This window comes from Chenopodium quinoa, unplaced genomic scaffold (genome assembly GCF_001683475.1).
Source record: "Chenopodium quinoa cultivar QQ74 unplaced genomic scaffold, ASM168347v1, whole genome shotgun sequence".
NCBI lineage: Eukaryota > Viridiplantae > Streptophyta > Magnoliopsida > Caryophyllales > Amaranthaceae > Chenopodium > Chenopodium quinoa.
Window position 1 is genome coordinate 73,109 of NW_018742541.1, and position 72,089 is coordinate 145,197.

The 72,089-nt window shown below is 38.1% G+C and overlaps 1 protein-coding gene, 2 long non-coding RNA genes and 4 pseudogenes across 3 annotated transcripts in view; 2 read left to right on the top strand and 5 right to left on the bottom strand.

Moving 5' to 3' along the window:
* Positions 1-110, bottom strand: part of LOC110720076 — a 528-nt gene extending 418 nt beyond the window's left edge. The window contains exon 1 of the long non-coding RNA XR_002511260.1: positions 22-110. This is a non-coding gene — a long non-coding RNA (uncharacterized LOC110720076). The remainder of the gene's footprint in view (positions 1-21) is intronic.
* Positions 111-12,746: 12,636 nt separating this feature from the next.
* LOC110720180 lies at positions 12,747-13,739 on the bottom strand (annotated as a pseudogene).
* A 7-nt stretch (positions 13,740-13,746) lies between these two features.
* LOC110720181 lies at positions 13,747-17,150 on the top strand (annotated as a pseudogene).
* Positions 17,151-17,873: 723 nt separating this feature from the next.
* On the bottom strand, positions 17,874-21,864 carry LOC110720096. The gene is made up of 4 exons (XM_021899096.1): positions 21,754-21,864; positions 19,984-21,030; positions 19,807-19,853; positions 17,874-19,301 (listed from the first exon to the last, which is right to left on the bottom strand). The coding sequence occupies exons 2-4, from the start codon at positions 20,296-20,298 to the stop codon at positions 18,785-18,787; spliced, it is 879 nt and encodes a 292-aa protein (XP_021754788.1). The 5' UTR covers positions 20,299-21,030; positions 21,754-21,864; the 3' UTR covers positions 17,874-18,784.
* Positions 21,865-25,771: 3,907 nt separating this feature from the next.
* On the top strand, positions 25,772-32,651 carry LOC110720097 (annotated as a pseudogene).
* A 1,054-nt stretch (positions 32,652-33,705) lies between these two features.
* On the bottom strand, positions 33,706-36,632 carry LOC110720182 (annotated as a pseudogene).
* A 2,570-nt stretch (positions 36,633-39,202) lies between these two features.
* Positions 39,203-42,118, bottom strand: LOC110720098. Its single transcript, XR_002511265.1, has 4 exons — positions 41,939-42,118; positions 41,018-41,170; positions 40,287-40,350; positions 39,203-39,604 (listed from the first exon to the last, which is right to left on the bottom strand). It is a non-coding gene; the product is annotated as an uncharacterized LOC110720098 (long non-coding RNA).
* Between the last annotated feature and the right edge of the window lie 29,971 nt (positions 42,119-72,089).

A 72,089-nucleotide genomic window follows, 5' to 3' on the forward strand; every position in this document is an offset into this window, starting at 1 on the left:
TAGAAACACCCAAACCGTTACCTATAATTACTTCTTCAGAGCCATCATATGGATGATGCAAGGAGAGAGTAGAGAGATCATGGGTAACGTGGTGAGAAGCACCGGTATCCAGCAACCAAGGTGAGGAGGCAGAGACATTAGTTGTGACGGTAAGGTTGGCTTGGGGGGAAGGCGTGGGCTGCTGGGGTGGTAGAGTGGGCCTAGCATCCGGGAAGCGTTGGCGAAAAGTTGTGCAGCGGTAAAGAGAATGGCCGAGGGTGTGACACCACTGTCATTTACCCTTATATCCAGTGGCTTTGTCAGTAGGAGATGGAGTAGGGGAGCTGTGCTTGCGGGTAGACTGTGATGGGGGAGTGGTAGTGTTGTGCTTGCGTGGATAGGGGGCAGTGGGGTGGGTGCTAGTGGCGTGGGCTGTGATGGGCAGTGGAGTGGGGGAAGGTGTGTTACGAATTTGAACTTCCTTTAGAAGGAGTTTTTCATGAAGCTCATCAAAGGTAATAAGAGTATCCCGGTTGTTTGCAGCATCAATAACGGATTGGTAAGCAGGATCCTGAATGCCCTCTAAAACACGTTCAATAAGATCGTCAGGTTTGTAGGGGTCTCCTAGAACAGCTAGTTGGTCGGCACAAACGCGGATGACATTCATATATTCAGTAATGGATTGGGTTCCTTTGGTTATAGACCGAAGGTTGGTTTTTAGGAGTTTGGCATGGCCACGTGTGTGACGAGCAAAGGTATGGGCTAGAATGTCCCAAGCTTCCTTGGTGGTGGTTGCGCGTGATACTAGTGGGGAGACGGTGGTTTCTAAGGTGCCTATAAAAGCTCCAAAAAGTAGTTTATCTTGTCGGAACCAGGTGGTGTAGGCAGGGTTAGGTGTAGTTTTATCATCCAATGTGACGGTGGGCGAAGGAGGAGTAATGGAGCCATCAACAAAATGGAATAAGCCATGGCCAACTAGGATAGCTTCGAGTTGTAGGCTCCAGGATAAATAGTTAAGGTTGGTAAGCTTGACCACATTAGTGAGGTTGACTATAATAAGGGGAGAAGAGGGAAGAGCATCGTTGGGGATTGTAGATGGAGTGGAAGCCATGGAGAAAAAGTGGAGCACGGTGAGGAAAAAATTTTTTTTGGAGGTGTTTGGATCTTCCTGCTTTGATACCATGAAAGATAATAATTGTTTTTCATAGGTTTGGCAAGGTATGTACATCAAATATTTATACAACACGAGAGAATAACAAACTAGCCAAAAGATAAGAATTATGCTAAACTCTAGGTTATAAACAAGGAGAAGATAAATACAATATTGTTATTATACATTATCCATAATTATCCAATCTTATGCTTATCAATCAGTAGCAACCAATCAGAGATGAGGACACTCTACGTCTCTACAGAAGCAGAAAAAATTAATTAAGGAATCACTAAAGATGAGAGGTACATTGGTTTAATCTCAACATCTGATTCTGCAGCAGCAGACCAGTAGTACAAGACGACAATTTTATTTTATTTTTACAAAAAATTAGCAATAAAATACTCCGTATAAAAACATTCAATCAACAATAAATAATTAATAGGAAAATTTGATTCTAATAATCCAACCTTTTGCTGGTCTTATTGTTAAATTCAAGGAATTCTGGAGAAAACGGCTTAACCTTTGTATTGATAATAAACACACATATATACACAATACATTAGGAAACCTAATAAGCCTAAAACTCCTAATAAGATAAACGTAACATAAATACAATATTAACATAAATAAACCAAACCGACTCTAATACTCCCCCTCAAGTTGGAGCATGCAAATCGCGAATGCCCAACTTGCGTATAAGAAAACCAAATTGCTGTCGTCCAAGAGCCTTGGTTAAAATATTTGCCAACTGATGACCTGTAGAAACATAGGAGGTAGAAATATTACCGTTTATCAACTCATCACGAACAAAATGACAGTCTACCTTAATATGCTTCGTACATTCATGAAATACCAGATTCTTGGCAATATGCAAAGCCGACTGATTATCATAAAACAACTGCATAGGATTAGAATGCTTAACACCAAGAACAAACAACAACATTTTCAACCATTTCAACTCACGAGAAGTAAGAGCCATAGACCTGTTTCCGGCTTCAGACGAGGATGTGGCTACAGTAGGCTGTTTCTTAGTCTTCCAAGAAACAGGTGAACGACCTAAGAAAATAAAATAACCTGACAAGGAACGCCGACTCAACGGGCACGCCGCCCAATCACTATCACAAAACGCAGTCAAGCGTAAATCCGTCGTAGGTCCCAACAAAATACCTTGTCCCGGACTACCCTTAAGGTATCGCAAGACACAAATGGTCATATCCTAATGAGAAACCTGTGGAACACTCAAAAGTTGTGCCAAAACATGCACTGAATAATTCAACTCAGGTCGAGTGATCGACAAATAAACAAACGACCAACCAAACGACAATACTGTTCTAGTTGAGCGAACGGTTCACCGGAAGCATGTGCAAGACGATGATTCTGCTCCATCGAAGTGTAGATGTGTTTACAACCCAACATTCCTACCTCAGTAAAAATATCAAGGGCATACTTTCGCTGAGAAAGAAAGAAGCCTTTCGGACTCCTAGCAACCTCAATGCCTAGGAAATACTTAAGCAAACCCAAATCCTTCATATAGAAGCATTTGCACAGATAATTAAGCTTTAAACCGAACAATCGCATCATGAGAGGTGCCTGCAATAATCAAATCATCGAAATAAACCAGCACATGCAAAGAAACACTTCCTTGAACATAGCTAAACAGAGAGTAATCAACATATGAGTTTTTAAACCCAAAACCTCGCAGAGCACTAGATAACTTTGAAAACCACTGTCTCGGGGCCTGTTTCAAGCCATATAAGACTTTCGTAACCTGCAAACTTTGCCCGGTTTCGGAGTACCGTACCTTGGAGGAAACTGCATGTAAACTTCTTCATTCAAATCACCATGAAGAAATGCATTATGAACGTCCATCTAATGTAACTCCCAATTCAATGACACAGCAACAACAAGTAAAACATGTACCGTACCCATCTTAGCAACCGGAGCGAACGTCTCATTATAATCAACACTTTCGACCTGTCGGTTGCCATGAACGACTAATCGAGCCTTGAGACGTTACACCTTAGACTTATCGGTGTATTTGATTTTATACACCCAACCGCTACCAATTGCTCTTTTGCCAGGAGGAAGATCCTCAATGGTCCATGTGCCATTATGCTCTAAAGCGTCAATCTCATCCTGCATCGCTTTATGCCAACCGACGCCTTTAACCGCCTCTTTAAATGAAGACGGTTCCTTTCCCTTAGTGATCGTCGCTAAAAAGCATCTGTGTCTCATTGAAAAACGATTATATTCAACATGACAAGCTATAGGGAAAGGTTTACCTGAGGAATGTGATCGAGGAGAGTCAATGTTTGATGAAGAGGGGTCTATATTTTCAGTGATGATGGTGTGAGTAACATAGTTACGATGCCATGCCAGAGGATGTTTTTCACGTTGACCGCGACCCAACTTCTCAGTCGAACTCCCCCTTAAATGTTTCAGCGAAAGGAAAATATTTTCGTTAAAAATTTCTTGCTCAACAATTTTATTTGACCAATCATCACCAATAAATTCACCACGAGAGGGCGATAAACCACCGTCGGCCACCACCGGCTGACTGACCGCCGCCGAGGGAGTGGCAAGTCGGCCAGCGCCGGAGGTCTGCGCAGTCTGGTTGGCAGTGAGGGACTGCCAACCTGGCTGCACAGTGGCGTGTTGCTGGGCAGTTTGGTCCACAACCAAGCTGCGGTGTGGAGCAGTTTGCTGCAACTTGGTTGCGCTGCACTGGTTGGCGCTGCACTGGGAGGATTTGTTCCCCAAAATCAGCCTCATTGTCCATGCCATCAACCCCTTCAATATTCACGTCCTCATCCCACAATGGTGGGTTCGAAAAATACTTCTCCCACAATAAACGACGCACTTCCAGAAGAGACTCCAAGTACGGGAATTTATCTTCAAAAAATTGCACATCTTGACTCACAACAAAATTCATTTGTCTCCAAATCATAGAGACGCCAACCCTTTTTCCCGTGAGGATAACCAACAAAGATACACTTTCGACTCTGAGAATCAAACTTGTCCTTAATTCGAGGACGATTTTCAGCATAAGCAAGGAAACCAAAAATACGCAGACTATCATAAGAAGGAGATTGTCCAAATAAAAGCCGATTTTACCTTTCAAAACCGGAGTAGGAGTGCGATTAATGAGATGCACCGCGGTCATAACACACTCTCCCCAAATATATTTGGGCAACTTTGCTTGAAACCGAAGAGCACGAGCCACATTTAAAATGTGCGATGTTTACGCTCAACTCGACCGTTCTGTTGAGCCGTGTCAACACACGATGTTTGATGCAGAATACCTTTTTGAGCAAAATACGACCCCAAACTAAGAAACTCTAGGCCATTATCACTACGAACGACCTTCACCTTCCGACCAAACTGTGTTTTAGCCATAGCACAGAAGTTGCGAACAAATTGAGAAGCCTGATATTTACCAACCATCAAAGACACCCAAGTGTCACGAGAAAAATCATCAACAATGGTTAGGAAATAACGAGCATTACAACTTGAAACAATTTTATTCGGACCCCAAATATCACAATGAATTAAATAAAAAAATTAGATGCTTTATTCATACTTAACGGAAAAGAGTTTCGGGGTTGCTTCCCCATAAACAAATAGAACAGTCAAAAGAACAAACATTGTCCCTACTATGAGTACTACGATTACTAGAAACTCCCGGAAGAGAGTTCACAACTTGCATTAACGGAATCCCGAGACGCCTATGCCATAACAAACTTGCATCTGAAATAACCACTTTGTTCGCCTGCAGATTCCGAGCACGAATCGGACAATATAGACCCCATCACATTGGACCCCCGCTCCAATCAGGTTCCTCAAACTACGATCCTGAATAATGCATAGCTTGTCAGTGAACATAATAAAATAGCATTGTTTTTCTAATAATTGAGACACAAATAACAAGTTGCATTTAAGAGCAAGAACATATAAAACATTATTAAGAGTTAAATTATCAGATAAAATAACTCTTCCTTCCTTTGTTTCCGTCGTTCTCTTCCTATTGGGTAAACCAACAAGCGAACAGATGTCATGTAAATCAGTGTAAAGATCAATATTACCAGACATATGATTTGAAGCTCCAGTGTCAATGAGCCAATCAATGGAATTATACGTACCAAGTTTGTTGCCATTTGACGAAGAACCAGCCTTGGCACCCTTTACCGCATACATGAGTTCCTTCCATTGAGCATCAGAAATCGTTAGAACACTCCCACGATCAGAATCAGAAACAGGCTCATTATTACCACGAGAATTTCCAGCAACACCAGCAAACTCACCCTTGCCCCTACCAGACGACTGACCACCACTACCTCCACGACCTCCATGCCCCCACCCGGGAAGCCATGAAGCTGATAACAGTGGTCCTTATCATGACCAGACCTTTTACAATAAGTACACTCAATTCGTTCGGAAGTTCGACCGAAAGCCGTACATGTTGCATTAAAACCAATAGTTGTAGAGGAAGAAGAGGTCTCATGTGCCTCAGACACAGATTGCTTACGCTCATTAACAACAACTTTAGCATAAGAAGCATTCATAGAAGGCAAAGGGTCACTCATCAACAAAGTAGACACCACAGAACCAAACTTCTTAGGTTCCAAACCAAGACAAAATTGATGCAACAACTCATTCTCATGCAACTTATCATATTCTTTTGCAGCGGAACAAGTACAAACAAGCAATTTCACATAACTAGACAATAAATTCTGCAATTTATTCAATTCACCATGATAAATCGCAACGGAACGATCACATTGCTTACAATCAGCAATATCATGTTTCAATTCAAAAATATGAGGACCGTTACCAAGAGAATAACGATCTCGCAAATCATCCCACAAAGTTTTTGCATCATCAGGAATAATAACAGTAGAACGAATACTAACATCAAGATTATTATAAATACAAGCAACAACAGTAGAATTAACAATACCCCACTGTCAAAAATCCGGATGCTTAGGATCGGGTTGAACAATAGAACCATCAACAAACCCGAGCTTGCTCTTGGATTGAAGATTGTTGCGAATTGACCTCGACCACTCTTCATAGTTGTCGACAGTAAGCAACACCGGACAAATCACCAATTGAGAACCTTCACTCGGATGAAGATAATAATCGGTGAAAGGCTCATACTTAGGAGGAATTCTAATACCATGTTAAACTCAAGGAATTCTGGAGAAAATGGCTTAACCTTTGTATTGATAATAAACACATATATATACACAATACATTAGGAAAAAACATAATAAGCCTAAAACTCCTAATAAGATAAACTTAACATAAATACAATATTAACATAAGTAAACCAAACCGACTCTAATACTTATTTTATTAATCCCACCTTTTGATTTTTGTTGATTAATCCCACCTTTAGGTGACATCTTATTATTCTATTAGGCCAACCTGACTGGTTACCTATTCTTCAGGTAAATTTTTTTATTTTCAATTTTTTTTAACAAAACAAAAAGGATTTAAAATAAAAATAAAAAAAAAAGCTTCAGCAACCACCCATGACCCACCTTCCCCTAAGCCTCTCCCAAGTCCCCCATGGATTCCGGCCAGTCCTTCCCCTTCCCCCTAACCTCCCTTTTCCAACTCCCCATTCCTCAGCTCTCTCTTTCACTGTCTCGACCGACCCTTCATTGGAAACCCTAAACAACCTGTCGGCCACTCTTTCCCTTCCCCTTAACCGCACTTTTCCGGCTAACTTGTCCCCCTTCCCCTCTCTTTTCGGCCAACACTAAAAAATCCCTGAAAATCCTCAACAAAAACTCTTAAAAAACCCCAATCGAAAACCCTTGAAAACGTCGGAAACCATCATCAAAACCCTTGAAACCCGAAACCCCACCCACCAAAATTGAAAAGGGAAACTAGGTTGGGGCTTTGAGTTTCTGTCGGACTATATAACAGGGGTGGCAGGGGGTGGTCGTGGTCGGTGACCCATCGAAATTCTTGAAGCCAGAAACCTCAACCATTGAAACTGAAAAAGGAAACTAGGCGGGGGTTTTGGTCGTGGTTGGTGATTGGGGTGGCTAGGGAAGTAGGGAAGGGCAGCTAGGGTACGTGGTTGGGGAAGGGCGATGGAGGTGGCTGGGAGTGTATCAGGTTTCATGGAGGTGAGGGGCAGGAAAGAGGGTGTAGGGGGGAAGAAAAGAGGAAAGAGGGGAAAAAATATTAAATTTTTTTTTTTGTAAAAAAAAAAAATCAACCAATCGTAGTGAGACACGTGGATAGGTAACCTACTGTAGAAGGTGGGATAACCGGTTGGGTCGGATAAAATAGAAAGGGGTGTAAAGATGGGATTAATCAGCAATAATCCAAATGTTGGATTAATAAAATAAGACCGGCAAAAGGTTGGGTTATTAGAATCAAATTTTCCTAATTAATACTCCCTCCGTTTTTTTATATGCATCACTTGGTGATGCGCGGAGTTTTAGAAGGGTAATATAATATTGTGTGTGGATGAATAATTTATTATAGTATAAGTAAGATGAGGGCCATGAAAGAGAAAGAATGTGAGGGAGAGTAGATATTTTTATTATATAAGTGGGGACCATAGAGGAGAGAGAAATGATAAAATAATTTAAGTGAGGTTTAAAGTAAGAGAGAGAAATGATAAAATATAGAATAAAGTTTCCAAATAAGGAAGTGATGCATTTAAAAAAAACACCCATAAAAGGAAAGTGATGCATATAAAAAAAACGGAGGGAGTAACTAATATTATTACCACAGTTACATACTAATTGTAACTTTAAATTATTATTTGTAAGCAGTGCCGTCTTAGACATTTTTGGGGCCCGGAGCAAAAATTTTAATAGAGGCCCCGACCCTAAACTACAAAGTGTATTTTATATGTAATTCATCAATAAATTATTTTACCCTTTATAATTGGATAATTAAATAAAAAAATTTGACGGGCATCACAAAATTTGAAACAAGAGAGAGAAGAGACTAGAGAGCAATAATATTTTCCTCCCGTTTTTAAATAATTGCTCCATTTCTCCATGCTCGGAGTTTTAGGAGAAATTGGAAAAAGTAATAAAATATGGAGGTAGTGGGATTGGTAGAATAGTAAAAAAATTGTAAAAAACCAAAAGTATAGGAGAAATTGAAGGAGAGAGAATATAGAATTAATATTGTGGGGTTCATTTGGTGAGAGAAATTAATTAAATATTGTAAAAAATTTCAAAATAAGGAAATGGAACAAGTATTTGAAAACGGCCGGAAAAAGAAAGTGGAACAAGTATTTAAAAACGGAGGGATTACTCCTTTTATTTCATAATAATCTCAACACTATCACACATGTTAATATGCACATATTTGACTATATACGTGTATATAATCCAAAATTATTTTACATGACAACGTATGTTTTTTATATATTGATAAAAAATATTGTCAAAGTAATATAAGCATATGAATATTGAATAGCGTAAAAGTCAAGCAATATATTACAATTATCATTTAACGGACTTAGTAAAAGATTATTAGCATGGTTATGGGTATAATTAGTGATAATAAATAAACCAAATGTTTCTCATATATATGTAGTATTTAAAAATTCATTTTCACGTGTTATTCCCTAAACAAATACTACATATATGTAAGCCTTTGATTATAAATATATATAAGACACTTAGCCCACTTGTCCAAAACACTACTTAGCCTATTTTATAACTCATTTCCAATTGTTTACAATATAAACAATATATCACCTTCTTATTCTTGCCATGTGAGATAACCTCCCACATTATTGGAAATATTCCTGCATTTTCCATCTGATCTCCATTACAAAAATTTTACAAAAAAAAAAAAAAAAACATTCATACTATTATTTCTCGTCAAATCACTTGGTAAGCTTAAAAAAAATCTTAACTTTTAATCCTGGGTTTTGCTGGGGTTTTAGTGTAACCTATTATTTCTCGTCAAATCACTTAGTAAGTTTAAAAAAATCTTAACTTTTAATCATGGGTTTTGCTGGGGTTTTAGTGTAGCGTATTATTTTTCGTCAAATCACTTGCTAAGTTTACAAAAATCGTAACTTTTAATCATTTTGCTAAATGGGTTTTGCTGGGGTTTTAGTGTAACATATTATTTCATAATTTCTGGGCTTTTAATTTGTTGTGTTTGCTTTACATTGTAGTTTCAAGACCGCCGGAATTGTTGGTAGCTACCCGGAAGCCGTTCTAAGCATTGCCATTACAGCCAGCAAAGGTATGCACACTATCAAGCTTGGGGTCTTGGGGCCGGGTACAAGTCAGAGGTTGATGTGGATCAACCCAATGACCCGAGTCGTGGTGGCTAAGTAGTAAGTAGGGTCATTTGAGTTTGCTCTCTCAAGTTAGTTTCAACCGCCCTATTACACTCAAGTATGAGGCGTTTGAGTTGCTAAGGAAAGTTTACTACTTGCTAGTGTAATTACCAAAGTTTAGGGGTGAAAAAGTTGATAATGTTGGGGGGGTGAAATTGGAAGAAAAGAAAATAATTTTTTAGGGTACATGCTAAATTAAGGTTATGGCAGGGGGGAATTTTATTAAATTTGCTAAGGAAAGTTTACTACTTGCTAGTGTAGTTACCAAGTTTAGGGGTGAAAAAATTGATATTGTTGGGGGGTAATTTTCGAGTTCTCATAATCGAAGGGGGGGGGGTGTGAAATTTGAAGAAAGAAAATAAATTTTGGGGGTACATGTAAAATTAAGGTAATGGCAGGAGGAAATGTGATTAATTTTGGGGTTAAAATTCCATGTGCAGAGGAATACTATATTACTAGTAAATAAATGAAGGTGAAAAAAATGAAGAAAAAATAAGGATTAATTGGGCTGCCAAAAAAAATTGCTACTTGAATCTTTTAGATGTACAGACTTTTTATGCTTAAAATTCAATTTATGTGCACTTCTTGGTAATATTATCAAACTATATTACTAGTAAATTTTTCATAATTTTGAGATTTTTTACTTCATTCTTGATGTGGGTATTTTGGAATTTAATTCATTAATTACTTAGTTCATTTATGGCTGAAATGTGAGTTTTTTTTTTTTGGACATTAATGATTGTAATTTATATTTCTTTTTTTGTAAGTTGTTTTTGTGCTTCCATTACAAGCATTTAGCGTAGACTGAAAATTGTTTGACCTCGGAAAAAAAATTTCAGGATAGTTATCTTATCATTTGCCTAAAATTTAATGCATTTAAAAATCAAGTTATATGTTAGACGGGACATTATATCTTTAGCTTGTGATTCTATTATATGAGATTTACTTGTTTATTAGTTGTATACTTTAGTGCAAGATAAAAATGGACTCATATTTGTGATGGTTTAATAGTTAGTAAATATACTGTCGTGTTCGAGTAAGTGTAACTTGTGACTTGTGATGGTGTCTATCATGGTGTTTGTGTATTATAATGTCAATTTATCGGGTAATATACGTTGTAGCATTTAAAGCGAGTTCACTTCGTGTTGGGTCAATAACAAATAAGACTTCGTAATATGAATTTTAGGGCATATGGTTTATGGCATTGTTAATGTGGATTAATGTAACTTTTGAAATGATATTACATGATATACTAACTGTTTTATTTTATTACAGTATGACGATCCGATATACTTCAGAATTTGTTGAGAACCTTCCCAATGAACATCAGGTAGAGTTTAAGATTGATGGGACTCGAACGGAAATTATAGGAAGTTATAGAAAGATGATACATAATGGGTAGAAATCTGTGTGCTGGAAGGGAGGGAGCTGAAGTTGGTACTGATGATATCACTACAATCCCAACTACCGTGGAAGGAATTCCTCCGATTTTTACAATTTGGATAAGAGGGGACTTTGAGGGGTTTTATTTGGACATTCTTTTATTGGTGGGAAAGGGTGACAACTATCTCTATGCGATTAGAGATAGCACCGGATGGAGAGAAACTGAAAACCCTAAGTTTTCTGTTGTAGGGGCAACTACGTTTGGAGAGAGATTTACTGGTTCATACACCAACGTTACGGGTGGCATATGGGAAGCGCGAATCAATTTTGGTTTGCGGGGTCTAATACGCGCATGTATTGCTCTACAACGGAGAAATGTAGACCATGCATCACCTTTTTTATGTGTTGTGGCAAATATATTCGAGGCGATTCGGTACCTTGTTATAGAAGAATATTTCATTCGACAAATGGTCCAAGAATTGTGGTATTATGTCGATTCTGTGAATTTGTCATTCAATGCTAGAAGACTGATAAACTCGTGGGGTTATATTAGTACGAGTGTCCTAAGTTATCGGATTAATAGGATTTGGACATTTATTTGGAGTGATTTGGATAATGAAAATTATAGAGAGCAAGATTATCAAGATTTTAATATAACTGGAAACAACAGGGAGTGTAAAATCACTCTTCCTTTGGTACCAAAAATCATTGGTCTGCTGGAGACCTGAAAAGGGGAAATTCCCTGTTTCTCATGGTGAGAAACAAATTTGTTTCTCATAATGACATTTTGGTGAATAAATCAAAGTTGTTGGTTTATTTACGAAAATGCCATGTGAGAAACAACTCACCATGAGAAACTGGGGCATCCTCCCTGAAAAGATTGAAATAGAATTTTTTGCTGTATCACTTGTATGTGTGAACATATTGGCTGTTCCCCTCTATTCCCATAATTCTGGAGTGGAGCAGCAATCATCCCCTTCTTTTATGGCTTCTACCAATTTGGTTACATTCTTACATTTCCCTTCTAGCTTATTTCAAGAATCTTTTGGCTGTATATTGAGGTAGCTTAGATTTGGCATTCCTCTAGCTTATTTCAAGAATCTTTTGGCTGATTCTCTTTACTGGGATTTGTAGAAAAATGGAATTTACTCTGTGAGATCAGTGTATTGAGCGATCTTTGAGGATGACTGGAGTAGAGAGGAGACAGCACCTTCTTTTGGTCTGAATTTCTGGCCAAAAGTGTGGAGTCTGCACGCTCTCCCCAGAGTCAAGATGTTTGCCTGGAGAGCTCTTCACAATGCTATTCCTACCAAGCAGGGTATTAATCGCCGTATTGCAAGCTTTGATCCAATATGCAGCATCTGTCAGGATGGTGAAGAGTTGGTGATTCATGCTCTGAACTCTGAAGGAGTGTAAATTAGCGAAGGAAATCTGGAGAAGAAGTGAACTTACTGCTATGTTTGAAACAGATTACCGCTGGGTTTCAGATTGGTGGGAATATGTGCTAGGGGAGCTGGAAGAGAAGAAGAGTGGGATTTCTTAACTTGTGTTGGGCGATTTGGGGGGATCGCAATAAGCTGGTGGTGGCAAACAAGACACCAGTAGCGGAGAAGGTGGTGCTAGCGATAGGCTGCTAGCGCTCTTTGAGGGGTCAATCACCTTACAAAGCTCGATATCTCCAATCTGCGGCTCCTTCGATGAGTTGAGCAAGACGGTTTTGCTGGAGAGGTCAAAAAGCAGAACTGGACCAGTCGAACATCCATGCAGAGAGGCCAGGCCTTGAGCCACCCCCACTGATATACTACACCTGCTCACCCAATCTAAAAGAGTTCCTGAACTTCATGTAGGGAATCAAACAAAGTCCCTTTGAATGACATTTCATAGATGAGAAAAGCACTATTTGCAGCCAGTGTATAAGCTAGAGGAGTCATGATGTTTGACCTGTTCATCTTCCCTAGAGCCTCTAGCTCCTGCCCAAAGCTTCCATGGTTGCTTGTAAAGTAGTCGCATTGAGAGAAAAACCCCAAGAATTGCGATCAAACCACCAAAGAGTGCTGCACTAACTACCACTGCAATTTTGACAGCAATTGACTTTTTCCAGTCGTTGGTGTTTGGCCTATCTGGTGGTGGATAAGAAAGACCTGCATTTCCTTTGGTATCTACAATGACACTGCTACGAAATTTTGGAGTAACTCCAGAGAGATTGTTATTGTCAAGTAACAACCATGTTAAGCTCAGCATACTAGTTAGAAAGTCTGGAATCTCACCAGAAAATCTGTTGTTGGAGAGATCCAAAATCTCCAGGGAAGTCATCAGATCAAGTGATGCTTCGGGGATTCACCCTTCAAATAAATTGTGGCCGAGGTTCAGAGAATACTGTAAATTTCGGGGCATCAGAGGAATCTTCCCACTGAGATGGTTTTTCCCTAGCTGAAGTTCAATCAGAGAATTCAAGTTGCCAATGTTTTCTGGTATTGAACCAGCCAAATTGTTCTCCTGAAAATGCAGGTATCCAAGTTTGCCCAAGGTTGATATGGAAGTAGGTATTGGACCGCTAAGTGAGTTCCAGCTGATATTTAGGCTTGTCAAATTGGATAGCTGGGTGATTTCACTAGGAATTTTGCCAACAAAGTTGTTGAACTGAAGACTCAAAACTTGAAGCTGCTTCAGATTGCCCAATTCTGTGGGCAATACGCCCAACAGAATCGTTCTCAGCCAAGTTCAACAACCTTAACTTCTGACATGAGCAAACATCAACAGGTATTGTTCCATTCAAGGTGTTGCTTTCCAGCTCCAAATAAACCAAGCTCTGAAGCTTACTGAAATTGATCCCTTCAGGTACTAGCTATAATTTTATGAGGCCTAAAAAACCAGTTTACTGTAGACCATAGCACTAATGAGTGTGTCCTGTCATTAGAAGCACTTCTCCTGTAGAGTCCAATAGCAGTTAGATACCAAAGAAAGCGTGCTCAGATTGACAATAGCAGTTCAAGGAGATCAGCAACAATTCCTATTCGTGCAAATGCCAAATGGTATTGATACATGTACAGAATTATCGGACTCTACCCTTGGCCCTGAATCTCCAAGACGATACAGAAAAAGTGTCAGTGGGATGTCTTTGTGGCTTGACGGCTTTAAGAGGAGTAATGTTGTTTCTGCATCTGGTATACTTGAGTTTGCTTACAGGTTTGCTTTCCAAATTTACTTAAGTTTTTAGTGACCATGTCAAAAATATTTTGTTGAGGCAATAATAAGAATTTGGCAACCCTCTTTTTGTGATCATAGGGGCAAAGCTGAATTTGGGGAGTAAAATGAGAAATCTTATCAATCTGATTAATGCCACTTTTATAGATCGATCAATGGAGTTAATGTTGCTAATAAATCAATTATGTTTCATAACCTGGTGCTTAAAACTTGGTGTTAGATTTTGTTACATATATGGTGCTGTTTTGATTCTTTGTAATTCACATGAGAATCGTATAAGTAGGTACTAATTGCTTTCTTATGGTTATAAATAATTGTCGTAGCAGACCTCATTACAGCTTATCATGTCATATTGTCGTGTTTTTCTGGTGTCATTGCTTTGCTAAGAATGTAAAATTCAAGCATAATTAACTTCTTAATGTGTTTTTTGGGTCTCAGTATCTCAAGTGCTTTCTTTCTCCACTCTCTTTGTCAATATATCCTTGTTGGAGAGTGAATTCTTGTTGATTTCAAATCATGCCGAAACTACTGATATGGACAGAACTCTGATTGCACTTGACTAGATGACTATAAGCTGGCTACTTCTTTTGCAGGGATTTGCAGAAGGTGACTCAGAATTTCACAACATTGGTTGGCCAGGGTGCATATGGTCCTGTGTACAAAGCTCAAATGACAACTGGTGAAATAGTTGCTGTGAAGGTGCTGGCAACTGATTCAAAGCAAGGGGAGCGAGAATTTGAAACAGAGGTAATGTCATATTTTAATCAGTGCTGCTTCTTAGCGCCAATATAATCTAACACCAAACTTCATCCTCAGATGTCATTACTGAAGTGCCCTCTGTGGCAGGTATGTTGCTGTCTGTTTTTATGCTGTAGTTATTGTGCTGATAGATTCTTATCTCACCTTCTTATATTGTCTGCTCTTGATCACAGGTTAAGCTGTTAGGAAGGTTGCATCACAGAAACCTCTTGAATTTGCTTGGATATTGTACAGAGAAGGGAAAAAACATGCTTATATATGCCTATACAGTAAGTCAACAAACCATATCTTCAGCATTTATGTGATTCTAGGTTAACATAGAAATAGGAGTGTTCTAGCCCTTCTAGGTGTCATTGCAATGATATGAAATAATGAGATTTGACCAACTTTTCTTCCAGAAGAATTAATTACTTTGCATGTAAATGGATACATTGAGATATGTTGAAAAGTTAAGATATTTGATTTTCACCTGTAGATTGACTGGCATACATCAATGATTAATTAAACTTCCTTGCAAACCTATTGTTGTGAACCTTTCTTACGTCGGAGCCTGCAAATTTGACAGGTTTCCTCATTTTCCAGCTTAAGTGATCCCATGCAAGGATAGTTGCAATTGGGGCTTCCGTGCATGCAACTATGCAAGCTTTGTTAGAAAGAGGTTCCTCTGTGAAATGTAGCTCTGTAGGAAGTTCTTGTCGCTTGAACTTCTTGTTCAGCATCCCTAATTGGTATCCTCCTGTTCAGACCAGTGACACCAGTCCCATCAACAAAATCTATAGTTGTCTGAGTATGATCTTGTTTCCCGTATCATTTATTAATCATTTATCCTTTTCTTATGATCTTCTAGAGCGTAATTTCTATTGCTATTCACGATAAGTGATGGAGGGTAGTATATGAACTGGGTTGAAATTTATTGTGAAATAGAACTACAGGATTTGAATTACAGTCTTAGGTTGATTATTCCAGTTTAGGTGTGCTGTATCTTGAATTTTGCTACATTCAAATAGATTCTACAAATGCTCATTTGGACCCTTTTCTTTTGATTTTAGCATGGTGGTATATCGAGGTATTTGGGCCTTTGGGGAAAAAAATTCTTTGCTATGCAACTTATATACTGTTATAGCTGAACGATAAACTAAATGAACTGTTGTAGACTTGTAGTGTAATAACAAGTTCGGGGAATGCTTTGGGTCTGATATTCCTGTTTGTCTTCCATATGGTTGGTTCACAGGCCTCACCTCTATTCTGGCTTTATATCATCAAAAATACATAACTTATGTTTCCAAATTCTTCACAGGCCTCACCTCTATTCTGGCAATAGGATTTAGATAAGCAAAATCTTCTTGTTGTGGTTTTTAATCTGATTTCTTCCTTCTGCTTTCAGGCAGTTCCTCCTGAATACATCGTGACATTAAATCTTCCAACATTTTTTTGGATCAGTCAATGAAAGCTAGGGTATGTACGTTGTTATCACATGTTCCTGCATGATGTAACTTTTTTATGCAGACTTTGTGAATTTGAGATGCTAGGAAGTCATGGTGGCAGTGGTGTCTTTTTGCTGATGAAAATGTTTTATGCTGAATCCAGGTGACCGATTTTGGGCTTTTAAGGGAAGAGGTGATTGACGGGCAAGTTTGCAATTTAAAGGGGACTTTTGGCTATCTTGATCCTGAGTATATATCCACAAGAACCTTTACAAAGAAAAGTGATGTCTACAGTTATGGGGTCTTGCTTTTCGAACTCATTGCAGCAAGAAACCCCCTTCAAGGTCTCATGGAGTATGTAGAGCTGGTAAGTTTATTATCACTTATTCAGAACGTATACATCTATTGCATTCGACACCTCAAGACTATGTCACCAGACCTGATAATATAGGACCCAGATTGTTATGCTTGATGCCTCTCTTCTCCCCGGAAATTATTTAGTTATGAATGACCCATAGCAATTTTTGGATCTTCATCAATGGCATACTGGTTATTTTATTTTTGGATCTTCCCTGGGTTATTCTCTAGGCAGGAGCCAAATTAAGTAGTTGTTTCTTAATGTGTGCTTGATAATATCTCCAAAGAGGCTATTTTGATCCGGATTTTGTGTTGTCTTTTCAGAGAACTGTGACTTGGAGACGACGGTAGATTAGATTGTATATCCGTGCTGTTACTGTGGGGTTTGCCGATTGGTGTTATCGTGCCTGTCTAATTGTAGAAAAGCGATTTGGGGCAGCTTTACTCTTGCACGTTAAGGAACTTGTGGGTTGAAGGTTTTACAAATGTCTTGGTAAATGGTATGGAATGTAAATTTGTTGGACTTGCAAAGCTTGAAGAAAGCAGCATTAGTTAGCCAGTTGGGAAGTATAGTTGGCTATTAGTATGCTGAAAGGGGACATGCTTTTAGCCAAGGCAAGCTAATATACCTGCCCTGTTTCTGGTCCTGGTTGTGCACTTGTGGTTGTCTTCGAGTTACTTTTTAAAGAGGCAAATGTGGAGTCTTTTAGGCTTGAATCAATGGCAACTGCTCGAACTATTTGTATGATCAACATCGAAGTCTGCAAATACTCATGCTAGATTAGCTCTTGCTGCTTTCATCATTCTCTGTGCTTGGCTATCTGTCATCAACCTTGTAGCTTTAGACATTTCATTAAACTATAACAACTTGTATATTATATATTCAGGAGTACTTCTGATGCTTTGGTTAAAATATTAAAAGAGGGATGCTGTTTGCTCAAAACCCCTTATGTGTAATGTGTTGATCGCTATCCTATAGTCTTGTGCAATTTTCCTTATGATCCTGCTAATCTAGCAATAGCCAAATACTGTGTCTGATAATTTTACTTTCAATCCTCCACAACATACCATGCAAGATCTAAAGCCAAACACCTTTAGAAGTTGTCATTTTTAATTTTTTATTTAGTGTTAGTTGTATGACAAATTAATACCTTATATACGAATTATGTTAGACACATTACCATTATCTGAATTTATATCAAGAAACTACAGTTTTAACAACAAAAAATAAAGAGTTCATCTTCATGCCTTAACCATAGAAAAGAGATGATGTGGCAGTATAACAAGACTAATATCTGGCTTAAAAAGGGAATTTCCAGGTTACCCGTTGTGCATGGTGTTTTATTGAGACCAACCCCTGGTGAAGTCGGCATACTCCGGGATGGGTCAATTGTGGTGGAAGTAGGAGGGATCGAGCTTGATCATGGACTATGAACCAAAGTAAAACAGACGGCAGCATATGGTCTGAGTATGATCAAGTGTACTTGAAGTAATTATCTTTCGGATATGGTACAAGTAATACAAGCAGACACGTTAAGCATGAATCTGCTCGATACTTCGGTTAAAATATTAACCCCTCTCAAAACTGCATGAATTTGTATTGTTAGTTTGAACTGAATTCAACTGCCGTATATTACTGTTTATTCTGTATCATACTTGAACTGGACATAGTGTATCATAAACTGTAAACGTCTCAAAAAAAACATACAGACGAAATAGACATTGTTGGAAATTCCACATAATCTTGTTTATGGTTAATTGTAAGGTTGTTGCTAACTAAGATCCAGCCAATAGTACAATTCAAATGCCCCAAAAAAAAAAAAAAAAAAAAAAAAGCCTAAATAGAAAATTCATAGGTAATATGTTACAAACAAACTACCTGAACTGAGGCCATGTAACTAATATATCAATAGAGTAGTTCTTTCCCTGTATCTCCGCCGAAGATTGTTCATCACTATTAAACTCTGCACTACCTTGTAAATAATCAACATCAACACTTGATTCAGAAGTTAAGCTGCCATCAACTATTAAATCTGCTTTTATAATTAGAGAGGACTTTTTTGGCAAAGAAACAAGAGATTTTGACAACGGCAAGGAACCATTGTTTTTAAGGTCATTTATAGGATCATCTAAACCTCTCTCAAAAAGAACACTTTGATAGTATTTCACATCATACGAGGTTGAATACTCTTAGTTGCTATACCGAGCAACAATGCTCCCATAAAACTTTACGGGCAACAAGCCCAAAGCACTATCATTGTTTTTTACCAAGACATTCACTTTAGCGTGTGCTCCATCTTCAATTATTATGTAATGCAGTGCTACATATCCATGATCCCCTCGAATAACAGAACATATCCGTTTGTTATACCATTTGTCAAAAAAGCGAAAAGTCCACGAAACAAATCCTTCAACAAAAACATTACCCTTAGCATCCTTGAGGTCAAGATAAATGCCAAAATCGTTCATAGCCGATAAGCCAACACGACCACAGTATTTGACCTCAATTTTATCAAAACATATCTGAGGAGAATTCTGATCTCTATTGAACAGATGAACATATTGCATACCTTGAACATTGATCCTCCCATAGAGCTTAAAGGGAGGCTTCAAATCATTGCTACTGATACCAATTGAAAACACTTCTAGTAGTTGCACGGGTTTCTTGACTCTCGTCACATGTGATGTCGGCAAAACCAGTGGAGACCTGATAATCAGAATTCAATACCGCATACAGATTAAACCAACTTCACTAAGAAATACAAAACCTAAAGGAAGGCAAGCATGCCTTTTCTAGTTCAAAACACATCTAGAGCATGCTTGGAAATAGAGAAATAAAATTAAAGGTAATGGAGTATAAAATAAAAGGTAGTAATTTCTGAATAATTATAATAGGATTTATTATTTGAAGAATATGAATCCATTACCCATTCCTCCTCCTATCCTCTCTCAATCACCATCTCCTCCAAACTCTTACTCCTCTTCACTTTGCCACCAAACTACAATGGGTAAGTGACTAAAAAATAAATGACTAATCTATTTTATTCTAGGTGTTTAAAGAGCCATAAGGGCGAGTGATGAAAATCGATTCCAAAATCTCCTAAAATCGGGAGGATGCTCTAACCAATTGAGCTATCTCCCACTCTCCATATGATTAATCTATAAAAATACACTAATGGCACAAGAGTGTCAAATAAGAGATAGCAGCCTACCAATCATCACTCGAGAAGGATGTTGAGGGTTGTGGATCAGCAAAATACTGCAGATATAACAAACATCAAATGTAAGATGAGACAATAAACCAGTTTCCTATTAAAAATTACATAGGAAAAGAAAGGCAATATAACATGAAAAGATACAATACAACAACCATATAAAAAAAAAATTACCCGCTGCCTTTTAACCAGTTCATCAAGCTCGCTCTCTTCATTCAAACAGCGTTTCAAATCACTTCCTTTGTAACGCAACTCATATGCATCACCCCATTTCACTCGCACTCTAATACGCCCATTTTCACCCACTACATCCATCTTAAACTGGCTGCGGTCATTAGATGGAAACTCTAAGACACCATTAGCTAGTGTTCTTCCATCCTTATACTTAAAATCCACATATTTCAAGGGGGGAATTTGAATTAACTGGCATAGCAACCATGGACCTTGATAGCTCAATAGATGATCTAGACTTGACCCGTACACATTCATCACGTGACAATTTTAAAAGTATACTTGAAATAGTCGTATTGTCTCCATAGGAGACACTCCCAGGAAACTTGGTGTGTGCAGCAACAGTTCCATAAACATCAGCACCATCGTCCTTTCCATATGCAGAAGTATCATAATCAGTGTAATCAACATCAACATCAACATCATAGTCTAATACATCATAATCATCGTCTTTGCTGAAGAAAAACACATCCACAGAACCTGTCACTGCATAAGGAAAAGTGGCATAATGCAGAGTCACAAATCCGGCCTCACCCAAAACAATTTCAGCTCCATGTTCTGTGTAAAAGGTTTCTTTGTAGTTGAAGCTCAACTTTCCCTTAGCAATGACAACATCACTTCGAGCCCTATCCCTTAGATCCACCTCAATAACGACATAATCATAGGGTATAATGACACGACCATCCTTAAGTCCAGTTAATGACAAATAACGAGTGTAGCCATCCCTATTCAGCTCAATAAACTCAGGGTTGTTGCGTTTCCGTTTGTAGAGATCAAATACATGACCTAATCCATTAGTGGCTATAATAGTGCCATATATCTCACAACAATCACAATCATCAAAAGACATGCCAGGGAGGCTGGTATTTACACTGACAGAGAACACCTCGAGCAGAGGCATAGTCTTGGAACCAATATTACCCCACGCTTCTTGTAGATAGAGTATCCTCCGTAAAACATCCCTACCTGTTTTCTTAGCCAAATCCATATCTGTAAATGGATGACAGATTATTACAACAACAACAACAACAACAACAACAACAACAACAAAACCTCGGTCCCAAAATGATACGACAGATTATTAATTAAGGAAAATAAATTACATTTAAGACATCGTATATTTTGCTACAAGAGCAACTCCAATGGTAAGTTAATGAGCTTGTTGTTATGCCACATAACATTTCGTAGCTAGTTTGTGTTCCGACGGTTAGCTACTAGCTTGTGATTAATAATACGAACCTTAATTCCTTAATTAGCTTTTTGAATTAAATTTTATTAATATATCAAGACTACTTTTTGCAAGTTTTTTCTTAAGCAAATTAGCTTAAACAGATTGTTTGGGCAACATAATTTCATTTTTTTTAAGCAACAACCTCTAAACGACCAAATTCGTCTCAAATGCAGAGGCAGGGGAGGAAGGAAATGAGGTCCAATTTCATAATTCAATCCTAAACAATCAAGGGTTCGGCAATACAATTGCAACAAAATTTGGTCGAAAAATCACATAATTTTATGGATATTTGATTCAATAATCAAATTAGGCTCTTAATTTTCTTTTCTTTTGGTTATGATGTTTCGTAATCTTAGAATTTAGAACCAATAGTTCGATTTTCGAACCCTACACTTAATGCACAAACAATTTAATCAAATATGATCAAAGATAAACCCTAGATTGTGAAATTTATATGATGATAACAAAATCAAACAACTTACCTCAGAAGCTGCTTCAATGGGGGATACAAGTATTAGATTCAATGGAGAACGTCAACTGCGCTTCAATGGAGAACATGAACTGCGCTTCAAGTGTTAGAGGCCTTGGAGCCCTTTTAAAAAGCATGACCCACCACGGTTATATATGGGTTAGATCCGTATATAATAAATAAATGGGGCGAGTCTTTATACAATCGGCTAACACAAACTTTTTAAAAAATCAGGTGTACAATAATTATTGTACATCCATTATAAAAATAACTCAAAATGATTAAAAGTTACCCCTGAAATGAATAAAAGTTAGCCCAATATGCGTTAAAGTAACCAAATTCAAATAAAAATTGTCTACGCTTTATTAGTAAAGAATCACATTTTAAATGACTAAAAATCAATTATTAGTGATTGAATGTAATTAAATTACCTTTATAAAACTTTTCTTGTTGTTGATTTATATAAAAATTGTATTATGTTTAAAGTTATCCAAAAAAAAGACAAAAAGTTACCCTAAAATTAGCTAAAAGTTACCCTTATACTGCTCGATGTACACTAATATTAGTGTAAACCGGATGTATACAAAAGTTTTTGATCGTCTAATTATGGGGTACAACGGGTCTTATAAGAGTTTAGAGTAAACTTGTTCTTACAAAAAGTATTTTGTACTTCGTAGAGTATTAGTTTTCTTTTTAAAATTGAGCAATATTCATGGAAAATGTTCAAACCATGTAAATTTTCTTGTTACACCATGTTATCGATTTTCCCACGGTATTGTCCACGCAAGCAAAGGATAAAAAATAAAATGGGGTTAATTATTGAAAATAAATTGTTGTTTTAAGTTAGTGAACCCCTAATTGAATTAGCAATTTACGCAAAACAACTATACCAAAAACAATATTTTAGGTTAGGGGAAAATCAAATAGCAGTTTTTCAAGGGTAAAATTGATAAAATCGCTAATTCAATCAGCAGCCAGTTTAATTTCGTTGGGAATTGGTAAAAAAAAAAATACAAGCTATTCAATCGTTGACGTGGACAACAATACCGTGGGATTATTAATCAAATTTGGCATAATAATTAAGGAATTTTGCATTATTTTAAAGAATTTTCCACTAATCGCTTGATTATAAAATATAAATACAGTAAAAAAGACAATAAAAATAATTTGAGTAAATAGTGTAAATTTCAAGGACTTAAATATTTTCGGGTTTTGACTTGTATATATCAATGCGAAATAAGTATGTTTTGTTTTTTTTTGATAGGTCCCAATTAACAAGAAATTAAATTTGTAAAATGGAAGTGGACCAAATTCATCATAACTAGTACTTGTAATATATATCATAGTCTTTGTCAAAGGAATTCCTGGTTTGACAAGGAAAGTTGGGAGGTAGTGAGATTAGGTAGTGTTATTGGTTGACAGTTGAATTGCTCTTTTACCTGTGTGAGTGTCTTCTTCCCACCTGATAACTGCCATGGCGCCAACATCAACAACCACTCTCTTTTTTTAATATTTCAAAACTTATGCTAAACTTCTTCATTCCATCTACCTTTTTTAAAATCCACTTTCCTATTTCAAATCCTTCCTTAAAAGTCCCTCTATCCCCTCCCCCCCTCCTATGGATAAGCTACCTGTATAATTTAGAAACGTATATTAAGGTGGTAGATCGGAAAAAATTAATACGGCCCTAATCGGTGTACGGTATACAGACATACAATACATCATCTTTAAGGAATTTAAATTAACAAAGTAAAAGTGATTCTATTTATCTAATGCAGTTGGTTGAAAATATTAAAGGGGTTAGAATTTGATTCTTTTACCTATCGCTTAAAACTAATCACTGTATTCCAATGCTTTGTAAGTAAATATAGGTTATTTAAGCTCAATAATTAATTAATTACAATAATTTACTAGGACGCAGTCCCCAAATGACCTCGATGGTAGGTCTCCCTCTGTTTGCATGTATGTGCTCAAAGCGTACAACATCATTGGTGAATTTACTAAGGAGCTTGAGTGATACATGCCCTACCATATTATAATGGTTTCAAGTTTAATACAAAAAATCATCATGTGCTAAAATGAGATGTGCATTGAAATGGTTTAGCAGTAATTAGAGTAGCAATGTTGTATGATGTATGATCATGGGATGCAAGGAAAACATCCTCATCCCCCCATTGATATCTCTATTTTTTTGTTCCCATTCATTTTTTCTACTTTTTTTTTCCACTAATTTTTATTAATTTATTATTATTCCAATTTCTAAATCCTAAACATGACATATGTAATTAAGTATGTAACTGCTCGTCTGGGAACTCATGCAAAATCATGCAAATTCAACTTAACTAATATTATTTTTATTTTTTTTGCTTCATCAGAATCATCACCCTTATGAGTTAAGATCGAGTTCAACAATTTTGACCAATAGCTAGTGATCCATCCAAGCTGTTATAATTTTAAAAATTGATAATGAATATTTTACAATTTGGGTAGAATACTACTCCCTCCGTTCTCGATTGATAATCACTTTTGAAGAAAAATCACGGGAATTAAGGAGAATTAAATAAAGTACATTGAAAAAGTAAATTTACATTAGGTATGCAAAAAAGTAGAGAGTGAAAGTAATTAAAGTACATGGGAAAGTAAAATTTACATAGGAAAGTTAAATTTGCACAAATATTTTTGCAAATATTAGAGAATTTTGGTAAAAAAAATAATATTAATGGTATTTGAAAAAAGCAAATGTGACTAACATTTTGAGCCACAAAAAATGACAAAAGTGACTATCAATCGGGGACGGAGGGAGTAAAATATATATATACATATACATTTGGCCATTTGGGGTTAAAAGGGAGCACTTTGGAGCAATTAAGCATACTCCGTATATACGAGCAATGACAAAAGTCAATAAACTTATTAAAATAATAAACTTGTCAAACCTTGACTTATTGTTATAAAATGGTTAATGTGACATTTATAGATCTAGTTTTTATGCATTTTTAGTATGTATCATTATTAATTAATTGTGCCAATGAACATTAAAAAATACCAATGTAATTGCAACTATGTTTTGAGTGTAAGTAAGCAAATCATACATACACATAATATGGAATGGATAGATGGATGTATAGTTGGATCTTGGATACCAAATTATCAATTTGTTACTCCTTAGTTAGTTGATACAAAGTATATACTTCGTATGTATTAGGCAATGTTAAGCATTAAACAAGACGTACGATGTCCCCTTTACATACTTCATTATTAAATTTTGTGCAATTTACCTTAATGTCAATCCATGAAAAAGTTTTACTACTCCATATGATTCTTCTTAAGTGTTGAATTTGATTTTTGTACAACTTATAATATTAATACTCTATATAATATTTATCACACGATTGATATTTATTGGAATTATTCTAATTGTATTCAAATAGTAAATCTTTATAAATAAAAGATACGTAGTATCATTTATTGAATTTCATATTGACAAATATATGGATATGTGGCACTAACTAATTAAGAATAGAGAAACTTGTACAAGTATAAAAAAAAAATACTCCAAAAGACACTTTATATTTAAAAATTTTTGTATACATGTTGCACATACCGAAATGTTGGCATACAGCCCGGCAAATCTTTACATAACATGATCAAAGTATCAAGCTAATTTAATATTATACACTATACATATATCTTGTCAAAAATAAACTATAATTGTATTATAAAAGCACTTGTATTTCCACATTGCAAACATGACCATCAACCCAAAAAGTCAAATCCACACCCAAAAAACAAATTAACTAGCCTATAAGGGCAAAATGGTCAGAATAGCAATCAAGGGCAAATTAGGCAGAGACAAAAAATATTATCACTGCTCGAGGCCATTTTTTTGTATAACAACTCGCACCAATTATGCAAACACCGGTGCTTTTTATACATCTAGTGGATTAAACACAATTTTTTTTTTTTTTTTGGTAAGAATGTCCTGATTACTCATTTTTATTAATATTTATATTAGGTAACCATTTGGCTTAAAAACTTTTTTTTGGAAGGGATTAGAAACATTTATAACGTACAATTTTGTACAATTTAAAATACAACTACGGCTACTTCAAATTATCCACTTGCTTACATCGCGTATATTAACAATTAAAACAAAGAAATAACATAAGATTCAATTAACTTTCCATGAAGAATTGTAGAGAGTATATGTGAATTTACACTTATAACATAAAATAGTCTATATTAGTGAGTTTAATGGTTCTTTTAGTATCATATACTCCGTAATCTTTATGTTTCACCTAAAGTAACTCTTTGTACATCAATATGACATTACAATCCTCTCTTTTCATTTGTAAGTAGTTTTCAAATACTTTCATTTTTTTTTATCTTATTAAAAATTAGAGCGACTACTTTATGATATATTCTTAGGTTAATTATCTTTCGGCTTTTCCAACATTAATATTTTCCTGATTTCCTTCCAAATTTATAAAAAAGCCAGACTAACATGAGACTGTAATCATTTAATTCAGCAAAAATAAAAATTTAAAAACAAAAAAATGACTAAACATGAGACTGTAATTTGATTATTTGAAATTCAGAAAAAAAAAAAAAGTGTAAAATTAGCAGGTTGTGCGCAGTCCCCAGCAGCAGTGTATATAGATCGTCTTTCTCATTTGTCCCCACGCTTTTCTCTTTTACGACTCCTAGAATCTCTCTCTTCTTTCTCTCTCTTCATTTTTGACAAAAATTCCTTACTACAGATTAAAGCACCCACTTAATTCTTTCTTCAAACCAAGTTACCTTTTCTTTTGATTTCAACAGGTAACCCAATTTTCTTCAACTTTTTTCAGTTTTATTCATTAGTTATTTTGCTTTTTTACTGCTTAATTTTGATATATTATCTGAGAAAATCAATGTTATTTTCTGGGTTTTTAGTTTGAAAGCAAAATTCATAAATTATAGTTGAAATACTTTAGTTCCTGATGTACATTTTTAGGTACATTATCTTAGAATTTGATGTGGGGTTTTTATTTTTTGGTTGAATTATGATGTTTGTTTTGATTTTATGGATCAATTATGATGTTTGTTTTAATTTTATGGATCAATTATGATGTTGGAGCTTTTGTATTTCTGGGTTTTTTTTTTTTTTTTTCTCTAAATAATCTGGGTGAGTTATTTTTTGGTGAATTAATTATGTTGTTGGAGCATTATGATTATTTGGGTGATTTATTTTTAGTCGAATTATGATTTTGTAGAATTTTAATTTTCTGGTTGGATGGATTATAATGTTGGAAAGTTTTGCTCTTAGTATAAATTACCAAAAAAAAAAAAAAAACACTTTTTTCAACTTTTCATGTGAAGTATTTGAATTAGATAACATGAATTATTCGCATTTTGAGGGCGGGATTGCTAAAATAATAAGTATGAACAGTTTTCACGGCACTTTTAGTCATACTTCATGGTTCATCAACATTTTATCTGTTATAATTAACAATTGATTAGTATTAGTCAATGCCGGAGGCTGCACGTTTTGAATTTTAAGTCTTACCCATCTTTGGATCATCATGGTCTTTTCCTTGTTTCGATTTCGTGGACGGGTTTTCGGTATGATTCTTATTGTATTTTGTGAAATGGGTATATAAAATTTGGTAAGCAACTTAAGATGTTGGGATTATTGGGGAATGGTATGTGTTTTTTAGGTATGATAGTGATTTTGAGTTGAAAAAATTGATGTGGTATGACAAAAGTAGGATAATTGGTTGATAGTTTGTATTTTAATACCTAATTGCTATTAGATGTTGACAGTGTGATTCAATGGAATGGATTTGCATCAGTGTGAGGTAGCTCAACAACACACTGTACGAAATGAGTGACCAGTCGTCTGGATTGATACTTGGTATCTCTATTGGAGTAGTAATTGGTGTGTTTGCGGCAATCCTTGCCCTGTATTGTGTCAGATACCAAAGAAAGCGTGCTCAGATTGATAATAGCAGTTCAAGGAGATCAGCGACAATTCCTATTCGTGCAAATGGTATTGATACATGTACAGAGTTATCGGACTCTACCCTTGGCCCTGAATCTCCAAAACGATACAGAAAAAGTGTCAGCGGGATGTCTTTGTGGCTTGACGGCTTTAAGAGGAGTAATGTTGTTTCTGCATCTGGTATACTCGAGTTTGCTTACAGGTTTGCTTTCTGAAATTTACTTAAGTTTTTAGTGACTAATTGACCATGTTAAAAATATTCTGTTGAGACATTATAAATAAGAATTTGGTAAATTTTTTGTGATCATAGGGGCAAAAACGAATTGGGGAGTGAAGATGAGAAATCTTATTAATCCGATGATCGATCAATGGATTTTTAAAAATGTTGCTAACAAATCAATTATGTTTCATAACTTGATATTGAATCTTGGTGTTAGATTTTATTACTTATATGGTGCTGTTTTGATTCTTTGTAATTCACATGAGAATCGTAAAAGGAGGTATTAATTGCTTTCTTATGGTAATAAATAGTTGTCGTACCAGACCTCATTACAGCTTATAATGTCGTATTACTGTGTTTGGCTGGTGTCATTGCTTTGCTAAGAATTTATAAGTCAAGTATAATCTACATCTTAATGTGATTTTTGCTCTCAGTATCTCAAGTGCTCTCTTTCTCCGCTGTCTTTGTCAATATATCCTTGTTGGAGAGTGATTTCTTGTAGATTCAATCATGGCGAAACTTCTGATATGGACTGAACTCTGATTGCACTTGACTTGATGACTATAAGCTGGCTACTTCTTTTGCAGGGATTTACAGAAGGCAACTCAGAATTTCACAACATTGGTTGGCCAGGGTGCATATGGTCCTGTGTACAAAGCTCAGATGTCAACTGGTGAAATAGTTGCTGTGAAGGTGCTGGCAACTGATTCAAAGCAAGGGGAGCGAGAATTTGAAACAGAGGTAATGTCATATTTTAATCAGTGCAGCTTCTTAGTGGCAATATAATCTACACCAAGGTTCATCATTAGATGTCTTTACCGAAGTGCCTTGTGTGGTAGACAAGTTGCTGTCTTTTTTTTAATGCTACAGAGGTAATGTCATATTTTAATCAGTGCAGCTTCTTAGTGGCAATATAGTCTACACCAAGGTTCATCATTAGATGTCCTTACCGAAGTGCCCTGTGTGGTAGACAAGTTGCTGTCTTTTTTTTAATGCTGTAGTGATTGTCCTGATTGATTCTTGATCTCACCTTCTTTTATTGCCTGCTCTTGTTTCACAGGTTAAGCTGTTAGGAAGGTTGCATCACAGAAACCTCTTGAATTTGCTTGGATATTGTACAGAGAAAGGAAAAAACATGCTTATATATGCCTATATGAGCAATGGCAGCCTAGCTTCCCATTTATACAGTAAGTCAACAAACCATATTTTCAGTATTTATGCGAGCCTAGGTTTATGTAGAAATGAGTGTTCTAGCCCTTTGCCTCTTCTATGTGTCACTGCAAATATGAAATAATGAGATTTAACCAACTTTACTTCCAGGAGAATTAATTATTGTGTATGTAAATGGATACATTGAGATATGTTGAAATGTTACGATATTTGATTTTCACCTGTACATTGGCTGACTAAGATCAATGATCAAACTATCTTGCAAACCTAGTTTTATAAACCTTTCTTACGTTGGAGCCTGCAAATTGACAGGTTTCCTCATTTTCCAGCTTAAGTGATCCCATTCCCATTGCAAGGATAGTTGTAAGTGGGACTTCCATAGTTCCATGCATGCAACTATGCAAGCTTAGTTAGGAAGAGGTTCTTCTGTGAAAAAGTGGCTCTATAGGAAGTTCTTGTCGTTTTGGTATCCTCCTGTTCAGACCTGTGACACCAGTCCCATTAACAAAATCTATAGTTGTCTGAATAAGATTTTGTTTCCCTTATCATCTATTAATCAAACTTTGATTTATCCTTTTCTTATGATCTTCTCGAGCGTAATCTGTATTGCTATTACGAGAAGAGATGAAGGGTAGTATCCGAATTGGGTTGAAATTTGTTGTGACATAGAACTACAGGACTTGAATTACAGTCTTGGGTTGATTATTCCAGTTTTAGGTGTGCTGTATTGTAGAGTTTTACTACATTTAAATAGATTCTACGAATGCTCATTTGGACCCTTCTTTCGACTTTAGCATGGTGGTTTTTTGAGGTATTTGGGGAACTAAAATCTTTGCTTTGCAACTTATATGTATGAATCGTTGTAGTGTAATAATAAGTTTGGGCCTTTGGGGAATGCTTTGGGTCTGATATTCCTGTTTGTCTGCCATATTGTTGGTTCCTTTTGGCAATAGTAGGGAAAAAAAAAAACTTCACAGGCATCATCTCTATTTTGGCTTTAAATCATCAAAAATGCATGTAAGTAGGCATTCATGTTGATTTATAATAGGCTGTTGAATAATTTATGTTTTCAAGTTCTCCTTTAGGAATTTGAGTGCATTAATTTTTAACCTGCCTGATTGACCTGACTCTTGCTTCTATTGTAAATATATGAAGTATGGAATTTGATGCTATGCTCCCTTAATCTTTCTGATGGAATTTCTTAAAACATATGTTGCACAATGTATATATTAGATTAGATTAATACTGTGCAGATTAGATCCACGCTTTCTTTCTTATGTTGTCATAAGCTAACCCATAATATTCAGGGTTCATGATATTCTTTTGCTTTCTCCAGATGAAAAGATGGAACCATTGAGCTGGGAACGAAGGGTCCATATAGCATTGGATGTCGCAAGAGGCTTGGAGTATCTTCACGATGGGGTAATATATTTATCTAAGCTATTGAGTGGGGGTTTAGATAAGCAAATTAAGCCTACTTTTTTTTTTCTTTTTTTTTTGCTGTTTTCAATCTGATTTCTTCCTTACTTCTGCTTTCAGGCAGTTCCTCCTGTAATACATCGTGACATTAAATCTTCCAACATTTTGTTGGATCAGTCGATGAAAGCTAGGGTATGTACATTGTTATCACTTGTTCCTGTACAATGTAACTGAGATGCTAGGAAGCCATGGTGGCAGTGGTGTCTTTTTGCTGATGCAAATGTTTTATGCTTAATCTAGGTGGCTGATTTTGGGCTTTCAAGGGAAGAGGTAATTGACGGGCAAGTTTGCAATTTAAAGGGGACTTTTGGCTATCTTGATCCCGAGTATATATCCACAAGGACCTTTACAAAGAAAAGTGATGTCTACAGTTATGGGGTCTTGCTTTTCGAACTCATTGCAGCAAGAAACCCCCTTCAAGGTCTCATGGAGTATGTAGAGCTGGTAAGTTGATATATTCATATATCTATTGCATTTGACACCTCAAGACTATGCGCCAGACCTGTTAATATAGGACCCAGATTGTTATGCTTGATGCCTCTCTTCTTGCTGGAAATTTTGTTATATTTATGAATGACCCATAGTCCATTAGTCCCATAGCGGCATAGCAGTTATTATACTAGGCAATATGGTGTCTCAAGATTGTTATAAATAAGTGTCTTAAAAATTTATATGAATTCTTACTTCCTGTATTTTGGACGTACATAACCGTGTCTCAACATTGTGAGCTTTAAAATAATTCATGGTTACCTCTTGGACCCATATTCATGTCTAGCACTTGTATTCCAGTCCAAGCATCATAGCTCCACTTTGAAGATGTACTTTGAAATTTGGGGTGTATGGAACATTCATATATTTTGTATAGAAAGGCAGTCTTTTTGCAATCAAGAAACATTTAGGCATCGTTTGTTTCAACAGATTTGGTGTTGGTTTAAATGATATGCCAAAGAATGTGATATCCTTCAGACCCCAACCATATGATGTTAGTTTCTATAGTTGAATTTTTTGAAAAATGTTTTTGGATACATCTGTCTATAATCTGGTGTTCTAATTCAGTTACAGTTTGTCGGCTAAATAGTCTTCAATGTTTTTACCGTCTTATGATGCCAAACATGGCCATCGAGTATTAGATGTTACAGAAATATTGGTGGATACGTTTATCTGAACAGAATAATTTCCTTTTTGGTCGAGGAAATGTTTAGCATCATGATTATGTCCATAGCTGTATGTAAATTATACCCAGTGGTATGGTAAAACCATTTCATTATGAATTCTTCCACAAATTACATAATTGTCTAATGGGTTATGCTAGTTACTCACTTTTTTGAACTGCTGAAACATAGGCTGCAATGAACACAGAGGGAGGGACTGGATGGGAGGAAATTGTCGATTCGCGTCTTGATGGGAACTTTGATGCTTTGGAACTTAATGATGTGGCAACTCTTGCATACAAATGTGTGAACCGTGCCCCAAAAAAAACGGCCGTCCATGAGAGACATTGTTCAGGTATTATCTCGGATTTCAAAATCTCGGCATAGTAAGAAGCCTCCGAGGACATCTTTATCTGCAACACCCGAGGAGGTGGCTATTGATGTCGATCTAGCAGAATTACCTGGCTCAGAGAGTGGACACAGGAGAGAAGATTCTATAAGCAGCATGGATACTGATCTATAATGGCCGACTTATTCTAGATTCTTTAATTTTTTCTTTCTTTCTCGGTTCTTTTTGGTATGTCATGAATGCAGCTTCCGGAGGTGCTGGGGAGTACATCAATTTAGCTTGTTTTTTATTTTATATTTTGGTGTAGAGGTTTCAGGTACAGGCTTACAGAAAATTTAGGATTTTATTGGTTCTTGTCAGCTCATTGTAAATTAGGCCATTGCTTTTACTCAAGATAGTTCTTTGATTCGTCCAATGCAGCTAGTGTAAAATCTTAACCTTCTCAGTTTTCGCTTGAGTGACTTGATCGGATAATCTCTTGGCAAAAATCTTGCCTGAGGCGGTCATTCTATGATATTCAGGGTGATTTTGTCAATTTTAAAGGGTAAATTTGGGTTTCTCTAGAAGAGTAGAAGCTATGATAGATTTGCTTGAATTTTTTGTACATTATTTCATTCTTCTATATTTGGATCAATGTGCCTGTAATTGGCTGTAATATGCAGCTAAGCAATTGTTCTTTGCAGATTCGTGGCGTCTGGAAAGGTTTATTTCTAGATCTGAAGCCGTGGGATTCGGTCAAAGGATCCATTTATAACATTTGAATATTATCATACACAACTGCATTGCTGTGGTGATGGATTACATGTTGGTACATTATCCTTATTTCTTATACATCTTCATTGACTTGAGAAGTCCAACCAAGAGTTTTTACCTTAAGCCTTTCAAATTCGACCTGTAATGTCTGTACTACTGTATAATATTTTTTGTTACTCTTAGTTTATGGTAGATCAATGAGCAGGCTGGCAGCTAATTTGGGTACGAAAAATTGAACTCACATCCAGATTTAGCCGAAGTGTTCTCATTACTGCAACTATATTGTGTCTTCAACATCAATTCTGCATGGACTGAATCGATCATGCTCAAAACATCATATCGAGACTCGAAGACCAGTTTGGATCCACTAGATCTGAATTGAGTTTGAGACGCTTTGGTCACCAACTCACCACATCAACTAGAGGTTCGAGCTAAGGGTTAGAGTTACCTTGGGATGAATCTCATCAATGTAGCTACTAGCTAGTAACATAATTTTCCTAGTGATAATGTTACCTGATTACATTTCATCACTATTTTTTTAATGGTAAGTGATAGAGTATAAAATATATTCCTGGGCCACAACTATTAGCTTAAGCTTTTGGTTGAGATGGTCCTCTAACAGGAATCTAACCTATCTCAACCCTCTCAAGCTTTTCATTATTATCTTTATTCTTAATTGTTAGTAATTACGAAAGAAACAAAGATATAGTCAAATCATACCATAACAACGAAACACCTCACCATAATAGAATACTTGCATACATAACTGAAACGACATGACCATGTTATAAAAGTAATACAACATTACAGCATGTATGCCATTGCTATGTTACATGATCCTGTCAACTTCTAATGTGTACTTCCCATAACATGGCATCCTTTCGGATCCTCATCATATCAAGTCATAAACCGTAAAATAAATTAAAAACAACAAAGCCAAGATTTATTACAAATCGAGGCAAGAACACAAAGACATAATTCAAATATTTGGTGTTGCAATGACAATCAGAGGATATTTTCGTCCAACAGTTATACCCCAAGTTTCTTCAACATCTAAGGTCTCTCCTTTTTTTCCTTTAGGTAACTTCCAATTGAATTCGTAAATAAGACTTGCTAATGCAAGTTCAATAGTGATAATGCCTAAGGACACTCCAGGGCAACCTCTTCTACCAGCTCCAAATGGGATCAATTGAAAATGTTGTCCCCTAAAATCAACATTCGAGTTGTTTAAGAATCGCTCTGGATGGAAATTCTCCGGATCATCCCAAAGTTTAGGATCGCGCTGTATTGCCCATGCGTTCACTATGATTAGAGCCCTTGCAGTAGTGTTATATTCATCTATAATGGCATCTCCAGAGGATTCTCGAAACCCCGAAAAGGGGACTGGAGGATGTAGCCTAAGTGTCTCTTTGATCACTGCCTTTAGCTACTTCATGTTCTTTAAGTCATGCTCAGATACCTTTGTGTTGGGTTTGATGACGTCCCTTACCTCTTCTTGTAGTTTTTTCATGATAGTAGGATGTCTTATTAACTCTGTCATTGCCCATTCTAGTAACGTAGTGGATGTGTCTGTGGCCGCACCAAGTATATCCTATACCGAATTTGGATAAATTTGATTACTATTACATGTATATAAATTCATTATAAGAAAAATTAAAAATATAGAATCTGAGTATTAAGGAATTGAACGAAAAGTAGTAGTTAAAAGTTATAAAACAAACATTTTCCTCTAATTATTTACTTCACATAAGATGTATATGGTCCTAACGCCGATTCTTTCCTACTTAAGTTAAAAAGAGACTTTTGCCTAAAAAAAAAGTCAAAAAGAGACTTGGTTTCAATAACACTCTCAATTTCTTGATTTATACTTTCCTCCGTTTTTTATTTTTTACACTTTTACTTGTAGATTTTACACTATTCACATAATCTTCCTTATCCATCTTTTGTGATTTATCCACAAAAAAAACATAATCATGTGGGATCTAGATAGATTCATCTCGAAATCTACTTTTCAGATATCAATTTTTTTTTGTAAATTTTACAAAAACATAATTTAAGTTATTAATAGCCAAAATAATGTATTAGCATATGTAAAATCACTCATGGTGCAATAAAAAAAAAACAAAATATAAGAATGCATAGAATATCATAATCCATAAGTACATTTCTAAAGGATTTATTAAAAGATGAAGTCGTCAACTTAAAGCCAATAAGAAGGGGCCTTAGCCAATAAGAGCAATGTTTGGGTGAGAATGTGAGATCATTTTACAAGCTATGCCCAAATAGGCGTAGATGCTGCATGGGTTTAGCAATGAATAGTGTTTTGATAAGCCCAACACAGGGTACAACACTTTAAAAAAAGCACCATTTTTTTAAAAAGGAAGAGATTTTTGGGGCCGTTGGGGCGGAGCCTCCATCCATCCTTTGTAGCCCAGCCCTTCACAATAATATTTCCTCTGTTCTCATAATTTTTCAATATCGGAGAAGGAGTGGATTTTAATATAAGAAGATAAATTAAGAAAGAATTAAAATGCATAAAACCCTTTTAATGAAAAGTGAAAATCCCTCTTCTTCTTTTTTTTTTTTTTTCTATTTAAATGTATCAGTTTGATCGATACATTTGTTAAAATGTAATTTTGACCATTAATATCATTAATTATCTATTAATAAAATTTATAACAAAGTATATAAATCGATCATAGTCTTCAACCATCAGCTTACTAGACATAATGACTAATTTAATGATAAATTATATATTTATTTTATAGAGGTGAAGACATTAAGTCAACCATGGTATATGAATAATGCAAAAGTCAAAGAGATGCAATTGAAAAAAAAGGGAGGGAGTATGTAAAAAAAAAAGGCTTACCAGAATAATGCCTTTGATACTATCTCTTGAAAGTTAGCTCAGGGTTTTCCCTTTGATTTTCAAGCAAAAGCTCCACAAAGTCTTTAGCATACTTTCCCTCATCATCTTTATTACAACAATCATCATTACGTTGTTCATATTGAGTCTCATGCTCTTGAACAACTTCTTCAATAAACGCATCAAACTGTCTATGCACATTCGCCATCCGGTCATGCAAACCCGAAAATCTATCAATCCATCTTAGAGAGGGGACATAATCTCCTACACAAATCGTCCCCATAACCTCCGCAAGCTCCTTGAACATGTGATAGATGTTCTTCCCACTTCCGTGATCGTAGCCGCCGTCGTACTTCCTTCCTAGCGCCATCCTACAAATGAAACCATTGAAGAGTGCGGAAGAAACCTCACTCAAGTTCAAAGGTGAAGTACCGTAGGTTTTGATCTCTTTGACCCCTCGAGCCACCTCTTCTTCTCTTATTGATTGGAAAGACTGAACCATTTTGTTGGATAGAAGGTGCGTCACACAAATGCTCTTCATGTACCTCCATCTATCTCCGTAAGAACTGAATCCTACGTCGTTTCCATGGTAAAATATTTTGTCTACGAAACGTAGTTGAGGCCTGTCGAGGAAGAGGTGTTCGTGGGTCTTCATGATCTCCTTGGCTGCCTTCGAAGAGGACACAACGAAGGTTGGCCTCTTGCCGAAGTAGAGTAACATGAGGTCGCGTACTTGATGGAAAGGGATCGTAGGGAACGATGAGGTAATCTTCCGAGTTGATGGAGGTTTCCGATTATTGGGAGCATTGGTGGGGTGGGTGGTAAGTGCAACTCTTTGTTGCTCTTGGTTGGTGATACTAGCCATTTGTAAAGGAAGATTGAGAAGGCAATGAACGGAAGGAAGTATAGAGGAAATGACATGTTTGTGATTTGCATGATTACCTTGGTCAAATTATTGTGAAAAGGTACAATGCTAAGAGATAATTATGTATACTTCAATTGAACAACTACTATATATATAGGGGGTGTTTGGTTAGAGCCTACTTGCACCAAAAAGAGCGATTAATAACAGCTTATATGAGGAGTTTTTGAGTGAACTTTTAGCGTATTTTTGTTTAATACTCTAAAATAACCAGTAATTAAAAGCTATGACCAAACAATTTCAAATATAAACAAATTATGTTCTTTTTACTTGAGCTACTTTGACGGTTTACACTATTCACCACCCCTCTTTTGACCGTGTTTTGTGAATAATATGTAAGGAAAAACATATTTATGTTGGATCATTTTGAATTCGTCTCAATAAGTACTATCATAATATATAACTTTTATATTTTTTAATTATGGAGAATTAAAATTATTGACCGTTAAAGTTTTGCATTGACAAGCGTGATAAAAGAACAAGTCAAGTAAAAAAGAACAGAGGAAGTAGATTTTCTTTTACTAGTAAGTGGGGTCTCACAGTCCTTCCTATCACAGGAGGAATCTGTGGGTGGAAATGCCGGGGTGTGCCTCGATCCCGGGTCTAAGAAACGAAAATCGGGAGTGATTCTGCTGAGCTATCACTCCCATGCAACAAATCGTTACAATTAGCTATTTAGTTAAAATAGCTAATGCAATCTAACATCTAACAACTAATCAAATCAACTTACAACTAATTGTCAAACAGGGCCATAATCTTTATATGTATGTCAATAAGTTTAATTTGTTAAAACCTAAGAGTGGTGCTAAAAATATTAGATTAAATCTTGTCTACAATAATATATATACAAGATGGCTAAATAGAAGGGGCTAAAAGCCTAAAACTCCTCATATTATTCGTATGTAAATTATGATCATGTAACATATTAAATTGTGACAAATCCAACAAAATAATTTGCTTAGGCTACAAATATGCACCAAATTTACTTTTTTGTTTATTTGATGATTAAAAATAAGTAATAATATATTGTGTATACCGCTCGTTTATATTGTTACCTAGCTCCGTGAGTTTTGATACCATTAAGTGTATTAATTATTAATCAACAAAAAAATTAAACCAATGATTGAGATTCATGAATAGGGTTTTTACACCTACAATGTTTGGTACTATTAAATGAACTAAGTGATAAGCCACCCATACACGTTTATCATGTGGAAGATCAACGAAATTTAAGATGAAATTGAGTGGGTGCGAGGTTGAACTTGAATTGGAGACAGGGCATGGAGAAAAATATAACAGTGAGCCAGTGACTAATTGAACATTGAAGATAGTAAGGGCCGAATAATGTTAGTTGGAATATCTCTTGAATCTTGTTTGTCCCCTATTATGGAACCTGTTAAATTGGCCAATATTTTAGTGTGTCCCCGAGTAACGCTTTAATTTAGCTACTAGTTTGTACTTGTTTAGTTTGATAATTATGTTCGACTGTTTTTTCTTAGTTGATTATTATTTTAAAATTTTCATATTTTGAAAAAAGATTTTTATTAAGAGAACCATATTCAATATTTTACATGTTATAATTGAAAGATATTTAACAACTATTGACTATTTAATATAAAGGATTTTTTGACAATTACCACCTACAATTGTTGTCATTTTAGCAATTACCACCTACAGTTTATATTTTTTGAATTTTACCACCAACAATTTTTTAAAATATCAAAACTTCTCACCTACTTGGCTCTCAACTCTAATGTGATGTTATGTGGGGGTATCGAGGAAAAACTTCAAATTAAATTATATAATCATGTTAATTATTTTACGAATTGAAGTGTTTCCCTAATTTTGAGAGGAATACAAAAAAAAAAAAAAAAAAAAAAAGGAATACATACAATACATGGGAATGAGAAATTGAGTGAGAAATAAAGAAAGGGTGGAAAAGGAAACTAAAAATCCAACCTTTGGCCGGTCTGACAATAAAAATCCAACCTTCATTTAATCTCACAAAAATCCAACCTTTATACCCCACCTTCTTTGACAGATCCATTTGACCTTTAACCTGTTAAACAGGTTAATTTTTTTTTTTAATTCTCACTCCTCTTCTTTCTCTCTCCTCTCTACACCACCGCCAATCCACCACCTCTGCCACCACTTACCCACCCTACCCGAAACCGAAACCCTCTTCTTCCTCCTCCACTATCTCTCCTCCCAAACCAACGCCCAACCACAAGCCTCACGCAATCCTCCACTAGGCGAAAAAAGCATTTGGCCACCGGTTCAAAACCTCCTTATGCCACCGGTTTTGAACCGGCGGGCATTTGGGGGGTGGCAATACTCGTATAAAAAGCCACCGGTTCAAAACCAGTGGCAAAAACAAGTATTGCCACCGGTTAACCGGTGGCAATAGCACTTCCCGGTTTTTTTTTTTTAAGGGGCTATTGGCACCGGTTCCTGTTCAAAACCGGTGCCAATAATGGGCAAAAAAAATAAATTTTTTTTTTGCATTTTTTTTTGCATTTTTTCCACTTAAATTGGTAAATAAACACTAACATATATATAAACTTACATATTTTCATAAATAAATGTTGTAATATTACAATTTTTGTCTAAAAAATTAAAATAAAATAAATGTTGTAATATTACACTAGCAGAACAGCAGCACATAAGGAGCAGCACAGAAGCAGAACACCAGATAAGGAGCTGCACAGAAGCAGAACACCAGATAAGGAGCAGCACAGAAGCAGAACACCAGCAGCAAAGTCGGCATATAGTGCGAGGCAGCAGCAGCAGCAGCCCTGCGAGGCAGCAGCAGCAGCAGCCCTGCGAGGCAGCAGCAGCAGCTGCTCTGCGAGGCAGCAGCTGCACCAACAGCCTTGCGAGGCTATGCCCCTTGTAATTTTACCAGATTAAGTATGGAGAATAAATGTACCACTTTCTGAAGTTGGTGAAGGTTTTGGTTCAGGCTTCCCTACTAGCTCGAATGCATAAGATAGAAATGTCAGAAAAGAAAAGGGAAATAGAAAGTCCTCACAACTGTGAAAGATGAGCACTACTAAATTGTAATTATCCATTTTATTATCTTCAAATCATCTAATTATATTTATCATGCTAAATAATGAGCACTACTAAAGATGTTGATTAAATTTCAAAATTAATGAAATTAATAACATTATGCTCACATAAGAAGTTTTCTGTCAACAACCAAACTAGTAGTGAACGAACATCAAGAGACTATTACAAAATAGTAGGCCAAAATTGCAAATTTTGACAGGTAGATATGTAATGGACTATAATGTGAAATCACCTTTTTAGACCAGTCATATAGATAGCACAACCTCAATATCACCAGATATTATGGGAGAATTAATGCTATTTCAACTCAAAGAACTACAGCTTCCCGCATTATAGCTGATGCAACTACTACACATAAGCAACGAATGAATAACAATGCTAGATACAATCAACATAAAACACTACCACTCCTTACCTATTTACTTCATCATCTTGTAAGTGAGCAAAAGCATATACAATAAATACAATAAATTACATTTCTTTATCCTCCCCATTAAAGAGAGCGCAATATCAACCTAGATTCTAATGCCCAAAACAAAATATTTAATTATGAAAATTAAAAATAATAAAAAGGAATTTACCTTGCAAAGAATCATGTCAAGAAGATCAGCACCAGCTTTTGAATCACAAACATCGTTTTGTTGGCTGTAATCAAAATCAAACCAACCAAAATTCAGCAAAAGAATCCAAAAAAAAAAAAAAAAATCAGCAAAAAAAAAAAAACAAAATTAACTCAACAAAAAATACAAAAAAACACATTTACAAGTAATATACCATGTGCCAAGGAGTTGCTTTAATCTGGGGAAATCTAAAATATATCATGACACAGGCTACACAATCATACGAGCTTCCAATAATCTTATACCTTGATAAAATAATCTGAATTATAGATACTTATATCAGGCATGAACTAACTACAAAAACCAAATGATGAACTCAAATCCAACTAAGCTTCTGCATTCTGGCAATAAACCTCAAAATCTTATGGTTCATTTCATATCAAGATCCCTATCGGAAAAGATACACCTTTTAAAAGTTTTTATGCACACAAGAGCATTACAAAATCTCTCTTTAACTTCCTTCTAAACCAAGATCCAAACAAAAAAATACTACAACCCTTTCCAGATAGAAGGAAAATACAAACATTCCCTGTCAAAATATTGCATTTAAATTTAAATAAGAAAGACAACACAACAAATCATCACATTACTATACCATCACAAATAATTATAATATGTAGCACAAATTGAAACTAACAAATGCAAAGTGCAGGGGCCAGGGATCACAAACTTATAAGACACAAGAAGCATACACAGTTTGATGTTGTTCCGAATGCACTGAAGTAATGTAGAGATGAACTCATTGATACTTGGACTCTTCATTATCTTCCCTTCAATTTCCAATCTCAGCCCCTCAATATAGGTGTAGTGCCAAATTCGTAAATATCCAAATTGATAATTGACACCTGTGTGATTGACATGAGTAGTCAGTCAAGTATTAGTTTATCAAGTATCATGTTAACCTTCCAAGAGACAATATTCGCACTCAGACTCAACACATTATGGTCTTTCGAAGAAATCAGAATATTGATAAAATAGTAAGTTCAAAGGAATCAAAATATATACCCATACCATCAAGTCCATAATGAAAAAATCAGTCAAAATATACCCACCAAATCAAATTAAATGACAACCAATATAATATTCACAATACATCCACAAACCAAACTACTGAAATTTTAAAGATTGAAGTATCAAATACTCACAATTCAAATACTCCGTATACCCATAATTCATTTTGTATGTCACAGTTCCAAAAGCTCAAATTAACAAAATCCTAGATCAATCGAAATTATTGAAACAAATTAACAAAACCCTAGATCAATCGCAATAAAACTGAGTTGTGTAATCTGATTTCAAACTCCGAAACTTACTATCAAGTCTGCTAAGGCTACTAAAACCCAATTAAACCCATAATCTAAACTAAGTGAAAACACTTGAATATCAAAATTACAAGAAAAATCAAAAAGGGGGTTCTGGGAATCAGATCGAAAATTACAATAATCATCGAAGTACAGGGACAAAATCAAACTCGAAATCAACCATCACATACAAATTCAAACTCAAAAACAATAACCAAATCACAAAATCCAAAATCAAAACCCAAAAACTCAACGAATTCGAAACCCTAACCCAAATTATACAAAATTAACAAAAAAAAAAGAGGGATGAACCTTGTGAGGAGCAGCGTCACCATTAGAGATCTAGGGATCGTTCTCCAAGTTTTTTAAGGACTTGCTTTGACATCTTCATTAGTGACCAATGCGGTGGTGCGGTGGCTGTGGGATGGTGGTGCGTGCTGCGCTTCTTGTGGATGCAGGGGCGGAACCAGGAATTTTATTTAACGGGGGCCAAAGTAAAGGGAACTACGATGACGATAAAAATAATAAACATTTTCACACATCAATTTATTAATCCACATATCACAACAACAAAAATATATTTTATATAAGCAATGAATATAGAGTTATAGAACATATTCCAAAAAAATTACCATAGTACTACATGAAGAAAAACATACCTTATCATTTATCTTATATCATTTTAGTTGTGCTCGTCTCTCTTTCATCATATAAAAAGCATCAATGATGGCATCTTCACTAAGTGTTTCCGCTATCTCCTTTTCTATATACACTATTAAGTAGTCCTTAAAAAAATCGTCCTCCATCTTACTTCGAAGGTTTGTTTTCACTATCTTCATGGCTGAAAAAGCTCTCTCAGTTGTTGCAGTAGATGCTGGAAGAGTTAATACGAGACGAATTAACCTTGAAACAAGAGGATAATCTTTTATTTTTTCTGTAGTCACTAATCCTTGACATAAATCACCAAGAGTAGTTAAGTTCTTCAACACTGGATGAATAGGAATATCAAGCCAATAATGTTGCAATTCATAACTCAAATGATCTTTCTCATGTTCTGTGAAATCAATAGGATAAAAATCTCGAGCTAGCTTGCAAATATGCTCTATATTGAATGACTTGTAACCATCTCTTGGATTCAAGGCCGCACTTAAAATGAGAAGTTCAGTAGCTCGCTCACTAAATCTTGCGTTTAGCTCTTGCAATTGACGATCTATAGCAGCCATAAATATATCAACTCTATAGTGATGTTCCATTGTCACATTGTCTTTTTGTCTTGGTTGTTGCCTTATAGATTTAAGCACATCAACATAAGGAGAGTCCATGTCGGGAACTGTAACACCATTTTTCTCACAAAAAACTTTAACATTATGTAGCAAACTCTCCCACCCATCATTCCTTAAAGTTTGAAGTAATGTCTTTGTAGTGCAAACTAAATGCATTGCATTTACAATATCTTGGGTCTTCAATTGTAGTGCTTGACAAAGTCCATCGGTGATGGCCATAATCTCCTTCACAACATGTATGTTAAATACGAATTCAAATGACATTAACAACTTAACTCCATTAAGAGCATCTCCTCTCTGAGCATAAGTTGTTCCTTCACTAGCTATGTTAGCAAGAACTAAGCGAGTAGCACAATACATTCTTAACAAACTAGATATTGACTTGTAATGCGAGCTCCATCTAGTATCACCTGGTCGTTGTAATGTACCGATTTGATTGAGACCTTTTCCCGTCTCAAGCCCCTCAATCTCAACTAGATGTTCAATTTCAGCCAATTGAGTTTCTTGTAACTCGTCATGTCGCTTTGAAGAGCTAGTGACCACATTAACAACAAAAATCAATTGTTGAAAGAAAGTATGAATCTGTGGCACTTCCCTAGATGCAGCAACAAGAGCTAGTTGTAGTTGATGTGCCAAACAATGAATGTAATAGGCATAAGGACACTCCTTCATAAATAAAGCTTGTAACCCATTCCACTCTCCACGCATATTACTTGCACCGTCATACCCTTGACCTCTAATATTTTGAAGGTTAAGGTTATGATGAGACAAGACAGCACAAATTTCCCTTTTTAATGTTTTTGATGTAGTGTCTTTGACATGGACCAAATCCAAAAATCGCTCTCTTACCAATCCACTTCTATCAACATATCTCACTACTAATGCCATTTGTTCTTTCTTAGAAATGTCCCTAGACTCATCAACAATCAAACAAAACTTTGCATCACCAATTTCCTCACGTATACTATTTTGCACTTTTCTTGCATAAACATGTAGAATCTCCTTTTGGATTAGTGGAGAAGTGTATTTGGCATTCTTTGGGGCATTATCCAAAATAACCGAATCAACATCTTTATTATATGATGCTAAAAGTTTTAGCATCTCCAAGAAGTTCCCTTGATTAATTGAACTAGAACGTTCATCATGCCCTCTAAATGCACAAGCTTGGAAAGTTAACCATTTAACAGCATCTATTGATGTCTTAAGGCGTAAACGATTCTTGGCAATCTCCTCTGCAGTTACTTTCTCTACTACTTTCTCAATGTGAGCGGATTGATTTTTGAGATTAAAATAACACTTTGTTGAAAAGTTATGAGCAGAATTGGAATCTTTCCCCATGTGACACAAAAATGCACAATCCTTCCCATTATTTACTTTCTTCCAATTTTTAAAGCCCTTCACTGTGAATGTATCCGAACCACATCTTCCAAGAGGCTTTTTAGCAAAAAGAAAGCAATAGAAACAATAAGCAGCATCCATTGTGGGAGAATACTCTAACCAAGGAAACTTCACAAACCAACTTTTTTGGAACCTACGTGGGTGTTTTTCGGAACCAGAGTATGGATAATTATCAAGTTTAGGTTGATATGGCCCAAAATCAATGTAAGATCTCCTAATCAAATCTTTTTCATCTGAATCATATGTCTCAATTTGCTTACGCAACCCAGGATCACGCATTAAAAAATCAAGACCAATACCTTCTTCATTAGGCATTTGCTCATCAACATTGTCATTATTAATATTACGTTCGACTTCTTCATTATCAATGATAATTGGCTGATTTGGCTCAACAACAGGTATATCTTCATCACCCCTGCCCTTTTTTTGTGGAAGAAAATAAGAAGTGATAGTCCTCTTTGTCATTCCTAAATTACAAAAATTAACAGCAAAAAAAGCATAATCAAATCTAATGATTATTGGGCAATATATCAAGTATAATTGCAATTGTATTAATTATTCTAATTATTCACAATTTTCATATAATTGTTTGGATTTACACATTTACTGATTTACATATACAATTAGAGTATTAAACCCCAAAATTTCTAATTCAAAATCTCACTCTAACTATTTATTCAACACACTAAACCTGTAATTAATATGAAAATTGAAGTAAACAAACAAGATTAAGTAGAAATTGATAATTAAATTACCTGAATTAAGGAAAATCAACAACAGCAAGCAAGAAACTTCAATGGTGATATGTACTGTTTGTTTCGTCACTTTGGGGGTTTTCACTGCTTTCCTTTTGTAATTTTGTGTTGAAGTGAATTGTAATGTTTGCAAGTTGTTATTTTTTTATTAGATAATTTTTTTATCTTTTATTTTTATTTAGTTGCAATATTTATATTTTGTCTTATCTAACAATATAATATAGTAGAATCTAGAAATATCAAGTACCAAACTCATCACATGCGTTAATATTAGTACATAAAGTGTGAGTTTGGTTTTGTATTAATTTTTTTTTATTTGTTTGGCGGGGGCCACATGAATTTTTTATACTTTTACTTGTACTAAAATCCAAATATTACCAATGTAAAGCAATTCACTTGAGGGGGGCCTTGGCCCCCTTTGGCCCCTACTATCTTGAGTGTGGATGGTGGTGCGGATGTGGTGGAGGGAGTGCGGAGGTGGTGGATGGTGGTGCGGTGGCTGCTGTGGCGTCGTGGTGGAAGGGAGATGAAGAGGAGTCGTGGTTTTGCTCGAATTTGCAGAGGGGGTTTTTTTTTAGAGTGAAATACAGAGATTTTCCTGGGAGAGAGAAGAAGTAGTAGAAGAGTCGGGGTTTTTTTTTATTCAAATATTGCCACCGGTTCAAAACCGGTGGCCTTGAGCATTTTTGCCACGGGTTCGGTTTGAACCGGTGCAATAATTGTTCCCATATGCCCGCCCATTTTTTAAACCACCGGTTTACAAAAACCGGTGGCCTTTAAGCGGTGGCATTTTCAATTTTTCTATTAGTGCTCCCAAACGAGGCGGTCCGAGATAGGGTATGGGGTCAGTTTAGGGTCGCCCACCATAACCACCACCCCAGCATCTCCCTCACCGTACCCATAACCTCTTCCACCACCACTTACCCCCATACCCATACCCAGGTTCGAAACCACCAACCCCATACGCAGGTTTGAAACCACCAACCCCATACCCAAGGTCGCGCGTCGATTGGGGTTTTGATAAGGGCTAGGTTTCGCTCAGGGGAGGGAGGGGGGAGGGAGGTTGTGCGCCGGGGAGGGAGGGGTAGAGAGAGGGGGAGGTTGTGCTGCATAGGGGAGGGAGGGGGAGAGGGGGATGTTTGGTGGGTTTGGTTGAATTGGGTGTTTGGTGTGGTGGTTAGGTATAGATTCGAAGGGGGTTTTGGTGGTTGGGGAGGTTGCGGCAAGGGGTGGGGGGAGATCGCCGGAATCCGACGACCCCGATGGTGGGGCTGGTTGGGCTGGGGGGTAGTTGCCGGTGAGTGGGGGAGGTGGCTGGGGTGGTGCGGGGGCTAGGGAAGGTGGTTGATGGTGTTTTTTTTTTTCTTTTCTGTTTTTTTTAATGATTAAAAAAATATTTGACCAATTAACGCCTGACATGTGGCACATAACTTACAAAAAACGGTCATCAACAGGTAATGGATCTGTCAAAGAAGGTGGGGTATAAAGGTTGGATTTTTGTGAGATTAAACGAAGGTTGGATTTTTATTGTCAGACCGGCCAAAGGTTGGATTTTTAGATTCCATTTTTCCATTGCTAAAACAACAACAATTGTAGATGGTAATTGTCAAATTTTCCTAATATAAAACTAAAATTATTATTATTATTTTTAATCAAATTGAAGAACAATACAACTTTTCAAATTTCAAAATTAAAGTTGTTAAATTATCTTATGATTATTACTTAATGGGAACAAATAATATACTTAAGCAGTAATCATCTTATCCATTTATTTTGTTGGGGTTAAAAAAAAAGACAATAACCTGTAAATGGATATATAGCTAAGGTGGTAATTAAGACTTGTAATTTAACGTAATATTTGTTGGTATCGAGTTCAAGTCTTTGTATAAGCGTTTTTAGTGGTTAAATCTAACACATAGTTCATGTTATGGGGATGATATGATATGTTTATTGTATTTAAAGAGATGACACGTGACACACATTGTTGACGTGACATGTTTATAATGCTTAAAAATGGTGACACGTAGGACATATTATGTATTAGGATTGCTTTTAATATACGGAGTATATAATAATAATAATAATAATAATAATAATAATAATAATAATAATAAATAAATAAATAAATAAAAGTATAGATTAGACTATTCTATAATACTCCTTCCAGACTTCCAGTCCTCAATGAGGGTTATGCTTGTCATTTTAGGCATTCTCCACTATTATTATTATTATTATGGGAAGATACTGATAACGTGTAAAATAGCGTCGATATTAACCCTTTAACAGAATGCACGGAATCCTAATACAGATCATAATGACCATATCGGTATATATACACCCATAACGGCATAGACAATGACCGTCTTGCGAACAACATGTGGCGTCAAACGACCAACACTTGGCATGAATATAATGTCACTTGCATAGTTGCATGGCATGCAACCACATGACAATTGGATCCTCTTAAATAGGCAACTTAATCCTTCATTAAAAGGTAGCATTCATTACTCTCTCTTTCTATCTTATTTTCTCTCTTAATATCTTTTCTTCTTCTTAATTAAATACTTTATGACTTTACCATCGTAGTGGTTATCTCCGAATTTACCCCGAAATTAGCTAATTATTATTTCTTGTTTAGGTGCTTAACTAAACGACAGGGCCTTCACGGATCTTGAATACGAGTTGCCGGATTACATCCGAAACAATTATTACTCCTATTCCTACTCCGTATTAATATTACTATCAGAGTATTATTGCTAGTATGATTGTTGATATTAATGTTACTATTATTGTTTAAATTATTAAGAATCCAAATCAATTGGACAAAAACTACTGAATTGAATGTGAAGTTAACTTTCAGCTTAATTTGGTCAGAAACTCAGAATCGATCTAGTGGTCATAAGCGCATAAATCATGAATTGTTGTATTCTACAAAGTAATATTTAAGTGTGGGAAATGCTTCGCGCCTTACATTAATATTTGTCTGCCTTATGGCGGGTTCATTAACATAGTTACATAGACCATATTAACCGATGAACTTTTCTTATACCTACCATTTGACAAGTTGCTAAAGCTTGGAAAGACCTGTTGTTTTCATCTATCGTTGATTCATCCATGATTGCTGAAGCTTAGATTTCAACAAAAAGGAGAAGACATGAGGAATACGTTGTTGGAGTTTTTAGATATTCTCCATAGTTAAACTCTAGTCACTAGTGTAGGTACATTTGCTTCAAAAGATCAAAACTCAAATTTAGTTGATTGTCTTAATTAATACTCGTATCACATATCAATTAGTTGAATTTTATTATCACCGACCATTTCTTCACTAACCATTTGCTTATTGACACTCTACATAGCTGGAAGCTAATTGATACACATGCATAATTAAAGGGAGGTAATTAATTTGATACTCCTTGACTTTGGGGTATGCATGTTTTCCGTGAGTATTGATTAGTCTAGGTTCATAATATTTGATGATTTGATCCCTCATTTTAAGGTAGGTAATGGATTTTGGGGCTTGCATAATAACCGTGAGAGGATTGCTTCTTTAAGCTACGTTGAGTGCTCCACTATAAATTGGCTCTCCTTCACTTCATGAAGACACAAAAAAAAAAATATATATATATATATATACGTACTTCTATTCTTGAATCCAAAAATGTTACGTGAACACAAACATATAGTCTCTTGTTTTGGGCATTGATTAAAATGTTCCCAATCTAGCTCTCCGTAGTTTACCAAAGAGTTGGAGTTATGCATCCCTGGAGGTCGATTGCTATGATTTCGTATATACTTGTGCGGGACAAATTTGACTTTAGGACAGTGATCTATTGTCACATCATTGCACGACATTTTCGAGATAGCTATTTAATTATTTTATTTGCTATTAGTCATATTTCCAACCTACGTAAATTGAAATTGTATGCAAGTGTTACCTCACTAACCAGAAATTAGGGGCAAGGAATCGAGCAAATCAAAGATCATCAAACCTAATCAATGTAGTAAAGTACTGTTTAGCAATAACGTTTCCTTGATTACATGTATCTACCGTCTTAATTTTTATCGAAACACATGAAGAAATTGCCGTCAAATCATACCAAATATATGAAACACCTTACCTTGATAAAATCCTTCCATAAAAGATACGACATCACCATATATCGATCTTACATTATTCTTACAAGACATTTTTGTGTTACTCGAACATCGATCTACAACTACAACGACTATGCAGTGCCATACTACTCCCTCCGTCTCTAAATTACATTCCTACTTCTAGCATTTATTTCTCACATAATAGAAAGAAATAGGAATGTAATTTAGGGACGGATGGAGTACTAAGTATATATGTGTGTCACCTTCGAATATGTGTGTCAACATATCAAGTGTAATAAAATCATAGGAAAAAAAAATTTGATGAAACCCAACTTTCTCCAACGTCTAAGGGTGGGTTGCAATGACTATAAGAGGGTTTTTTCGTCGAACAGATACACCCCAACTTTCTCCAACGTCTAAGGTTTCTCCTTTTCTTCCATTGGGTAACGTCCAATTAAATTCGTAAATAAGACTTGCTAACGCAAGTTCAATAGTGACAATGCCTAAGGAAACTCCGGGGCAACCTCTTCTCCCGGATCCAAATGGGATCAATTGGAAATGTTGTCCCCTAAAATCAATGTACGGGTTGTCATTTAAGAATCGCTCTGGATAGAAATCCTCCGGGTCTTGCCAAAGTTTAGGATCGTGTTGTATTGCCCACGCATTGACTATAACTTGAGCCCTTGCAGAGATGTTGTATTTTCCTATCTTGACATTTTCGGTGGATTCTCGAAATCCCGATAAGGGAACCGGAGGATGTAGCCTAAGTGTTTCCTTGATCACTGCCTTTAGGTATTTCATGCTCTCTAAGTCATGTTCAGTTACCCTTGTATTTGGTTTGACAATATTTCTTACCTCTTCTTGTAGTTTTTTCATGATATTCGGATGCCTTAATAACTCTGTCATTGCCCATCCTAACAGCGTAGTAGACGTGTCTGTGCCAGCACCAAGTATGTCCTATACCAAATTCAAATAAGTTGGATAATAAAAATTTTGCCCCCTGATTATATAATGAACTTGAGTATTGAAAAGTTGTAATTAAGAGAAGAGTAATAAATCATTCTCCTCTATACACCTTTTATAAGATGTGCTATTCCAAAAAAAAAAGAAAAAAAAAAACTTTTATAAGATATTCTATCTCCGTTTCACATTATTTACAACGAATTGATAAAAAGTGTGAGTAGAAAGTGTCTAATCATTGCAAATAATATAAAATAGATGCAGTATATATTATAAATTAATGGGGCGTAACACACCCTTAGCTTGACAATCCAACATTACATGTGAGCGACTATCAAGGGTGGACCAGTTTCTATTTTTTGGTGAGGAATTTTAAACACAATAATGTTATAAATAGGCGGTGGAGAAATGGCTGGTAAATGTCAATCTCAAACATATGCTTATTGAGGTAGAAACTTCAATGTCAAGCTGTAGAAGTGACAGGAAAAGATATCATCAATTACCAGCTATGAGGAAAAGTTGGATTGGAACATCTTAGCTCAAATTACACTCGTAGTAGGCAAGACACTTTGAGAGTGGGCATCTTAAGTGTCCCCTTAAGGTTGTGAGGTACAAACCTTACCAGTTACTACTAGGCTAAGTCGTGTTTGATCGGTTGACCCTTAATAATGATAATACTACCTACAGAGTACTATCGACATGTATAAATTGAACGACATTGTTATGAGAGTATGAGACGGACCAGTGGAGCAAGGCAGACAGACGTCTTCTTAAAACTGAAGAAAACCAGAGCACACGTCTTCTTAAAACTGAAAACTACGTATGTATTTAATGCGCATGAAATTCATTCATATCATGGAAAGTACGTAAGTAGAAATTTGGAGATGTAATTATATTAACGAATATCGAGAATATTAATTGTTTGCTAAGAGGTGAGTTACTATTCCTCTGATCCTTTCTCTTAAATTTATTTCATTCTTTGGCAAAAATAGAAGGATTAAATTAAAAATTAACATTAATTACACCGATCGACGCGTAATTCTGTCATGTTTTTTCAAATTAATACCACTTTAGGTGATATTTTAAATGCTTATCCAACGCCCCGGGGGCGTTCGTTAGCAAGTTCCTTTAGTTTTTGTTGCTTTAATAAAATTACAATGTTTAACTTTATTCTTCAAAAATAAAAAATAAAACTTTACAATGTTTAAGTATAATGAGATTTGTTCAAATTGATTTATTTAGGTTTAGTATACATTAATACAAGTTTTACCTTTGCTTAATATTTATACTCCATACGATGTTGTACGTAAATAAGGTTGATCCTTCCACTATATTAAGGTGAATCAAACACGATCATTATAACTTAACCGAACAAAACATAGACTCCTCTTTAAAGAATATGAAAGAAGGTATGAAAATATTCAATATTCAACATTTGTAACTTTGCTAAAAGGATTAGAGTTTTCAATTGATTTGATGTATATTTATTAGACTTAATTAGTCTACTTGTAAAAGTCCTATCACTTTTTATCAATGTACTATGAGTACAGTTTGAAAGCTAAAATTTTGTATTCCACATTTACATCTTCTTATGTGCAACTTTTAGAATGTATGTATGATTTTATAGATATGTTCAATAATTACATCAATTAGCATCAACACAAATAATATGTAACTAGACACGTCATGATTTTGCTAAAATGTGATAAGAATGGCTTACTACTAAAGTGCCTTTGATGCTATCCCTTGAAAGTATTTCGGGTTTTTCTCTTTGAATTTCAAGCATAACCTCCACAAAATCTTTGACATGATTTCCTTCATCGGTATTGTGTCCGACCTCAATCTCATGCTCTTGAATAACTTCTTCAAGGAACGCATCGAATATTCTATGCACATACGCCACCCTGTCTTCCAAACCCGTTAACTTATCAATCCAACCTAAAAACGGAATGTAATCTCCAACACTTATCGCCCCCATAACCTCCGCAAGCTCCTTGAACATCTTATAGACGTTCTTTCCACTTTGTTCGTCGAATTTCCTTCCTAGTTCCGTCCTACAAATGAGACATTTAAAGAGTGCGGACGAAATGTCACTCAAGTTCAACGGTGAACTACCGTAGCTTTTGATCTCTTTAATCATTCGCGCAACTTCTTCTTCTCTTATCGGTCGAAAAGATTGAACGTTTTTGTTGGATAGAAGCTGGCTCACACAAATGCTCTTCCTATGCCTCCATTTATCTCCGTAAGAACTAAACCCTAAGTCGCTTCCATGGTAAAAAATTCTATCGATGAAACGTAAATTAGGCCTGTCGAGGAAGAGGTGTTCGCGGGTCTTCATGATCTCCTCGGCTTCCTTCGAAGAGGACACAACGAAGGTTGGCCTATTGCCGAAGTAGAGTAACATGAGGTCACCATACTTGATGGAAAGGGATCGTAGGGAACGATGAGGTAATCTTCCGAGTTGATGGAGGTTTCCGATAATTGGGAGCGTTGGTGGGGTGGGTGGTAGATGCAACTCTTTGTTGCACTTGCTTGGTGTTTCGGGTGAAAACAATGGGACCTTGCCGAAGGTCCGCTGAAACGGAGAAGACTGGATTCGGTCCAAGTTATGTCGGGCCAAAGGTTTCCTGCACAGTAAACACACGTAAACTAGCCTCGGGGGTGTTGCCGAGGAAGGCCCCTCCGATGCTAAAGTCAGTACAATGTGTAGAAAGAGAACACTATGCAAGAGAGTTTGTTGCTTGAGGCTTTGATGGAATGTATGAGAATATATGAATGAACATAATAAATGTATCAATATTGATGGCTTTTATACCTCTTCATACATGGAGAGGTTGGGCCTTAGCCCAATTGGCTTGCTTTGTGGGCTGACCTTTGACTTTAGCACAATTGGAGAGTTGAACCTTGACCTTGGGCTTTTAATTGGGTCATTTAATGCCTAGGCCCAATTGGACTAAATTGGACCCAAACAACTTGCCCCCCAGACCCGATTTGGAAGGATGACGGGTCGGGTTTGATTTAATTCAGAAAAGGAGGGAAGTAAATGATTTAATTAATCCAAAAATTTGAATTTAAACCGTAATTAATGAGATAACAACGGTTAAGGCGGATGATTGTGGAAGTTGGACGGATAATGGGCAGTTTAATCACAAGATCATGTGTTTAACGGTTACTTAGTGGAGTATTTAAGAGAAATTGAAACGTAGACTCCTCGTATCCCATTCCTGGAGATATAAACAGAGGCGCGTCATCTCTCCTCACTTATTCACCAACACAAACCCAGAATTCTCGAGAGAGAAACCAAGAACCCGCATCAAAACTTCGCAAATTCCCCGAGCATTAAGCTTAGAAACTGAGACTTGCCACTACGAACTCGTAAATCGGCAACTTTCGCTTCAGATTAAGGTAAATTCCTTTGATTTCAGTTTATTTTTCTTCGAATTCGAACTCCTTCCCCTTTTCTTTCGACTTTTTGCTTCGAAATAATCAATGGCAAGAGGAGTTAGAGGTAGAGCCCGTGCTCCAAGAAGAGCAAGGCCGATTCCCGATCCTAGGAACAGGATTGGGACCTGGAATGGACAAAGGCCAGAGTACTCAAGTTGAACCGGGCGGAAATCTCCTTTGGAAGGGTCTGTTCGAGAACTTCACAACTTCACTCTAGGGCGATTCCAACCTCGAACATCGGGTTTCCTCTCTTTATTCAATAGAACAGTGGCCGGTTCGGGTTCGGGATATAGATGGAATCGAGACAAACTCTTCTGCGGATTCTATAGCCGACTCCTCTATTTGCTGCTAAATAGTAGATATTCTCAATGGCAGTTTGACCCTGCTGAAGGAATTAGGGCGACTCCCCTTTCCTCGGCTCCTCCTCAGAGAACGGAGGGGCCGAGCGCTTCTGGACGGGATGATGAAGTTCCCGCTGTCCTTTGGGATATCCTCCCCGGGTTTTCAGAGTGGGAGAATGCCGAAGTTGCTTCGGCCATGATAAAGAACCGCCCCTACTCATGGTGGGTGGAGAATGCCGATCAATATCGATTTGCCGAGCAAATTGAGTTGCATTACGGCATTTTTGAAGCTGATGGGTATTGGTGCCGAATGCCCGCGACATCCGATAGAATCCATCGTCCACCCCCGGGGTATGTGGGGGTGTACACAAGACAGCTTCAGTACGGGCTGAGGTTCCCTTTGGACGTATTCGTCCGAGACTTGCTGATCCATTACAACATCTCTCTATGTCAGTTAACTCCCACCAGCATCCGAAGGGTGATGACATACTTATGGGTCTGCAAGTTCTTCAAGTATGTGCCGAACCTGCACTGCTTCAAAAAGCTCCATCGGCTAGTGCCAAATATTCAAAGTGGGCACGGAAGCCATGGTTCTGGGTGGTACCGGATTGAGTCCCGGCCCCAATACCTAACCATGTGGCCAAACGACTCTTCAGACAAGGACTGGAGAGGTCAATGGATTTGGGTTAGGGCACCCACAGATCCGGGCCACCCTTGCGTCTTCAGCGCTCCCCGGTACCTTGCTGAGCCTGATCCCGAAATGGGAAGTCTAGGTCCCCCCGCAGATAACGGGGCGGATCCGAACCTTGATCAACAACATATCTTCGGCAAGCTGCCGAACCGGGGGGACAGTGGCCAAATGCAGCATATCCCGGAGACTTGGCTCCCCGGTACGCATTATGTTTTCCAAGAGAACATGCTAGCAGCTGTTGGCCTCAGCCGAAAGTTTAAGGATGGTAAGCTTCTTCGGCTGGGGCCGAGGCTTTTTAATTATCTCTTTTTCTTCTCTTACTTCGCTTTTTTATGCTGTGCCAACCTATCTAAGCTGACCTTTCCCCTTTTCTTTTTCAGAGCGGGACGAGACCAACGTTGGCATTAACTACGCTCGTCTTGGTGTCAACCGAGAACGAGTTGTAACTGAACGGGCCCCGTCTATCACTGAACCGAGGCATAGGGAAGTTCATCTAGACGCTTCCCACTTCCAAATTGAGGATGTTGCTCTGTATCAGAGGCAGAAGCCTTGGTGGAAGAAGAGAGACCCCTGGTTTCAGCTGCTGGACGAAGAAGCTGAAGCTGCCCGTACAGCCGAAGAGGTTGCACGGGTTCTCGAAGCTTGCGAAGGAGGAGAAGGATCCTCCAGAGCTGCTGAAGAAGAAGCTGCAGCTAGGGCAGCTGAAGAAGACGAGGCTTTGCTGAAGACCTCGGTGAGCTTTCTACTTTGTCTTTCTTCTTTTTTCTTTTTTTTTTTTTTTTTTTTTTTTACTCACCTTCTTCCTCCCCCCTGTCTGTTACAGTCTGAAGAGAGTAACAGACACAGAGAAGGGAAAGCCCCTGTTCGTCCCGAAGACCAAATACAAGAAGAGTCTTCAGACTCAGATATGGACGAGCAGCCCCTTCAGAAAAGGCGCCGAAGGATGGCCATCATCGGCCCTCATGACTTTCAGCGGAGGCCGATGACCATCGGCGTTGCAATAAGGGAACCCGAGGAAGGCAATGGATCGCCGAGGGTTTCCCGGCCACCACCCCAATCACCTCCAAAGACCCCTCCGTCACCTCCTGAGATGGAGGTGGATCAGAGAACTCCCGAATCTAAGGGAGGGGTCCAAGAAGCAATTAAGGAGAGTGCTGCTGAGCACAAAAATAAGGACGCCGTGATGCCCAGTGCTGAGGGTTTCACGACAGACATCGCAAGAGAGGTTGAGGCTTTCGTCCTCACCCCTGAAGAAGAGGAGGTCATAGTAATTGACTCCTCTGAGAAGGATGATGCTGAGCCATCCAAAGCTAATCAAGCTCCATCGTCATCCTTTCCCTCCTTCCAGACTCTGCAATCTGGAGAAATGGGTTTCTCGGCCCCCCGAATTCCAATCCCAGATCACATCTGGGACCTGATATGGGGTCAGAACCGAGAAGGAGCTGCAGCCTACTTCGGCGATTTTGCTGGCATGTCCGAAGTAGATAGGGCAAGGATCTGGTCGCTGAAGGCCACTGCTGGGATGGGCGAATCCAGCAGATCAGTTCCTGACCCAGCCAGGTCTAACCAACTGCTGATGATGCAGGTAATTTTCCTTGTCTTTTATTTCCTTTGAAATTCAGCTCTATTTTTATTATTTTTTTTTTAACTTGTCTTCCTGTTTTCAGTTCGTGCACAATCAGACTCTCACTGTAGAGCTGATAGATACCCTACAAGATAGGGTAGATGCTGCTGAACACGACAAGAAGGTAGCTGAGGAGGAATTAAAGCTTGCTAAGCTGAAGCAAGCAGCAGCTGAAGAGAAGCAGCAGAAGGGTGAGGAGTACGAGAAAAAAGCTGCTGAAGCCCTCAAGACCTTCTGCGACGCTATGGAGAAAGAAGTTTTTCCCCCACTGATGGAAGGGGAAAAATTCCTCCAGGAGCACATGGGAGTGGACGTCTCCAAATTCAAGGCTGCCGTTGAGAGCCGTATTCAGGATGGAGCTGCTGCACAAGCTGAAGTGCAGCAACGACTAGAAGCTCTTGAAGCCAGCCGAATGGCTGCTGAAGAGCTGCTCCAGGCCAGAGATGTCCAACTCTCAGAGGCTGTTGCTGCTGCCGAAGCTCAGAGAGCTAAACTCCATGAGGCTGAGGATCAACTGATGGCCAAAAAAGTTGAAGTGGCCCAGGCTCAGACAAAGGCTTCCCAAGTTCAGCAGGAGCTGAATGAGCTGAAAGGTTCCTCCTCCAAGCTCGCTGATGAGCTGAAGAAATCCAAGGAAGACTTGGAGGAGACCTAGAAGAAGCTGGCTGATGCTGAGGCTCTACTCAAAGTCCGTGTCTATACCCAAGAGGAATATGAGATGGGTTTCAGAAACGGGTTCAGAGTATGCCGAAGAGTCTGCCTTCATGCTGAACCGAAGCTGGACTGGTCAAAATGTGCTGAATGGGTCCAGAATCCCAAAGACCCTCATATGAAGTATGCAACTCCAGTCGAAGCTGAAATTCTTAAGGCTGAGGAAGCCGAAGAGGAAGCTGAGAGAATGGAGTTGGAAGCTGAACAGAGGGAAAGGGAGGCTCGACAGAGTGCAAAGCCCGCTTCTTCTGCTGCTGGGGCTGAGGCCACCATGGGGCTCAACGCTGATCAGTCTGATCCTCAGGCTGAAGCATAGGAACTCGGGCAGTCGTCTTCACAATCTTGCGGTTCATCATGCGCCTAACTTTAGACTTGCCGCTTTCTGAATTTTTTGCCTTGTTTTTTGCTTTAGCTTGCCTTGTCGTACAACAGTTTATTTTTTTGCTTATGTACGTATTTCGGCAGCTGTTATTTTCCGCTTGTGGGCGGCTGCCGATACAGCTTAATTGAACTTGTAGCTCAATTTCTGAGCATGAATTATTAATTTGATGCTCTTTTTCTTCAGCTGCTTTGTTTTTGAATGCCTTACTTTCTTTCATTCTGCCGAACATAAACTTGCACTGATAGTGCTTCTTGCCCTCCCAGAAATTGAAGTATGGCTTCAGGTGAATAAACAATTTCTTCACTTCCTTAAAATGGGTATCCGAAACACAGTGCCAACTGAAGGCAGTGCTTCTGGAATACAAGTCTTACTGAAGATTGACTTCATCTGAAAGTTGGATATCCGAAACACAGGGCCAACTGAAGGCAATGCTTCGGATACTAGCTTTCTGGGATACAAGGCTTAGTTAAGGCAATATCCCAGAATTGTCCATGGACTCATGTCTTTGGAGAACAAGTCTTACTGAAGTTTGACTTCGGCTGAAAGACCAGTGTTCTTTAAAAAGACGCATATCCGAAACACAGGGCCAACTGAAGGCAATGTTTCGGATAATGGCTTTCTGGGATACAAGGCTCAGTTAAGGCAATATCCCAGAATTGTCCATGGACTAATGTCTTTGGAGAACAAGTCTTACTGAAGTTTGACTTCAGCTGAAAGACCAGTGTTCTTTAAAAAGACGAGTTTTGTCAGCAATCTGAAACCCAGTTACCTGAAGGCGAAGGTTTCAGACGAGGCTGATTTAAAAAAATTTCAACTGTTGCTGTTATCCTTGATTTTCTGTCTATCTTTGAAAAATGGATACCCGAAACACAGGGCCAACTTAAGGCAATGTTTCGGATAATGGCTCTCTGGGATACAAGGCTCAGTTAAGGCAATATCCTAGAATTGTCCATGGACTCATGTCTTTGGAGAACAAGTCTTACTGAAGTTTGACTTCAGCTGAAAGACCAGTGTTCTTTAAAAAGACGAGTTTTGTCAGCAATCTGAAACCCAGTTACCCGAAGGCGAAGGTTTCAGACGAGGCTGAATAAAAAACCCTTAAAGAGTAGATAGAACAAAGAAAATTTTGAAAGGATAAAAAGTTGTAAACATTTATATAAATGGCGGCTCCAAGGCCTTTCATTAATTCAAAATGTACTTACAAAGATTCATCTGCCCCGAAGGGTTTACACATGGTATTTTTTCAGTACATCAGCGTTCCAGTGATTTTTCAACTCAGTTCCATCCAACTGCCGAAGTCGGTATGTCCCTGGCTGAAGCTCATCATAGATTTCATAAGGTCCTTCCCATGCAGCTGAGAGTTTCCCATGGATTCGGCCTTTCTGAACTGCAGCAGCATTCCGAAGGACAAGGTCTCCAATTTTGAGAGGCCTTGCATGGACCCTTCGGTTATAAAATTTGCTGACTCTCTGCTTATAAGCGGCCATCCTGTCTCGGGCTGAGTCTCTTACTTCGTCGAGGAAATCGAGAGATTCCCTCATCAGTCGCTCATTCTCAGCCGAGAATTGGTGCACTCGAAGGCTCTCAGAGCCAATTTCCACTTGAAGGACGGCTTCGGCACCATACACCAGTTTAAAAGGTGAGTGGCCCGTTGCCTCTTTTTCAGTTGTCCGAAGGGACCAAAGGGTTCCAGGGAGCTCCTCCAGCCACTTGGACTTTTGATCTTCCACCCTCTTCTTGAGGGCATTTAGGATCTGTTTATTTGCAGCTTCGGCTTGTCCGTTACTTTGCGGGTGACATACCGCTGAATATGCCAGTTTGATGCCGAACTGATCTGTATACCGCTTCAGCGGTAAGTTATCGAATTGCCTCCCATGATCGAAGACAAATACTCTCGGGATGCCAAATCGAGTGATGATATTCTGCCAGATAAATTTTCTGACAGTTTGCTCTGTAATGTTCGAGGCTGCTTCGGCCTCGATCCATTTACTGAAGTAGTCGACACCAACTATCAGCCATTTTTTCTGGTACACAGCCTCTGGAAATGGTCCCAGTATATCCAGTCCCCATTGGGCAAACGGGAGTGGATTAAGGATCGGCTGAAGATCCCTTGCTGGCTGATGGATAACTGGAGCGTATTTTTGACATTTTTCGCATTTCCGAACCAGCTCCTTAGCATCTGCGATCATGGTGGACCAGTAATATCCAGCCCTCAATGCCTTGTGGGCTAAGGTTCTTCCCCCAATGTGGTTCCCACAGATGCCGAGGTGAATCTCCCGTAGGATATAATCTGCATCTGTTGGTCCCACGCATTTCAGCAATGGGGCTGAGAAGGACTTTTTCAGAAGTTCCCCCCTGAAGACAATGAACCTAGAGCTGGTTCTCTTCATCTTGGAGGCCAAAGCTTTATCTTCGGGAGTTTCTCCCCGAAGCTTGAAAGCTAGGATGGGGTCCATCCAACTAGGCTCTGGGTCAGCGCAGCACACTTCAGGTGCTTCGTCGACACTTCTCTCTCGACGCATGGTGTGCCTCAGTCGTATGCAACCAAAAATATCACAACTAAGCTAACTGCAAATAAACGTAGTTAGGGAAGTCGAGTTCGAATCCACAGGGAAAAAGGGACTAATAACTGGAAACCTAAGTGGAAATACTCTAGGACGGTAGTAACCTAAGTAACGAGGGGGGTTTTCACGAGCAATGATGATAAATGAACTAAGTAAGAACAACGAACGTAATGAATAGGTAATCAATGAGAAGAACGGTCTTGGTTATGCGAAATCCACTAATGAACATACAAATTGATCATAGAAGTCTCCTCAATCAAGCTCTATTGAACACCTTGTTGTAGAATTCCTAGATTCTAAATTCTCATAAATAGTTAGAAATAGCAAAGCGCTCCTTCCTAACCCTTTCCAATGCACAATTCAAGACAAGCGCTCTAAATTATCCACAAGAAGAAAATAAACGGAGAAATCAACAAGGATTGAATAAATTAACACAAGCGGTCTAATTTCTTCAATAATATTATTCCCTCTTCAAGTTATCAACCAAAAGCATGCATCAATAACCTAAAGTTGCTACTTTGGAAAGATTAATTAGATGCAAGCGAATCCAATAATTCTAACCTAGCAATTGATTAAAGCAAATCATGAAATTAATTCAAGGAACAATATATATTCAATAGATATTAAGAGAAGAAAGATCTCACAATTCGTAGCTAAAAGCTTCAATCTTTAACCAAGAATCCGGAAGATTAAGCTTCCATGGATTCTAATTCCAAAACAAAGAATTCTGAAAATTCCAAGAAAACCCTAGAAAGCTTTTTTTTTTCTCAAAACTTAATTCTCCTTTTTTTTACTTCAAACTTAATTAAAACTAAGCTATTTATATGTTTCTATATTTTAATAACATAACACAATAATAATAATAAAATAATATCCAAAACACGAGCCAAAACAAAGCCAAATTGCTGAAAATTAACCAAAACAGCCCGAATTTCTGCCAGAGCCGCTGCCAGCTGCTCTGGACCCGCTGGCAGCTGCTCTGGCAGCCCCTCACTCTGGTATACCCGCTGCCAGCGGCTCTGGCCAGCTGCCAGCGGCCCTGGCAGCGGTTCCTGCTGTTTTTGCCTTCTTTCCTTGCTTCTTCTTCTTGCTTTGCTTCACCTTTTCCTCAAGCTTTCTTCCTTGCTCTTCCATGCTCCATCACAACTCTCAAACCACGAGCCAAGGTCCATCCTTCTTACATAACTCTTCATTGGTTCCCGAGCTCACTCACTCACTTATACTCATAAATCCCGCCTTTTGCACATAAGTGAGATCACAGCCCAAAACTCACAAAAGCTAACAAAAGTACATATAAAGCATCAAAACACACCCTAAAATGCTTCTCTCAACCCATGATAAGAAGGCTTATCAACGCACTTCTACATATACAGATCTGTTCAGCTCGGTAAGAGATGAACTGGCAAGTTTGGAGAGTGCATCGGCTTGAGTATTCTGACCCCTTGGGATCAGCTGAACCTCAAAAGTTTTAAGCTCTGCAATGACTGATTTGATCTTGGCAAGATAAGCTATCATGGAGGGCTCTTTGGCCTCGTAGCTGCCACTGATCTGATATGCAACTAGCTGAGAGTCTGTTTTTAGGCAGACACGATCGGCTTCCAGGGAGATGCACAATTCTAGGCCGGCGATTGCTGCCTCGTACTCGGCTTCATTGTTCGAGGCCTTAAAAGAAAACTTTAGTGCATACTCAAAGGATTTGCCTTCGGGAGAAGTTATCACTACTCCTGCCCCCGAACCATTTTCGGTGGAAGATCCATCCGTAAACACGGTCCAGACTTTCTTTTCACTGTCTAGCGCCTCTTGGTATGAGCATTCGGCCAAGAAATCCGCTAGAGCTTGAGCCTTAATGGCAGCCCTCGGACGGTAGCTGATGCTGAATTCGGTGAGCTCAAAAGCCCACTTGGCTAGCCTACCAGATTTTTCAACCTTGCCGAGAACTTTTTCCAACGGCTGATCAGTTAAGACCACTATCTGATGGCAATCAAAATAGGGCCTCAGCTTCCGAGCAGCTACTACTACCGCGAAAGCAACTTTCTCGAGTAGAGGATAGCGAGTCTCGGCATCCGTCAGTGTATGATTGACGAAGTAGATCGGTTGCTGACTTTTACTCTCTTCCTTCAGCAATACTGCGCTGATGGTGGCTGGGCTAACGGCCACATATAGGTACAAAGTTTCTCCTTCAGTTGGGCTAGCCAGCGTTGGGAGTTGAGCCAGATGCTCCCGAAGCTGTTTAAAGGCGTCTTTTTGCTCTTCCTCCCAAACGAGCTCTTTTTTTTTTCGGGAGTTTCAGGGCTTTGAAGAAAGGTAACCCCTTATCCGAAGCTCTGGAAATGAACCTCGAGAGGGCTGCCATTCTTCCGGTGAGCCGCTGAACATCCCGCTTCGTTTTCGGCTTAGGAAGGTCGAGTGCCGCTTTGACTTTAGAGGGATTGGCATCAATCCCCCTTTTGCTGACCATGAACCCAAGGAATTTCCCTGAATTCACGCCGAAGACACACTTCTTCGGATTCAGCTTCATTTGATGCTTTCTCAAGGTGGCGAAAGTTTCAGCCAGGTCCTTTACATGGTCCTCTAGTTTTTTGCTTTTGACGATCGAATCGTCAACATAGACTTCCATGTTTCGGCCCTTTTGATCGGCGAAAACGTGATCCACCAGCATAGGTTGCCCCCGCATTTTTCAATCCGAAGGGCATCATTTTGTAATTGTACACCCCAGCGTTCGTGACGAATGCTGTCTTTGCTCGATCGTTGGGGTGCATAAAGATCTGATGATACCCCGAGAATGCGTCCATGAAACTAAGCAAGGCATGGCCACTTGTCGAATCGACTAGCTGATCGATCCTCGACAAGGGATAGAAATCCTTTGGACAAGCCTTATTTAGGTCCGTGAAGTCAACGCACATCCTCCAGGTACCATTGGGCTTCTGAACCATCACCACATTTGCCAGCCATTCTGGATATTGGCAAGGTTCGATGAATCCTGCCTCCAATAATTTTTTGACCTCGGCTGCGATGTCTCGGTTCTTATTGGCGGAGTAATTCCGCTTCTTTTGCTTAACTGGTCGACACGTCGGGTCAACATTAAGCTTATGGGAGATGAGGTCTGAACTTATCCCAGGCATATCAGCTGCCGAGAAAGCAAACACATCTCTGTTGTCCCGAAGGAGCTGAATAAGTTCACAACGGGTGTTCGGATCAAGGTCCATCCCGATTGTTACACATTTCTCAACGTCTCCTTCGGTCAACTCAACTGTTTCAGTCTGTTGGTCCATGTCCATTACTGATGGACTGGACTCTTCATAATCTGGCCTGCTGCCAATGTCAGCAGGTGTCCCAGTCTTTTTGTTCTTCGGCTGGCTCTGTGAGTCTTGCGGCTCAGCTGAAGAGCTAGCCTTTTCCCTTTCGGGCCCTTTATCTCTGGGTACAGATCCTTGGGCCGAAGCACTTAGGCCTTTCGGCTTTTTTGTGCTCGGCTCTCTTTCTTTTTCTTTCTCCTCCTCATCCTTGTCGTCATCTGGGCGACTATTGGATGGCTTGAGGTAGTTGCACCATCGGGCGTCCTTTTGGTTGCCCTGTATCCTTTCGGGGAAGCCGGCGTCTGAGACGTAAATCATCAGCTGATGATAAGTTGAGACGACCCCTTGGATCTCATGAATTATGGGTCTCCCCAAAATCACGTTGTACACTGAAGGAGCGTCGATGACCAAAAATTCAATCATGACGTTCCTGGCTGCCTCATCGCAACCGATGGTGACAGGAAGTGTCACCTTCCCATCTGGATAAGTTGAAGCCCCATTGAACCCGGATACCGGGTAGGGTACCGGCGTAAGATGTTTGGGCTTCAACTTGATTTGATTGTAGGCCTTTCGGAACAGAATGTTTGCTCCGCTGCCACCGTCAACAAGGACCTTACTGACGTCGTGGTTGGCCACCGTGGCGATGATCACCAACGGATCCTCATGAGGGAACGTAATCCCCCGGCAGTCGGCGGCTGTGAACGTCATGTTCGGCACCGGCGACTGGGGAGATTGAATGCCAGCGTTGTTCACCTGGTCAGTCAAAGCTCTAAGGTGTCGCTTGTGCTCCCTCCGAGAGTATATTCCTCCCGAGATAACATTGATCGGAGGGAATTTTCCCTCCGGCTTTTTACTGTTTTTCCGGGGGAAGTCGAGGTCTTGCCGAGAGTCCTTTACTGACTTCTCGGATTCTTTTTTCTCGCGGTGATCCGCAATGTATTTTTTCAAGTATCCCTTCCGGACCATGTCCTCTATCTGGTCCTTCAGTTGGATACACTCCTCAGTGTTGTGTCCCGAAGACTCGTGGAACTCGCACCACTGATTTTTATTTTTTCGCTGATACCACTCTGGGAGTGGTCTCGGCTTTCGGTAACTCTGCTCCTCCTTCGTCACGCTGTAAATTTTGGCGCGTGGAAGAGAGAGCAGAGTGTAGGACTCGTATCTGCCTGTGTATGAGGCAGGTCTTTCCTTCTTTGGGTCGCTGGCCAAAGATTGCTCCGAGGCCTTTGACTTTCCCTTTGCCTTATGGCCGTGGCCTTCAGACAAGGGTATTTGCCTTTGTTTCCCTCCCCCAAATTGTGGTTGGGTTTTCGCTTTGTTCCATTCTTCGGCTCGGATGAACTTATCCGAGGCATTCAGAGCTTCCTCCAAGGTCTGCGGGGTATGCATGACCATGAAGTCTAGGAACTTTCCGGGCTGAAGGCCATTCTGCATTGCAAAAACGGCTAGCCCCTGATCCAGCTGAGAGACGCTGGATGACTCGTTACTGAAACGGGTCAGATAGTCTCGGAGGCTTTCGGTTTCCCCCTGCTGTAGACTCATGAGCTCTGCCGTAGTCTTCTCTCAGCGGTTTGCCGTGGAAAACTTGCTCCTGAACTTGGAGGACAGATCATCCCACCCTGTTATGGAGCCCTGCCTTACTCCCTTGGAGATCCACGCTTGCGCGACCCCCTTGAGAGTGGTTGGGAAATATTTGCACCAAGTCGCCTCGGATCTGGGGCAAAGATGCATATGAGTCTCATACGAGGCCACGTGATCCTTCGGATCCGAGGTCCCGTCATATGTGATGTGCGACGGTATTTTAACCGTGGGTACGCGCTCTTCCAGTATCCATTGCTCGAATGGTGAACTGGCGGGTAGCATAACGGCCTTGCCCTTGCTCCTGGCCGAAGGGACCGCGCTCCGCCCTCTTAGAGAGGTAGGAGTGGTTTTCGTCCCTGGCTGGGAAGTCTGGGCCTCGGCTGCAGGGAACGAGAGGCGACTGCGCACGCTCGGTTCCTTGCCGCCGAGTCGGTCGAGGACGCTTCGGCGAACAGTCTCAGGTTCTCGGTGAGTAGATTCTGGCCGAGAAGTTGAGCTGCTGCTCTTATGCGCTTCTGGTCTTGAGGATGAGGATCCTTTTAAAAATCGAGGGTTCTTTTTCCTCACTTTTTCATTTTTCCAGGAATCCTCTTCCCACTCTTCCAGTTCCCGGAAGGAAGGAAGCTTCCCACCATCATGGTCTAACTTCCTCCGCTGATGCCGGGTATGCGGAGGAGTTCGATCACGAGGTGGTGGCATATTTTGTGCCCTCATCGCCTCCATGAGTACTGCCAGCGCTCTTGCCACCTCTTCCGAGCTGGGCCCCGTCAAAGGGGTCCTCGGCCGAGTATGGGAATGAGGGCGCGCAGCCGATGGTTGGCTTTGGGGCACTGAATGTGTCCTATGATCGGAATCACCCCTGCTAGACCGAGAGTGACTCGGCCTATAATGAGAGTCATGAATTACGGGAGAAAGGGAATCCTCCTTGTATGACCCTCCCCCCGAGCCGGCACCCTTGGGAGAGTTCCGGTCCGGCGAGGGTGATGGTGTAGGGGTTTTAGGCTTTTCGCCCGCTCCTTGACGGAGGCTTTTGCTCTTGCGGTTCTTAGCCATTGCTACTAAGATAATTGCAAGATGATCTTGGTTAGAAATTTGGCTTAAAGATTTTTGAAAGTCTTCCCCACAGACGGCGCCAAATTGTTTCGGGTGAAAACAATGGGACCTTGCCGAAGGTCCGCTGAAACGGAGAAGACTGAATTCGGTCCAAGTTATGTCGGGCCGAAGGTTTCCTGCACAGTAAACACACGTAAACTAGCCTCGGGGGTGTTGCCGAGGAAGGCCCCTCCGATGCTAAAGTCAGTACAATGTGTAGAAAGAGAACACTATGCAAGAGAGTTTGTTGCTTGAGGCTTTGATGGAATGTATGAGAATATATGAATGAACATAATAAATGTATCAATATTGATGGCTTTTATACCTCTTCATACATGGAGAGGTTGGGCCTTAGCCCAATTGGCTTGCTTTGTGGGCTGACCTTTGACTTTAGCACAATTGGAGAGTTGAACCTTAACCTTGGGCTTTTAATTGGATCATTTAATGCCTAGGCCCAATTGGACTAAATTGGACCCAAACACTTGGTAATGCTAGCAATTTGTAAAGGAAGATTGAGAACACAATGAACGGAAGGAAGAATAGAGGAAATGACATATTTGTGATTTGCATTGTTTACTTGGTCAAATATTATAATTTGTGAAAAAATATATATAGTAGTGATTACTTCAATAGAATAACTTGCTTGTTTTATATATTATGTTTATGAATACTTCAATAGAGTAACTTGCTTGTTTATATATAATGCTTATGTAGTTACGTGACATCCCGTTTATGTACAATTTGATAAACTTTTTTGATTTATTTTACATAAATTGTGGCAATTAAAGAGTGCACACCAACTATTAATTCTTAGATCGAACCAGACCAATAGTTTTTTTTTTCTTCTTTTTTGTGTGGGGGGGGGGGGGGAAAGGATGCAAAGAACATTTAAACTCATAACTTGAAATCATTTAATTACTTGTAATTTTAAAGTAGGAAAATTTGTCAAAAATAACACCATCTTTAAGCGGTCTTCCCTAAATAACACCACCTTTTGATTATTCCACAAAAACACCACCTTTTGATACACATCTGCCAAAAATAAAACATGACCGATTGGTAACCTATTTAAAAGGTTACCTGTGACACGTGTCACACTATCAATGGTCAATTTTTTTTAACAATTTTTTTTAAAAAAGAAAAACCTTAATTTTTTTTTTTTAAAAAAAAACCTTAAAATTAAAAAAAAAATTAAAAAAAAATAAAAAAAGAAAATCCGTCCAACCACGGCACCACCGTCACCTACCAGGCTGCCACCACTGCCGGCGCCTGAAACCCCTCTCCCGTGCCGGCTTAACCATTTCGTCGGTCGTCTGCACCCCCTTCCCCCCCTTAACCCACCACCAAAAGGTCGAAAACCCTTAAACCACTCGATTTTGGGGTTTTAGGGTTTTTGGATGGTTGTTCAAAGGGGAAAAGAGGTGGAGACGGCCGGTGGGGGGGAGCGAAGTGGTTTCGCCGACACAGGGGAGGGGGTTTGGCTGGAGGCCGGTGAGGGGATGGGGGTTTTCGAGGGGAGGGAGAAGAGTTTTAGGATGGAGGAAGGTGGTTCAGGGGAAGAGGAGGGGCTGGGTGGTCACGCCGGTACCGCCGGTTATGAACTCTGGTCGTCGGAGGTGGTGGCAGCCCTGGCAGGTGGTTGTGGGGTTGTCGCCGTCAAGGGGAGGAGTTTTCCCTTTTTTTCATTTTTTTTAAAAAGAAAAATTAGATTTTTTAAAGTTTTTTAATTTAAGTTTTTTTTTTAAAAAAAAATTAACCAATCACACATGTGACACATGTCAATTGTAACCTGTAAAACAGGTTACAAGTTTTTTGTTCTATTTTTGGCAAATGTGTATCAAAGGTGGTATTAATGTGGAATAATCAAAAGGTGGTGTTATTTAGGGCAGACCGCTTAAAGGTGGTGTTATTTTTGACAAATTTTCCTTTAAAGTATGACTCGTGAATCTCGCTTCACATAATACTTCAAATATACATCAACCAAAGGCACAACAAAAGCATGTGAACATAAAATAGTGAAAGCTATTGATCTATATAGGGGAGCTATCCTTAATAAAAATCGAGTACATCCATTATGTTATTTTTGATTTTAGGTTAATGTTGAAACCCATTGTAATCCACTTATGAGTGTCCCACATTGGAGAAAGAGAAGAGATGGTTTCACTTTATAAGGTAGAGGAGTACTTCCTACTATTGCCAATTGGTTTTAGTATGGAAGCTCCAAAGCCTTGTTTGTGGACCAAACTCTTCTCCTCCTTGTTCGGGTTGCCCAGGCCCATTTCATATTGTTTCGGAATTTAACATGGTATCAGAGCCCAGGTTGTGGGTCTCTTCTAAACTGGGTATTTAATCGCTAATGGATAAGAATTTACCTCGACAGGATGTCCAGCCCTTAAGAGGATTATTGATCTGCCTTATCCAGTTAGCTCTGAAGTTCTAAGGACACTCATAAGTGAGGGGGAGTGTTGAAACCCATTGTAGTCCACTTATGAGTGTCCCACATTGGAGAAAGAGGAGAGATGGTTTTACTTTATAAGGTAGAGGAGTACCTCCTACTATTGCCAGTTGGTTTTAGCATGGAAGCTCTAAAGCCTTGTTTGTGGACCAAACTCTCCTTCTCCTTGTTCGGGTTGCCCAGGCCCATTTCATATTGTTTCGAATTTTAGCATGGAAGCTCTAAAGCCTTGTTTGTGGACCAAACTCTCCTTCTCCTTGTTCGGGTTGCCTAGGCCCATTTCATATTGTTTCGGAATTTAACAGTTAACCATTCTTAAAATTGGCCAATCTATGTGATATTCGTGTTTGTAGAAACAATTAAATGTAACAATTAAGTATTAGAGCAAGTTTAGCCTCAAGTCTTAAGACTTGAATGAGACATTATTTTTTGTGGTCCCCATTGAAAATGATGTCATCAAATTCTTGTTAAGATTCAGTAATATTTGTACAAATTTATCACTTTAGCCCTAAGATTCAAATATATGACATATAAAATAGAAATGTGTAAAAAAAAGGATAATAAAAATAAAAGTAAGGTGGGTCCCAATCTCAAGTTTTAAGTTGAGTCTTGATATTTCAAGACTCAACTTGAGAGTTGCTTGAAATTTAAGAAAAAATATGAAAAAAGTGTTAAACATAAGTTTTAAGAATCGAAATAATAATATCACCCTAAATTTTAAGACTTGAAGTTAAACTTGGTCTCTTAATTAGACTCGGATCAACTTTGCCAAGTTTGCAAGTCTAGGACTATCTGTCTAGTAAACCACAACGTGACATACTGACAATCACAATTTACGCCACGCTACGGATATCTCTAGTTATCTAGTCCGTACATATATGTCACAGTCAATTTATTTGAGTAAATTCCAACCACGTACATATAAATAGCAATTGGTGTACGTGACTCTCCATACGTCACCCTCTTTTTTTGTAAGGATGCTGATGATAATATATTTATTTATAGAAAACATAGTAGGGCAGCTTGGCCGACACATGTCCCATCAATTTTGCAAATGTTAGTTACACTAGGTTATCCCTGCATCGCACAGTTAGAAACCTAGAATTATGTTATGTTGGCAATGTTGCATTATACGTAGAATAATGGAAAATGTTATAAATAGTGCTTAGGGCTACATAAAAGAATTAAATTTATACTTGAAAATCGTAAAAAGTTTAAAAATCATAAAAATATAAACACTAATTACGCTGATTTACGCGTATTTTTATTATGAATTCCTAATTTTATACAATTTTCAAGAGTGTCTTTAATACTTATATATAGCCCTTAGGGCTACATATAACATTACCCTAAAATAATTTATACTATGTAGTTAAGAATATGTATGAACCACATTATTTACAAATTATAATTATTTAATATTGATGTAAGGATGCATATTGATGAAATATGAAGAAAAAACATATACAATATACAAGTATATTGGCATTGTGCATGTGTTGAACACTTGAACGTATTCAACAAACAAATTATATTGCCATCATTCAAGTCCGAGTAATACTCCGTACGTTATTCTTTAAAAAAAATGCAAGTACTTGTAATACGTATAAACCAGAGGTGATCGTTTGCGGGCTTAGACGGGAAACGGGTAAAATATTTGTTTTACATATATCTAACACTAATTATTATTATTTTTTATCATTTACATATGTTAATATTATTTCGATTTAGTTATCTTAAAAATTTCTTGATCACTAATGATACTAGAAAAAAACATATTTAACTTGTGACATATGTTAGTGAAAAAAAAGGAAAGAATGAACTTATTAAATATTAGGAAGAAAATAGGAAGCATCGTACTTTTAATCATACTTAATACTAAAGTTACCCTAGACATGATACTAGGAATTAAAATAACAATCTAAGCATGATTTCTACATCATAATATCAATTAAACCATTAAAGTACTTACTTGGATGTCTCGTACCTCTTTCTAATAACAAAATACACACGTTAGTAACTTCAAGGAAAATAATAATCAAAACAATTAAATTAAATAATTGAAATAGAAATTTGGGACCAAACCCTCAGAAATTAAAACCTTTCACGTCTAGGGCGAAGGCAACTTCGAATATGGATAGGTGTTTCTAGATCTTGTGAATGCGGAATTTTGTATTAAAAAGCAAGAAAGAATTGAAGAAAGAAAAGAATTCTAAAGAATTAATGTTTATTGAGAATTGATGAATGAATGAGATGATGATGAATGAAGAGAATTAATGAATGGTAATTGATGAATGAAAACGGAGTTTTTGATACGATATTTATAGAGAAAATCATCAAAAAAGATAATTTAACAAAACAGAGTCTGAAGATCGCAAAACATCATTGGCGCCAGCCCTGGCTAATTGGCGCCAGCACCAGTGGCTAGCGCCAGGCGCCAATGGCTAGCGTATGGCGTCAAGCCTGGTTCCAGGCGCCAAGGCCTGGGGTTGGACACCAAACTGGTTTTCAACGCGTTTTCGAAAATCTGATAAGTTTCCTGTACTGGAAGATAAAATAATATAATTTCTTCGAAAATGCTATTTGATCTTGATTAAAACTCTGCAAAGTCCTAATTGAATTAGGAATGATAAAGAACCTTCTAGAAGAATCTAGAAGACTAAAACCATTCCTAATTGCATTAGGAATGATAAATCATATTAGGCCCTCCCCTAGATCATTGGGCCGTACATAAAGCTCAAACCGGCTCCAGTTTAGTAAATTGGCCATAACTTCCTCAATATTCATCGGAATTGGGCTTAAAATATATCATTGGAAAGGTCTTTGCAAGCCCCATCCAAATACACCACTATTAGACCCATATCATGGACCAACCAAACTGGATTAGCTGTTTTCTTAAAATAAAGTTTTCAAAATCAGGGAGAAGAGAAAAGAAATAAAACTTTCCGCAACATAAGACCTTTCCACACTTTCGTTTCATTCGATTATGATTCGACGTGAAAGGTACTCATCACTGGGTTTGGTTTTGGGGAGACAAAAATGGGTGTCTATAGAAGCCCCCACTTTGACTGAGTTTGGAGAAACGCAAGTTTCGAAAACGAAAGTCAAAGTATCGATAGGGACGGAGAATGATCCAGAACGTTCTGCGATCCTAAATCACTCTTGTAACGCCGATACCTGCAAACTAGCGTTATTTAAACAGATAAAAGAGTTAAGAAACGCGTATCTTGCACCGTCGAGCACACGTCTCTGAAAGTAACCGATTGTTTTGATAACCTCCTGTAAGCTAGAGAATGCCATCCCGCTTGAAAACCGCTACGCCCGTAACTGCTTCCAAATTAGAAGATTGCTTCACCCAAAACTATCCTCCTCCGCAATGATAATATTCCACGTCCAAGGGAATACTATCGAAGATTATTTCTCTCGAAACAATCCTCATCCGCATTGATAATATTCCGCGTCCAAGGGAATACTATCGAAGATTATTTCTCTCGAAATAATTCTCATCCGCTTTATGATCATCTTCCATGCCTAAGGGAATATGATCGAAGACAACTTCGCCCGAAATTACCTTCAGTTGTTTGTGACAACTTTCCACAATCTAGGAAACGCCACCTTACTGTATCGATGTTCACTCGTCTCTGAACAAAGAGCTTCTTTTTGATATGTTCACGCGCCTCTGAACAATGAGCTTCTTTTTAATATGAAATTCTGAATGATGTGTCCACGCGTCTCTGAACGAAGAGCTTGATAATAGGATGCCCACGCGTCTCTGAGCAAAAGAGCTTGAA

Excerpts from the sequence above, each read along its gene's own strand:
- LOC110720096 (XM_021899096.1), bottom strand. The coding sequence starts at position 20,298 with ATGAATGTGTACGGGTCAAGTCTAGATCATCTATTGAGCTATCAAGGT. Across the intron at positions 19,854-19,983 it reads AACTGGTTAAAAGGCAGCGG|TATTTTGCTGATCCACAACC; the intron begins GTAATTTTTTTT and ends TTATATCTGCAG. Across the intron at positions 19,302-19,806 it reads TCCTTCTCGAGTGATGATTG|GTCTCCACTGGTTTTGCCGA; the intron begins GTAGGCTGCTAT and ends TCTGATTATCAG.